This window comes from Haemaphysalis longicornis, unplaced genomic scaffold, assembly GCF_048455015.1.
Source record: "Haemaphysalis longicornis isolate Haplotype H1 unplaced genomic scaffold, Haemaphysalis longicornis Haplotype H1 scaffold_2, whole genome shotgun sequence".
NCBI lineage: Eukaryota > Metazoa > Arthropoda > Arachnida > Ixodida > Ixodidae > Haemaphysalis > Haemaphysalis longicornis.
The window spans coordinates 182,054,692-182,125,192 of NW_027526295.1; the positions used below are offsets into that span (position 1 = coordinate 182,054,692).

A 70,501-nucleotide genomic window follows, 5' to 3' on the forward strand; every position below is an offset into this window, starting at 1 on the left:
AATCCGTAGATATCTACAGAATCGGGAAGTGGGAGGTCACGAGGAAAAAGTTATTTGATAATACTAAAGGGAGTGCACTGCTTTTGTAATCCCGGCCAGGCTGGTTATGAACAAAGACGCTTATCTTATCCGCGAGCAGGTACAGGAAGATTTGTGCTCAGGCTGCGGAAGGGAACCGGAAAACATGAGACATATTGCAACGGAGTGCAAAGGTATCTGACTGGCCCTCACTGAAGGAGGCACCCAGCTTCCAGAAGCCCCTCCCCCGGCTTTAAGCTGTACGTGAAAATAGAAGTGGCTAGTAAAAGAAGGTTAGGATGTTGGTGGAAAAAAAAGCAGAGAAGCCAGGAAGGCATCCCAACAAAACTAATTAAGACTAGCATCAAAGCACCATTTGTTTTTTGAAGGCGATGTGAATGTACAGCGGCGTTACAACCAAGGGATATGTGCAACGAAGCCCCCCCCCCCCCCCCCCCCTCCCCCTTTCCCCCGTTACAAAGAGAAAGATGCTAAACATCATCTTCACCTTCTTCTTCACCGTCATTATCATCTGCATCTTATAGGAAACGGAAGGACACTTCCGGGACCATTCCTCACCCTTAGATGGCGGCCTGCAACAGTCATTGGGCGAGAGCGCCATTTTCGACCTTGAGCTATGTTTCAGGGTCCAAGCTAAGCAAAAAGGTCTCCGACTGGTCCGCACTAGTCAGGTGGTCTCTGCAAAATGGTGGTGGTGACGCCAGTGAGATTACTTGCACCCACTCAGGGGGATTGGCCAGAAAAAGGGCGCTCAACAAGGAAAACTATAGACGGGATTAAAAAAAAAACTATGTCCTTAAAAGTAAACACTTACGGAAACAAAATTGAGGAGAAATACATAAAACATAACATACAACAAATTTGGATACGGCTAAAGTAAGAAAAACTTACAGTAAATTTAAGAAGAAATGAAAATGGCTGGAAAAATAGAAGTAGAATTGTGAAATGTACAAAGCGAATGGAATGTAAAGAGGAGGCGCTGAAGGAGATAATAATAAGGAGAAAAGCAGGGAGTAAAAACGCGCGCAGTTTTGAGGATTACAGTGCAACAGTATGTGAGACAACCGGATTCTGAAATGAATAAGTGTACTGGGCCAACTGGGCTTCAAAGCTCCCGCGGTATTACCCAATACTTTCGGCCAAAATGCCGAGAAGACGACGACGATGACGTTAATTATCACACTGGATCTTTTTTTTTTTTTTTTTTTTTTCATTCGTAGCGCGCACCTGCGTTGGAGGTAAGTAAAAAAAAACGGAAGCTTCACGCGTCAATGCGCTCAAAATGAAAACGTAAAAATTGAATCCGAGAAAAGGCCACGCAGTCACACTAGAAACGATGTGGCCCCGAACGAAAGCAGCACAGACATTGAAAGAATAAAGTCAAATCGCTGAACCGACAAAATGGTGCTCTGGGCAACCCACAATATTATTCGGCGAACCGAATGCAACGCTGTCATGTGTGTTCGCAATATTTAGAGTGACGAGAGCGCAAGGCTGCTTGTGCCAACGGGAAAACTAAATTCGACCCTCCAAGTCAACATGTGCAGTCCGAATGGAGTAACCGAGACGAAAGCCTTTTTGGTGTGGGCGCACTATATTTTCCCCGGACAAAAACCGGAGCAACCGACAATTTCATACTAGTCGTTGGACGAATATTGACAGGCCGGGCAAAGTCAAGTTAACGGGTACGCTTAGCAGAGCAAAAAAATGGCTCCTCCTCCTCCTCTTTCCCACATCCTTCGGCAGTGCCACGAGCTCGAATGCTGTGCTGCCCTTCTCCACATCCTCTGCACACAGCGAGTGATGCATTCGCACTTTCGCGCCATAATTGCGTCACCATGCGACGTCACATGCACCGTATGCATTTCGAAGCACGCTTCAGGCATGCGCCGCCTGCCGGCGGCGTTTGTTTTTTCTCTAGAGCAGAGACGTGCGACATTTACTTGAATCTATGGTAAGTAATATTACGTTCTGCTTACCGCTTACTAATGAGCCCGAAAACAATGTTGGAAACCACGGATAGGGTTCCAGAGGTGTCAGGGACGTCCCGATGTTTGCGAGAACGCAGCCAGTTTGACCGCAATGCCAATGCGAATGTGGATTTTGCTAGGCCTTTTCGGGTCACCGTTGCCTGTTTGCGTTTTGACGCCATGGCCGATTAGGGCGCCACAGCTCTGCCATATATTGGCCGCTGCAGACCCGAAAACTCTAAAAATTTTTCACGGTCACGTAGTGGCTATTGAGCTCGCAAACATGCTCGTATGACATCGTTAGCGAGCGACAAATAGACGCCGCGGGCAAGTAGCCTGTATTTTAAGTCGCTGTTACGTGCTGTGCAGCGGGCGAGGTCCGACCAATTCGGCATTGTTCGTGCTGGCGCGGTGCTGCGATTGCCGTCGCCTCTTGAATTTACCCGTGCAGTCGGTGGCACACGATTTAGGATGGAAACACTGGCCGGCACCGGCGCGACTTTGCGGGCTTGTGCGCGGGCGGCGCATTCACGCCTTCTATTCGAATCGAATCCCCACCGCCGGATGTGGGATGAAACGTTTTCACGTCGGCGTCACGTTGCGCGCCTTTGGGAGGCGTCGAATAAAATTGCTTTAGTAGTTTATATCGCCCCGTGGTTGAACTATTCGCTTTCGCGAGATACACCTTTCGCATGTTATCGCGAGCGCTTACGGGCTTGCATTTTGCCAATACACATTTAGGACACCGGCTTCGTTGTTGCCTGCAAGGGTGTTTCGAGCGCGATGTACTGAGCAGGCAGAGACGAATGCAAACGCTAACCGACGTCATCGTCTTGCGTGTCGTCACGCGCCGCGAGCGCTTATTCGAAGCAGTATTCGGGTTGCAGTGCCTGCACGAAAGACCGGTAGTAAGTTTAATGCATGCTAACCGTGATCTGCGTGGCAATGGGGGAACAAAAATAGCGGGGCCGGCGTGAGCGTAAAACGTATTTCTGCCCACTTACAAAAAGAGTGATCGAAGAACCGTAGTTACTTTCTGCTTGGCTACACTAACAATCTTCTCGCGGAGCGATTAGAGCATAAAAGCAATCTTGCTTTTCCAAACCAAACTTGCATTTGTGGGCGTAATGAGTCTTTCGTTAATTGAGTTAAATCATGACCCTCATTTTAGAACATTTTGTGCTGCATGGTTTGCCCAAAAGAACAGCAGCAGCACTTTCATGACACTTCCAGCATGGCATCAGCACTTTCAGTGCATGACACGAATGAATTTTATCACCGAAGTTGCATGCCTGCTCGACTCGCCAACCATTATCAGTGGACATTGTCGTTATGCTTTTTCACAATTTAAATAGATAATTTAACCCAAAATACGACAAGGGAATCGTTGCATTGACGCCATTTAAGAAGGCTGCATTCACCAGTACTTATTCTGTATTCTTCAGTGTGTACTGTGCCTGCTGAAATGTGTTAATCTGTGGTAGAAAGTGCTAATCTTTGGACTTGATACAGGTGCTGGACTCCCCATGGCAGCCGTCCCATTAAGACTACTGCCAAGCAACTGACAACAAGACAAAAGGGCTGGCCTGTGCTGCTCTGTAGACGGAAGCCATGGGTCAGTGACCAAGTTGCTTGCTTGGAATATCTTGTTTGTGGAGTTAGCCTCGAGTGGAGCGCTTTATTGAGCGAAGCTTTGTTTCGCGTGGCTTTGTAGTAAAAAGTGTTGAACGGGCAGTGCTGTCAAATAATATTTCACCCTAGCACATGGTATACCCTCATCGTAGAGTTACCGTTACTGTGCCACAGCTGTTTTGTTGTGAAGCTATTTGTTAAGCAAAACGTTGTGAGAGTTTAGCCACTACTAATTTTTAAACTTTATCCGGATTTTGCAATGTGAACATGTCGTTCTGAAAAAGAAAGAGTGCTCAGCACATGTTTTTCTTTCATTGAGCACACCTCCTTTTGCCTCTTTCAGACTTCTTGAAGTGTGGTTTATGCAGCACCATCTTCCACGAGCTCGACAGCTTTATTAGCCACAAACAGCAGGGATGCAGCGGCAAATCGGAAGAGGCTGAACCTGCGGAGAAACCTGCAGAGAAAAAAGGTGCCTGCCCGAAAGTACTCCTGGACCCTGCCTGACCTGCGATGACATTAGGCAATTTTTTTTTCTGTGAAAGCCAGGTTGATGCGATAGCCAGGGGTGTTGCGTAGGTTATCAGAGGTGGTGTGTTAGTGCAGTGAGAAGCAGCCTATTGCTAATTGGGGGAGGCTAGCCTCCTGGTGCTTGTATTTGACAAATTGTATGAACATTTAAGGACAGGTTCTATGTTTGTTTTCCCATGTTTTTATAAATATCTCTCTTGATGGAAACTGAAAGGGGGTGGGGGATTTCAATTTGTTTTACGGTGTTTGTTGCAGAGCTATAGATAAAGCTTTGTGCGGAAGCTACTTTGGGGGGGGGGCTTTTGCTCTCTTTCGCAAAACAAACCTTGTTCTAGGCTTCGTAGTTCACAAAACAAAATTTTCATTCTTGTTACCCACCTGACACACGTGCAGAACGCCCATTCCTGCTGCAACCGTCTGAGCTGTAAGATGTATTGGAAAGGTTTTGTGGGTTATTGGTACTCATTTTGAATACTGACGTCGCACCAGTGGCTAGCAATGGGGAAAACATGCAGGAGAAATTATAGTGCATTGATGTGAGGCAAAGTTGCGGTAACGGGCTTTCAGAAGTAGAGAGGGGCTCAAAACTTATCACAAATCAGAATAAGAGACCCATCGTAGCAAGTGTCCCTATGCCATGGAAGGTTGCCTGTCAAATGCACGCGAGTCCCCACCAGCTAGGATTTGTAATGTGGCAAGATGCCCCAGTTTGTTATTGTCGAGCATTAAGAGCTTTGCGCCAACAACAAAGTCCGATTTCGGCCTTTCAAGAGTGCATTTAGAGAACAGCGCGTGAAAGGTTGTTCCATCGGCTGCAGTCAATGCAGAAAAGGAGAAGGCTGGGAAGCCGACTGTCAAAGACGAGCAGGCGACCACAGCGAAGAAAACCGCCAAAGATGAGGCGGCACCCGAAGATGAGAAGCCCTCGGCGGCTGCGGTGGCCACTCCCAAAAACAACGGTCTCCAGAAGGCGAGCCGCCGGGGATTGCCTGGCTACCTGCATCAGGTGAGCGCAGACTTGTGCTGTGGGTGTGCCCATTGACCAAAGAAAACAGACATCGTGGGGCATCCTATAAAGGCAGGAGAGGAAAGGTGTTAGAACGCATTGACGCACGGTTGGTTGCCAGTGGAAAATGAACCTGCTTCATTATTTTCACCTGGCGAGCAATGATAAAGTGTACCAACAGTGCTTTTTAGCCTGTTTGTGAGTGCATAGTGGTGTTGCGCTTCGACGAAATTGTGTGAGTCGCATGGGCTGTAGGGATTATTGCACAGATTATTTAAAGGGACAGACAACCGATTTTTGTCGCGTATATGTTCTCTAGCTCATATGAAAGCCAGCGTTTTATATAGCCCGGTAACAACAAGCAATTTTCAAACAAACTGGGGGAAATAATTTTAATTTGGCAGCAAACTTCCTGAAATCGGAAGGGTGGCGGTTCGTAGTGTCGAAACTTGACACTACAATATGGGTCCCTGTCACGTGACCTGAAAACCTAGCAGCTACTGTAACTGCTGAAACGTTTATTTACGTATTGAAAACCTTTTAACACAAGTATTTGTACAAGCTTAAATAGTATATGTATTTCTAAACATTACTTTGAAAATTCTAAAGACACGCCGCCCGCCGCCGCTGGGTTGCTCTCAGTGTGGCTAACTGAGCCACCATGCCCAGAATCAACGGCAGCGTTCAGTAAACAGACCCAGTGAAGGAGCTTTGACGATTCTGTCTGAGTCAGGGGCGTTTGTTCTGCCAAAATATTTTATTTCAGTTTCCAAATACGCCAACGGCAGCTTAAAAAAAAAAAAAAAAGTCGAGCCCGGGGAGAATCGAACTTCCCGCCTCCACAACGTGAATCCAGATTCTACCTATCGTCTACCCCAACAGATGGCGCATTCGTGCAAAATAGACCCTTGCATTAAAAAAACAAATAAAGGAACAGGAAAGCCTGCGATTCACACTTTTAGCTGGGAACAAGTTTTTAAATATCGTTTTTTATTTCGCATACAGACAAAAGTATGTTGCCGAGCTACTCTATATCATGGTTGCCAGCATTAGTTTTGGGAGGGACACATACGGCTCGTAGATAAAAAAATTCGATTTAAAAAGTTCTAGAGCGTTATCAGCAAAACCGTTTCTCGTCAAGGTGCTTTAAGTGATGCCCTTTCATTTGGGATAGAGAATATATACTCGACAAAAATCGGTTGTCTGTCCCTTTAAAAAAAAAGAAAGAACCGCAATCTCCTGTTAAGATGTCACCGTTTTGGATTAGGCATGAACTGGAGCTCACTGTCAGAGAATTGCATGCGTTAGTTTTGATTGTATGGTGACATCTTTTTGCTTGGGGAAATTTCGTTGCAGGAAATATTGCAAGAAAACACACAGGAAGTTATTACACGCGATGTGCGGCTGGTTTATCCCATTACTTGTACCTCAGTGCAGAAACAAACTTTTGCTCTCTGCTTGATTGTTGTGGTGTGAAAACTATTGTGCCTTTCAGGCGTTGTGACAAAAAAATCACTCACACGTTTCACACGTGTGAATAAGCAAATTTCTGCACTGCTGCTTAGTTATGGGATAGCGATACCCTGAGACCGTGTGGTACGCACCACTTGCAGCAGTCTTCAGAGTGCAGGCGTGGATTCTCGCTGTGGAGCTTGCAGCAAAACAAGGTCCCTGTTCAAGCATGTTACGTCTTGTGTTTGGAGCTGAAAGCTCAGACCTTGCTGTCGTGCTGTCGCGTGTAAAAGGCAATCCAACCTCCTTTTTTGTATTCGGAATGGACTGGGGAGCCTGGGAGTGCTTGGCGGCTGCTTCAAGAGTGTAACTTGGTGGTCTTCCAATGTGTGGCAGCAGGAAACTGCAGAGGGTGGCAGAGCAACTTAGAAAGAAAAAAAAAATCTAGCCATAGAAAACCTTGCACTCGTCACGGGGCATGACAGGTCATTAAAGGGGTGCGTTTCAGTTTGCCAGATTGGAATGACTTGGGTGACAAAATGCGTAGCTCTGTTGAACTTCTTTGCACAGCGGGGCTTGAGTGATGTGAAGTGGGTTTTGGGGGATGTGTGCAGCGCTTGCGGCAGCAGAAGAAGCTCCAGATGCAGCGTGCCTGCAAAGTGGCAGCAATGGAGCGTCAGCAGCAGCAGCAGCAGCTGGCCACCAAGGGGCAGCAGGCACGGTCGGGCACAGCCACGGCGGTCGCGTGCGGTCGCTGCGAGGGGTGCAACCGCACCGAGGACTGTGCCAAGTGCGCCAACTGCACGGTCAGTGTGGCTGCTCTCATTGAAAGTGTGGCGCATGTCCCAGGACCTTTGCTTTTAGCGGAAGGACAGCCATGGCTGCTCAGTTCTATTGGTGGTGGCACTGCGTTTCAGTAAGCACCGTCACTACATATTTGAGCCCTGGGAAAATGTAATGGCAGGGGAGAAGGGGGACCATGGTTCCACTGCTCTTTGGAGGAAGCTTGTCATTTGACTCCACTGTCCCCTCGCCTGTCACCGTCTTATCACAAGGAGCACGGTCCCCTTGCACTCATTAATCCTTCCCCGTATTAGTGAGGACTGGGATGACCACTGTCTCTCCGGAGCAGCTGTATGGTGATTGCATTTATCAGTCTGTTCTCTCAAATTTGGAAAGGGCGGGCCTATCCCTATTTAAAAAGGAGCGCGAGGAGGAAGAAATGCAGTGAAGGGACGTCACGTGAGATAAGCAAAGCCCATCCAGGACACAAGGCACAAAAAAGGGTCTGTGTTCTGGCGAGCAATCTGATGCGTTTCGTTTGTTCACCGTCCAGTTGATCAATTTAGTGGCAGAAGCGGACATGGGACTTGCATGAGCCCTGCAGCCACGCCGTCAAATGTTGCGTGCGAGTGAGCAAGAAGCAAGCAGAGTGAGCTGGTTTGGGTGTGGGTCTTTTATCCATGAGTAAAGTGCTTTTGAAACTGAGTAGCCTCAAGGCACCGAAACAACGTAATAGGGCCTGTCAATTCGATTGAGTGGCCAAAAACAGCATGCAGTCATACTGGGGTATGTTGAACTCAAAAAAAATGCCTATCAATTCAATGTAGGGGATAATTTGATATAGGCATGCTAAGGAATTTGACATCATAAAACCGCATACCGTATATAAAAACACTTTATTCAGTAAATTGTCTTAGTTTTGCGTGAAATAGTCCGGTATTTTCTGCTTATTAAACAACCTCACTGCCTGACACAGTACACACTACTCCACATTGTCCAAAGAGTTGGAGCAGCTGAGGCCACAACCTTTCACATTTGTGAAGAGGCGCCTGACTAGTGCAAGGGCGCCAATCACTTCAGAGGTTGTGGGCAAAGGATCTTCGTTGCTTTCCTTGTTGTGCCCGCTTACACTTGCACGATGTCGGCAATGTAGTCTTCCAAACTCGCTGACCATTTATCCGAGAACGGCGTCCGGAAATTCCAACAGCTCGCTCCACTCTTTGGCAACACTTGTGGTGGCTCCATTGTACTTCTTAATATTTTCAAAGTCATCACTGGCACGCACAAGCCAGGAGATATGAAGCAATTTCGGGCGGTTTCTTTAGTAACATCTGCCCAGAACCTACTTTGAAAAGGTGTTATGAGGAATCTCGTGCGTCACAGGGACGTCCGACTTATCACCAAGTTCGACTCTACTTACGATTGCCAGCTTTCTGCCAAAAGGCAAATTCGGCCACTTGGCACCAGCTAAAGCCCCTAAATAAGCCTCTATTTAGTGACACTGGCACTAGCCACCACAGCTACACTTCAATAGGAAGCCTACAAAACGCGAACAATGCAAACACAACAAACGAAAAACAAAGAGCATGGTGGGTGGGCCAGGATCATTTTTTGCAAGGGGGGGTGTCGACGGCTCCATGTTCTACGCAGTGTGGTGGTGCAGTCATGATAGGGAGAGTGAGGGAAAGGGGGGGAAGAGCTGCCCGCTGCCCATGAGCGACCAGGCTAAACAACTTATAGGCAGGGGATTTTCTCCTCCTCCCCAAGAAAAAGCTAAGTTGGGGGGGGCACTTCTGCGGCATTTGGCATTCTATATGCGGAGTCGTTAGTATTTTTGTTCGGTATAAGTGTAGTTTTTGCTATATATTGTGATGGTAAATGTATCGTGTTAATATAGTTTGATATAAAGAGTAATTTGATGTGAACAGGTTCAATATAGTTGGGTTTGACTGTAATTCTGTTAGGTTTGTGCGAATGCGTCAAATGCTCCTCCGTGCATAAGCAGGGTGGGAAAATGAACAGATATAATGAGGAGTCGTGGATTGTTGATATACTTGCGGTCAGATCTTTACTTGCATTGCATCGGAGCATGAGTCATTCTGTCGCTAAGAAAGCATGCAGGTACATGCATCTCGGCACCCACTAAGCACCGTAGCATGCACAGCCCCTTCCAGCTGGCTGCCGAGGTTCACGCTTGTCTGAACGTTGCCAGCTGATGAGCCAGTCTGAGTGCTAATCTGCCTTTCTTACTGATGGCAGCAGGGAGACCTGGGATGTGGGCAGTTAGCCTGGTCACCACTGGGACATTTGCTGCACTGCGCTCAGTTCGTCCATTTTGTGTTGGGGCGACCACTTTCGCCTTTCTTCCATTCTTGCAGGAGAAAAAAGCTGGCCCCCGGGGAAAGAGGAAGTGTCTCCTGAGGCGCTGCATCAAGAGCACCGCACAGGTTAGTTCTTTGCCCTTGGGCGCGGGCGTGGGAAGGTTCACTACAGAAGCCCTGCTTCATTCTACGGCCTGTCGCATGTTTTTTACGGCATCAGCCAGGGTGAGCAGAGAGAGCATGAAAGCATAGCAATATAAATGGCTTATGTGGGCATGAGGAAGTGGGGGGGGGGTCTCTGTTGAAGAGGTTTTAGTGTTTTTAGTTATGTTGTATTTATTTGTCCTAGTGATGTAATGATAGGGAATACTATGAGATGCATATTGGAACAAAATCTGTGCGGGGTGCTTCTTGTAACTTGGACCTGGGATTAAAATGAGAAGCATGGGATTGCCCCAAAACCGACTATCGTTCATCCGGGTGTGAGCTGTCTTGTAGAATTTTTCTCAACTTGACTAATTAACGAGTAAGTTATATCTAATAATTAGCCAATCGTTTGACATGTTTTGTATGAAGGGGCCATAAAAACACAATGCCATTTTGTTGAATTTAAATGTTTGGTTACTCACTAAATTACTGCCCTGTAACACATTTAAATGTTTAGTGTAAGAAAAAAGAAGAAATGTTGAAAAACTTCCAAATTTTGGGGTACATGCTGCAGTGATGTGGTAGGGGGAATAGTCAGAATTAACAGTGTGGTAACTGCACGTTAGCATTCAGGCGATAAAGGCACCGGTACAATCGCGCAGTCCTGTTGCTTGGCGATGGCTTAGGTTCAACATGTCGGCGAAGAATTTGACATGCACAAATATTTCAAATAGTAACAGTGCAGGTGGTTTTTTCACAATGGTTCAATTTGTTTATTTCACTGCGATCCAGTATTGACCCTTGATTCCACGGTCTTAATTAAGAGGACACGCGGGTATAAAAATTGCGATTTTTTTTTTTTCGAAATATGTTTTTTTGTTTTTACTTGCATCATCACGTTTGACTATCCTTCTTTCATGGGAAAAAAATAAAAACGAAATATGAACGAGAACTCAGCAAAAACGTGTCTGAATGACTCGCGGTGACCCAAGAAATCGTGCAGTCAAGCTGAATTTCGGCCATCCTGGAGAGATTTTACCGCGCGGCAGTGTGGCTGGCTGCTATTTGTCACTTGAGAAAGGTAGACCAAGCCTTTTTTTTCTCAGTCGAGACGCTTCAGCTTCATATCTCCGCGTAAAAAACTTTTTAAATATATTTTCCCCGCATGTTTTGAGAGCTCCTCCTGGCTATTTGAATCACAGGACTTGAAATCGGGACCGCCATTGGCTGCTGCCCCTTGTGAACCATGTGCATCGTTTTGTTCACAACGCTTTGCACATCACATCGACCTAGAGCTATCTTTTCTGTTTCCTTATCGTGAGTTCTTTACTATGAACAGTGAGCAGAAGCGTTACTTTCGTCGCCGCAAGTCCTGGACTTCTTGCCTGTACCACGGCCAACAGCGGCACGACCAGCACAGTGAGGTCTAACGGCCACGCTCCTTTAAGCGTTGCGAATGTGGCTCAACCAGGCAGGGCGAATTTTATCAGCGACACTATAAGCTTTATAAGCACGTCGGAGAAGAAGCTGGCAGCCTTCCAAAATGAGGAGCCAGCCAGTGACAGGAGCAATGCAAGCGCAGTTGTCTGCGAAGTCGACACTCTGACTGCACTTGTAATTGGCGCCGTGTGCGCGACGTGCGGTAAAGTGGGAACTCGTCGTAGCTGAGGTCGTGAACAAGTGGAGGGGCCTCACATCGGCACTGGAAGTCAAGCGTAAAACGGGGGTACCCTGTAGGAGTGATCTTTCCTTCAGAACAACAGGTCAGACGAAGTAGTGCGCCCGTACCGAGGACTCCACCTGCATGAACCGTGAGGGTGCAACTTATGCGACAGGAGAGTCCTAGCTTTAGGAACTCAATGTAGACATTTCAGACTATATATCCCCACTGAGTACGTTGTTGTTTAAGCAAGAATTTCCGTATCTGCTAAAGAAATAAACTTCCAGTTTCGTTTTTCTCAGTTTGGCATTTTTGTCCATTTTCTGAGTTTGTGCATGCTATTTTTCACACTTAGAGAGTTGTCGTATTCCAATGAAATTTTGCACAGATGTTTGTTATAACACGTAGAGTAGACAAATCTTGTTAAGTGGCAATTTTTGTCTCTAGGTATTTCTGACAGTCATAAAACAAATTTACAAAGCAAATAAAGACACACTACCTGTCAATTTTTCTTTTCCTGGTGAAGAAAATGGATATAAAGATTTTTCGGTAGATTTGTGAACTCTGCAGTTCATAAGAAACGATCTAGGCTGTTTTAAGACTTTCAGTAAAAAATTTTACAATAGAAAATAGTGTGCACAAAAAGCCATTTTTCTGCACGTCATGCTGCATAAAATTTCATTCGGGGCAGCTGTACGAAATTCGATTGCATATATGACGAGCATATATGACAACCTGTATGAATTTCAGCCCCATAACTTCATTATTACAAAAAAAAAAAAGTGTTTTGAGGAGCATGCCCTTTCAACACCAAGAAATTTCAGCTTTTCTAACACACCTCGTGTCCACACGTTATGCGTCTGAAATGCTTATTAAAGAAAGTTTCTCTAATGTCAGAATTTCACAACCTTTTCTCTTCTTCCTTTTCCAGAAAAAGAAAGTGTACATAGTGGAGAAGATATTGAGAAAAAGAGTGACTGCAGCAGGCAAGGTTGAATATCTTCTGAAGTGGAAAGGCTACCCAGAGTAAGTATTTTTTGTTTTTTAAAAGAGTGACGGTTACTTTGCTGGTCGTGCCCAAATGCACATGCTTCTATTTTAGCCAAAAGAACTATGCATTCAATTATAGTGAAAAACTACAGTCCAGTACATTTTGGGATGGCCGGGCGTTCATGGTTGCAGTATAACCAGAATTAAAATGAACGCTGTTTTTTTTTCTTTTTCTTTTTTTTTTTCACCTAATGTCGGTTATCTTTGTAGTACAGTGCGCAACACCCTTGTCTATAACACTGAGTTCAACTTCAACTGGTTACCGCTCAAAACTGCGGACTCAAACTTTTCCACAAAAAGCGTTGAGGTCAAAATATATGGATAAGACTTCAGAATGACGCAATAGTTTTCGTCAAATGTTTTTCGGCCGAGGCAAGATACGGCTATAACTACGAAACCTGTGTTATAGACAAGGGTGTTGCCCTCTGTACAAGAAAATATTAGTGGGTTTGACTGAATTGAGAAAAGGGGACAGTTCAAAGTTCCTAAATGCACTATAGTTCATCTCACAACCTAGCTGCAGCACTGTGGCGGCTACATTGTTATCAATAGTGCGCCCACTGAGGGCGCCTAATCCGCCGTGAAGGGGGTCCTGAAAGGACACTCCCTTCTCCCCTCTCGGCAAGTGGCACCCCACGGCCCCGGCGCCTTTTGTCGCTTCCTTCGCGGTGAGTTAGGCGCCCTGAGGGGGACAACAATGTAGCCTCCACAGTGCTGCAGCTAGCTTCTGAGATGAACTATAGTTGTGCCCTTTTTGTGTGTGTGCGGGTGCTCATGTGGGGGGGGGGGGGGGGGGGGGGGTTCCCGTGAAAAGGGTGCCCCCACCTGCATGCTGCACGCACACACATTTTTTCAGCTTAATACAAATACCACTATAGTCCCACAAAGTCTTGGCCACTAACCGTATGTTCACGGCAATCCGCTTGTACCCTCTGTTGCTGAAAATTTTTGCTTGAAATTCAAAATGGCCCGAAAACATGAACTTGTGTCTACAAGTACACAACCTTCGGGTACATTTCAGGTCTTAAACTTGGAATAAAGGTAATATGTTACAAGAACCCTTATGATTGTACCGAAAGTGCCATGATAATTTACTGCAACCGCTGTGCAAAATAACTATCTTGTCGAAATTGCTAGTTATGTGCTTGGGAAGGTCTTTGCACTCAACGAGGGCTATGCATTCTGTGTAACGTGACAGGAAGTTTTGTGCATTGGGCCGGCATTCTGTTGCAGTTCGGAGAACTGCTGGGAGCCTGAGGAGAACATCATCAGCAAGCGGCTCATTCAGCTGTTTGAAAAGGAGCAGGAGTTGGGGGCCGGTGGAGACGCCAAAAAGAAGGAGCTGGAAAGCAAGGAGGAACCCTCGAGCTCCGCTGCTGAAGAGGTGACCTTTGCGCAGAGTCACGGCTGTATCTCGTCGTGTTCTGACCGACATTGAAGAAGTTATGGCAGAGGGGAGGACTGGTCCCGGAACAGTATTTGGCGAGCACGCGCAGTGGAGGGGATACTGGTTCTGCGCATATACAGATGTGCAGTGTTCTGGACGTTGCACTGGGATTGGTTCACCGTTCTGCTGTAACTCCGTAGTTATTCTCATGCTGTCTCATTGACTGAGCCAACTGCTGAATTGGGAGCAACTATCTTGTAAAACTCACTCCCAGCTTGGCTGCCTGTTTTGTGTTGCAGACAAAAAAAAGAATGGTTGCGTTATATGATCAGTAGTTCACACTTTCATGAATGCAATTATTCAAACTGAATACAGTCAAACCAAGATGTAATGAACTTCAGTGTTATGAAACCCCCATGTAACTACATTTTTTTTTTTTTAACTTAAAGCTGTTGAAAATTGTGGGGTTCTTAGGGGTGACCTAGGCAGTACTCCGGCATAGGCCACCACGCTAGCTCCCAGCATGTCAACCACGCGGGCTCCCGCACCTACGGCAGCCCAGCGTGGTTCACCGGTACGAGAACACAGTAGACAGTAGTACCAAAGCACAGCCATTTATTTGGGACCTCCCAAAGCATGCGAGCACAAGGCTCAACGGCGTTCACGAATCACGCCGTCCTTGTCGTGATTACGAACTGGTGGCAGGCACTCACGGCGCACAACAAGCAACAGTTTCCACCTGAGATAAGATGTCTGCCGTCACCGCTGCGCTGTTCCGCCGATCCTACGCGGCCCGGACTACCGAACTCACTCTCTGTCTTCCATGCGCACGTTCGTGCAGCCAGCGCGCCTACGGTGGTGCCATCTCACGGAAGCACCGACAAACCAGTAGAGCACCGGACCGGTTTCAGCGCGTCACGTATCTCCTTGCGCGCACCGGCTCGGGATCGCAGGTCGCAGTTCTCCACAATTCTCACACTCCTCCCCCCTAAAGGCTGCACGCCCCTTGAGCTCGAGTGGCGCCACATTACACAACACTTTTTACAACTCCTCGAGTCAGCAAAACTGCCACCAAACGCCACTCCTACGCCAGTCCACACCAAGGTTCACCACAGATGCTGTCGTCACGATGCTCGCCTTACAAACCAGCAAATACATTCACCGCAAATACATTCAACCAGACAGAAGCGGTCGTCAGACAAAATGTCAGATGGCTCTAATCAGGGGCGTAGCCAGGAATTTTTTTCGGGGGGGGCCCGCGGTCGACCAAAAGATGAGAGGAGGAAATATGTAGACAAGGCTTCTTGCGCATTGTTTTTCAAACGAAGCTGGAAATAACTGACTTAAACATGCGATTTGCGTATGCTGAACGCTAACAGTAAATCCCACCTTAAAGAACTTAGATGATGATGATGGTGATGACCTAAATTTCCGTTCGCCGATCTATCCGTCGTGGCCGATGGGTAGGCCACGGGTGATTCGTTCGTCCATAGAGCAGGCGGTTATGCGGGCACGCGCTCGTGAGCGTGATCACGAGTGTGCTCGCGAGTGGCGCGCAGTCCTCGAAGTTCGTCAAGTGGAAGTGGAGGCCAACACTGGGTGTTTAATCAAGATACGTGTGTTTTAGATTTTCCTTTAGGAAAGGGACTAATAAGTTTTCTTATCAGCTATGAAGTACAATCGAGCACGATTTGAAGGTTATCGCGCAAGCATCGAGCGGCCAAGCGTGCTACCTGCCTATGGTTTCGTTTCGGAACCATGAAAATCAAGATTTCGCACTCTTTTCTCCCTTGTTGGCTGTTCTATGCTACAACAATGGCCCGCACGACTGACTTGCAACCATTAGGTTTCAAGCTTAACATTTGTTGTTATCAAGCACAGACTTGGTTCCCTTTTATCTACGGTGACGATAACGAAGCTGGCATGGAAGATTTGCTAAAGCTGGTGTTTTCTCTGCTTCATTTGAAAGAGTAGCTTTCCCGCGATAACCTTCGAATCGCACTGAACTGTACGTGCAGCACATTCGTATATTATGGCGGTGAAGCTAGCAAACGTGCGTCTTCGTCCTTAAGTAATTGCCTTTTTGTTATTTTTTGTGCTAGCAACGTGAATAGTAAACCTACGCTTAGCGAAAATCCTTATTGCACTGCTGTTGAATGTTGAGCTTGTTGCACATTTCTTAAATTTCATTCTATTTCTAGCTGTTAACTCGAACAGACATGGCTTCAGAAAAATTCTGGTTAAGCAAATACGCAATGCTGATTCTAACCAAGAGGGTCAAGGAAACAATGGAATAGTGACAAAAAGACAAACCTCTGCAATAAAGATAATTGTACAGTTTTGTTGATGTGGAGGGAATACAAGATGGGCACAGCAATGCTTTTCATACAGCAGAAATTATGGAACCGCAATAGTCAATACCGGTAGAAAAATAAACATATCGAGGATTGATAGTTGACTGAACAAAATATAGTGACATGCTCTGTCATGTTATTACACCAGTGAATGACAAGGAATGACACGCTAAAGTCCAGACCACATGTATGCCTATATGAGGCTTTTTTTGCTGCTCCGCCATTTCCCTGCCATGCTGTTCCCCCAGCGAAACAGCGGGACTGCCTCGATAAAAAAGGCAATATGGCTCGCGTGCATCGCAGCGCACGCTTACCGCGACATATCGTACTTTGTTTATCCCTGATATGGCTGGTCAGGTCGCTTTTAAGATTAAATCTAACGTCGCAGGCATTAATTACAACTACTGGCGTTCAATCGTAACCGGTTGCCCAGTCATGTGCTGCTCCAATGCGCGTCGGCTATGCCGTGCACGCCGCAGCGTTTGACACGTCGACCATTTCTTTCTAAAGGCTCGTAGCGAGCCCACAGTCAAAACACAGCAATAACTAAGCGTGTAAACATCGCAAATCTGACTAAAAGTTCACTTCACAAACCGCTATCGCAAGCGCGCACACCGCGCCACCCTCCGGGGTCTGGCGATGGTAGAGACGTGCACCACGAAGCGTTTGATGACCTCCGCCTTTCGAGCCACACAACTTGCCGTAATCTGGCCCGTTATCTCTGGCATTGCCATCGCGATAACGTCCGTGTTGAATACCACAGATTGAACAGAAACTCGGCCGAGCGAAGCGGCGAAAATGAACTCAAACCACTCGCTACACAGCTCAGGCGGCCGCCATCTTGCGTTGCGCCCGCGACATCCAATCAGGAGGGTCGTTGTAGTGCGCCCCGACCGGAGGACCAATAGCGCTTCAGCATCTATTTCTAGCTTCGTTTGTGCGTCGCTTCTTTTCGGCCGTTTGTGCGTCTGTGAATGAACGAAGATAAAAAGCGAAACCGGAAAGACGATCGTTCGGCCGATCTAACCACATCAAAATGACTGCGCCCGGTGGCACCGTTGCGGAGATAGAGCGCTCCGAAAATTGCCGTTTTTTCGCCCTTTTGCACTCATAGTGTGTCACCGTGCCTGACAAAAGTATTTTTTTATGCCACTTTGCAACGCTTTCCAGCGGGAAAACTTTGCAGACGCATAGAATAGGAAACATAGAAGCCGAATATGTGGGTGTCAAAAAAACGATGTTTTGGACATTTTTCCGAAGTTGAAAGCCGCGTCCCCCCCTTAAGGGGGGACACTGCTCTTAAAAAAACTTTTTTAATTTTTAAGTGAACTCTGTGAAACTTGTCAGTCTTGCTGCTTTTCCTCCACTGATTTCAAATATGGCATTATTTTTTTTGTTGGTCAGTTAGGTCCCGAGATAATTAGAGGTAATTAACCATTTTTGGAGGAACAATAGACAAAACTGTGTTGGTAAGAAAACTGTAATGTTTACATTTTCTAATACTATGAACACTGGTGAGTGCAATAAGACAATTAGTTTTTTGATGCGTCGCTTGAAACTAATTTTACAGCTCGTTAAACCTTGGTGGCAACACTGGCAAGGAGCCATTTTGAGTGCCAACTTCAAACACTAAAGTTTAATGAGCGGTAAAATCAGTTCCAAGCGATGAATAAAAAAACTGATTGTCTTATTGCACTCACCAGGGTTCATAGTGTTGGAAAATGTAAAGATTACAGTTTTCTGACCAACACAGTTTTGTCTATTGTTCCTCCAAAAATGGTTAATTACCACTAATTATCTCAGGACCTAATTGACCAACTAAAAAAATAATGCCATATTTGAAATCAGTGGGGGGAAAGCAGCAAGACTGACAAGTTTCACAGAGTTTACTTAAAAATTAAAAGAAATAGTTTTAAGAGGGGTGTCCCCCCTTAAGGAGGTCGACCTATATTACGACATATACGGTACTATAAACTACCTGCTTTGCTTCATGGCTGTCGCATCATGCGGGTGGTATCCGTAGTGACGCGAGTGCACCAGCCATATGCGCGCCACATTTTCCCTTGCAAGAACCGCTTCACGCGGTTAACCCTTACTTTTAGCCAGGAATGTCAATGCATGAAAATTTCAATGTAGCAAAGGAAATTACGAATTTTACTAACTTTGTTGCATCGAGGTTTGACTGTATGTATATAGGACAGCTCTTAGGCGACAGCACAATACTGGCTTGGTCAACATACGGGCGGATGCTTGATTCAGTTTGTGGCATGTGCGTTTATCCCATTAAAAAGAAGGATGATAAGGGATAATAAATTATTAAAGCTGAGCGTTAATAATTTATTTGTCAATAAACAAAGCACTGCTTTTCAGCAAACAAGAGCTCAAAAAGCTGTGAAAGGTTTGGTTTTTCCATTCAAAAACAAAAAGTTATATTAAGCCTTTAGTGTCCTTTATAGCACAGTTCAATGAAGTCCGGTAATCAGTTGGCTTGGATACGGTGACTGTTTGTCAACTGAGTGCCTGATTCATGCAGAGCACAGTTGTTTGAAAGAGTGTATGTATGTAGTGGCTAGCAAGGAATACCGTATTTACTCGCGTAATGAACCCTCCCCCACTTTTCTTGTTGAGAATATACTTTTTGTGTCACTTTGAATAAAAAAAGCAGCGAGAATATGCGTTTAACTCAGCATGGTTGCTGATGCTGTAGGCGATCGCAGAAACTTTATATTGTGCTACAGTAAGCGCAGAAATGCTAAAAATGCATTCCAAGAAAAAGAAATCCCAAGTGTAGCCGGAGTTGTGAGTGCGAATGCCGTGGCTTACAATTTAAAAATTGCGCGCTTGCGGTGCGCCACCTGTTGAATGCAAAACAAACCTTCTGGCGCCATAAAAATGTTGCGGCGTGAGAACAAACCACAAAACGTACTCCGCATTCCTTCCCTGCTCTTTGCTGTTTGGGCTGGTTCCGCCGGCATGCGAACAAAGTACTAAACGTACTTCTCATTCCTCTGCTCTTGCTGTTACGCGACTTCGCCATTACGTTCCGTGGTTTTGTTGTTCAGCTGTGTTCCAACCTTTTTTTGTGCTCCAACTGCACGGCATTTTAAACTAAGGGGGTGGAGCATGCATTGCATATGGAAATGGCACAGCTGTGTGGCACTTCAGTGTTGACCCAGTGCGTATAGGCTACGGGTGAAAAAGAGAGGTTTTCGGGCGATGCACAAGGGTCGCCATGTGTTTCATGGTCCCAAAGGAAGTTTGCCGGTGTCAGAAAAGAAATTTTGGAGTGCCTTGACGGCATGGAAGACGGTGCCGGCAACAAAAGTGCAGCCGCAAGTGACTTCAGTGAGGGGGGAAGCTTCATGGTGAAGGGGGTCGATGGCGAGTTGCGAATAAAATATAAATTTTATTACATAATTACCTACGTGTTTTTACAAAAATGGTAAGGCTGTGGCAGCGCTTATCTTAGCAACTTTACTGTATGAAATGTCAACTTTTAAAGATCTGTTGCAATTTTTTTCCCGCATAATGAACCCTCCCCCCAAATTAATGCCGAATTTTCTGGAAAAAAGTGGGTTCATTGCGCGAGTAAATACGGTAGCTCTAAACAGAAGTTCTGAATGTTCTTTGACTTTTTTTATTATTATTATTAGGCTAACTGATACAATTAAAGTGCGTAAAAGAATTGGATGCGAACGAGGAGCCACTGAACCAAAACTTCATTATTGTCACAATAGCCATTACAAGGCCATCGGCCATGCCGCGTGCCAATGAGCAAAGGACGCAAAACTGCCGTAGTTTTATTGAATAATGACAGGGGCACAAGGCACTGCATGACGGCCAGAACAAACTAAGTGTTTGTACGAATCAGGCAGGAAATTCATCCAATCGTCTCTCATGTGTGCAAGATATCATTACGTGAACCATCTCTAATTCTTTTCTCCTTTACTCTGGTGGTCTAAAATGTTGAATGCAGTTCAAAATTAACAGCCTCAAAGCTAGTTTTCACTGAAACACGTTTATTTCTCCTTTTCACTTTTTTACCACCATGCCCAGACCATGGACGAGAGTGAGGAGGCGGGTGGCGAGACGGAAGGAGCCGGCCCCAAGCCCATTTTATCAGCACTGGGCCTGCACCGGCAAGGAGACGAAGTGGCGATGCCCTCAGTCGGGCCAGGTCGCCGCGGCCGCACGAGCAAGTCCGCCGCCAAGGACTTCATCAAAACTATGTGCGCCAAGCGACCACGCAGTCCCGAACCGCTCTCATCTCCTACGAGAGCGCCCGGCACCTCGGCTGCCATCGCCTCGCCAGCGAAACGGCCGGCAACGGCATCTTCCACTTTGAGCACTCGGGAAGCGGGCGCTGCCGCCTCCATCACAGTATCGGCAGGAGGCGACGGGCCCAAGCCTGGCGAGCCAGAGTCCATCGCCATCATCTACCTGCCGAAGCCGGACGACCCAGGCAAGTACATCACCGTGAAGGGCGACCACCGGCAAGTGAGCGGCCTGGACCGGGTCGACCTCAACCCGGTGGTCGTCCTGGGTCCCAAGCGCACCGAGCTCAAGGTGGGCCCCGCAGGCCCGAAAGGAGGCAGCACGGAAGGGGGCGAGTCCAAGGAGCCGCCGGCGGGGGGGTCGCAGGAAGAGCCGCGGGTGATCAACGTGGAAGTGGTGCAGCTGGGCTCGCTCGAGGACGAGGAAGGGGAGGAGGACGAGGACGCGTACACCACCCAGTACCGGAAGCCGGCCGTGGTGGCGAGGGCGCGCATGAAGGCCGTGGGGCTGTTCTCCTCGCCGTCGCGGCAGATGGCCTACCACAGGGGCCCCGGGAGGCCGCGCAAGACCTCGCTGCCCGTGCCAACGCCCTCACGCAGAGGCCGCAAGCGCCGCCGGCCTGCTCGGGACGACTTCTACTACGATGACGAGGACACCGAGTTCATCCCTGCCCTCTCACGCTCCACCAAGTGCAAGACAGTTGTGGAGGTGAGTGGGCTCGTTGTGCGCTGTAGTGTCGCCAAAGGCCAGGCACATTCAGTCTTGGGCTGCATGGTTGATTTCAAGCGTAATGACTGCGGTGAGATGAACACACTAAGTGCAGGAATCCGTCGGGTAGTGAAGACATTTTGCAACCCAACAGTATGTGGTTAAGTAGGCTGTGTTGGAGAAGCTTTTGAATGTGGCACTAACACGTTGGTGCTCATTTGTGCTCTCTGTTAACTCGCAAACCTCCTCTCGCCCTGAGGAAAAAATTCTCATAATAGTACTTATGGCTCTGCTGGCAGCCCTGCCGTCCGAGAGCTTACCGTATTTACTCACATAATGATCGCACTCGCGTAATGATTGCACCTTTTAAGTATGTCGTCAAAATTATTTTTTTTTTTTTTTTTTTTTTTTTTTTTTTTAATTTCCCGCGCAATGATCGCACCCTGAACTTGCCGCAGCGATTTGGCGTATGTGTGCCAAGTCTAGCTGATGATGGCTTCCTTCCTTTTCAAAGTGGACATGGCTACTTTATTGCTGCAGACTTTCTGATATTACAATATCGGCAAGTCTGCGTTCATTATTGATAAGGAAGAAAATCTCACTAAATGCACATGCACTCACAAAAGAAATTAAAAAAAAAACGCTCAGGTGACTGCGTCGGCCATGTTTGTTTTGATGTCCCGCACTGTGACAGCGGCAGCCACCTACAGGTTCGTAAGTTATCACCCCGCAGCAAACTCTTCCCGCTCCTTCTCATAATTCATGGTAGCACCGCGTCTTGCATCTCTGTGCAAAGTGGCTGGCTGCGGTGTGCGGAGTCCTTTGTGCTTGTTTGTGGCGGTGTCGTCTCGCCATGGGGTGGTATGCAAGTTTTATGGCCTCCTCTAACCTTCGGGCTGTTGGCTATGCGCTACAACACAGCAACCGTGCTGCAGGTAGGCACTTTGGCATCGACGAGGCCCGCATACAGTCCTGTCATGTCTTTTCTTTTCTCTGCGCTTGTTCTGTCACTTTTTCTGTCCCAACCGTGTACACAGTTTGAAGTTCTAAAATGAGGAGTTGGGATTTAAGGAGAAAAAAATAAATAAGGTCTGTGCAGCTTGTGGGATGTGTGCATTTATTACAAAGGTAATCCTTATTTACCCTTCAGTTTTGGTTATGTTCATGAGACCTATCGTAAAAATTCTGACCCGCAACTTTCTGCGTTTCTTGTGCTAAAAATTTTTTCGTGAGACTTACCGTGCGTAAGATCACACCCCTAAATTTGCATCAATTTTAAAAAAAATACGGTCGTTACGCGAGTAAGTATGGTATGTCTACACTGGCCGATGCACCTGGGCGGAGCTGCAGCAAGTCAGGTTGTACCTGTGATTTGTGCCAGCACCATTTTGTAGCCTTGTTAGAAAGGCGAATAAATTTGCTTCGAAGCTTTAGGGAACATGTAATGCAGTGGCCACTATTTGTTTGCACTGTGTCATAAACCCAGCTAATGAGACCAAGAAATGTTTTGACTATGCAGTGAGAAGATTCCCGGTAGAATGTTTCTAGCACCAGACTTATTGTGCCTGATTAAAGACTGCCAGTCCTGGCACTTCAATGCATTAGTAAGGGCCGGCAAATGTCATAAAAGCTCTTTCTAGGAAGCTCAACTAATACCTTGCTGTGTGCGCTAAAGCTTAAATGCTTTTAAATGTTCTAGTACAGTCAAACCCTGCAATAACGAAATCCCACAAGTACGAAATTCCCGCGGCATAGAAATATTTTCAGATCCTTGGTGAACGTCTATAGAAGCCCATGTATTTTATATCTCGCAGCAATAAAATGTTTTTGGAAAGCGATCCCACGTTAACGAAATTCGCTGCAAGTCTGGTCAGCGTTTTATCTACCCATTTGAGGGTAACAACAGTGTCCGAAAGGCTAACAGTGACCATGACTAAAGCATGCTCTTTCAAGGAGTCCTGTGAACTTCCTGTACAAACCAAGATTTGGTGCGTTGCCCCAGCTGGCCTTGCGCCAAAAAACTCCAACCATCATCATCAAGATTTGGTGCGAATATGTTGCTGACTTTGATGCACAAGCAGTAAGCAAAAATGTTGGGGTGGATCAGGGGGTCGGAAGCTGGCTCCTGGACAACGTTACTGAAAAGCTTTTTATTGTCTCTTTGTGACACGCATTAGGATGTTGCCGTCAGAAAAATTTGTAACTGCCTGTATATGCTTTTGATAACCAAAATTTCACTTAAAAGCCATAAACAACCGGATCTCATAAGTAGTTAATAATATAGGTCGTGTCCTAATCGTAAACACGCCACCGTAAACGTCACCACCGTTTCCTAACCGTTGTTACAATAGGAAACTGATCACCGACGAACCAAGACCACAGATAACAGTGGAGACACGCGACTACACGCCAACAGGCTGGCCTAGCACTTAACCGACACCGTACTCACAGAAGGAAAAGCACCGTAGTTTCCGGTGCGTGCGAAATTCGCTATATTAGTGCATTTCTCCAGCTGATTTTTCAGTAAAGGGGCAAAAAACAATGACTCATCATCTAGCGAATTCGTTCCATCCAGGTTAACCGTCGCAACGCCTTCGTTACATAGAGGTCGCAAACATGTGGGTTTCAATGGGGCTGGTGATGGGCAATTGAAAAACTTCGTTAAATCCAGGATTTTGTTACATAGAGGTTCGCTACATCCAGGTTTAACTGTAGTGCGTAATACGTTTGTACTGCATGTGCTGATGCGTGCCGTCTCCCCCCACCCAGGTGGTGGGCGAGGACGTGGACCCCTCGTCGTCACTGGTGCCCGAAGTGCCCAAGAAGAAAGTGGGCCGGCCACGCAAGTACCCCCCGCACCCGATGCACCACCTGTCGCCGCAGCAGCGCAAGATGCTGGCCGCCCGCCGGGGCCGCAAGAAGCTGACGCAGCCGCGCTCCCGCCGCAACCGCGTCTTTGTTGTCATGGCGGACGGCACCATGGTGGAGGTGTGCGGCACGGACCGGCAGCGGGCGGTGGAGCGGGCCACCGAGAAGGTGCGCGCCATGCGGGAGGGGGGCGGGACCGACGCTCTGGCTGCGGACGAGACGGACCAGGCCGAGGACGAGGACAGCCTGTCGGGTCCGGCTAGCTCCGGCACGGGGGCGGCCAGCCACAGAGAAGCGGGTTTGGTGAGTGGGCCTTTTCATTTAGGGCGCAGCCCTTTGGCGGCCGTCTATGGGCTGAGCCGTGTTGTCGGCGCAACCATGTGAACGATGGCAAGACCGACGAGTGAAAGGAGAAAGCGAATGATGACAGAAAGCAAAGGAGGAGAGTATCACTACATTGGGAGGAGAGGGCGGTTCGCCGTGGCGGCGCGAGCCAGCACTCTCTGAAAGTGGGCGGTGGAGGAGAAGAGGGGGCAGTATACTGTGCCCGCACGACGCTTGGCGTTCACTTTAGCATTCGCTTAAGGCGCAGTTCACGGTCCCTTCCTGAGACGCACTTCGCACCCCCGACGTAGAGGCTCGTCATCGCTGCCGTCGAGAGAACCCTCGAGTGAGTGCTGCCTCAGCGCACAGCTGCTGCGCCCAAATACCGCATTAGGGAGTATCCTAATTGCCAGCCAATTTTTTAGTGCTAGCTTCAGAACATTAACCAACTTTAGTAACCATGTGGTGTCTTGTAGGATTGCAACTGATGAAGCAAGTGCATTTTTTAGAAAGAAATTCGTAGATGACAAGACTTTTCTTCCTTTCTTCTTCAGCCGGTCCCGTTTCCACATTTCTTTCTAATCATGTCAGACCAATAAGCCCGAGATTGTTTATTGAATTTAAATGCCTATGGATTCAAACTTTTTTTTTTTTTTTTGCACATGTAGACTATGTATTCCTTGATTTTTCCTCTAGTTGCACGCCATGACCACATTTAGACAACAGAATAATTTTTTAGCATTGTTAGAATTAAAAATAAGGTTTTCTGCCTTAAGGGCATTTGTGCCATGTAGCACTTGCATAAATTTGTGCACTCTAGCTTAGTATCAGTCGTGAGACTCTCACCAGTTCTTTGCAGTCCGCGAAGGCTAGCATATTTAAAACCCGTTAGCTGCTGATTATAAGTTGGCTATGATGCAGGGACATGCTGCTCAATAACCCCCCAGGGCCTCGGGCCTGTTTCTAAATAGTCGTTCATTCATTCAGTGACGAGCAAAGTTGGTGTCTCAGGGAAGTATGCACTTGGGACCTTCAGAGTGCCACCAGGGGCAAGATATCTGCCACTTGTGTGCAGGACTTACTTTACACTAGTCTTATCTGCATGATACTAAAACGGGGGGGGGGGGGGCGCTGGCTATCTGGTGGAACAAGCCTGCTGAGCGAAAGACGCAGGGGGCTGGAGTAAATGCAGAGATACCTGAGGAACTGCAGTTTCATGTTTTTTATTGCTCAGTTACAGCTACCAACAGTGGGATCGATGACGTTTTGTAGTATGTGTCCACACAGGGCAAAGACTGCTGGCACTAGTTTCACACGTATGGAACTCTCTCCTCGTGAAAGGAAAGTGCAGATACAAAGTAAAAAAAAAACAACAAAAAAAGAAACATGCGACAATTGCTATGGGGTTGCCAAGAACAGACTGCATTCTACAAGCAATGTGCACACGGCATCACCTGGATGGCTGAGCTGTTTTTGCTGAAACTAAAAGCCAGTAACTTGTGGTGGGCAGATCTGGAAAAGGCAGTGAGCGTTGCAGTTTGCCAGGGCTGAGGGGCTTACCATTGACTGGCATGTGCCAGGCGCATGCACAAAGGGAGCAAAATAGAGCTGGTCGCAGTTCCGTAAAGTGACTTTGTGGAGTATGGGGCTCGCTCATGATGCTCGTGTAGAATTCTCCCTTCTTCCTCGAGCAGTGAGGGTAAGAAAGATGGAAAATGGTTCTGTTGCATGCACAACACAACCGTGCAGCCAGTTTCTTCTTCAGGGGTGTGAGAGACACAGTAAGTGGGCTATTGCAGGGATCATTTCCCAATTAGTCGTGGCTTCAGGCACAGTGGTGACAAAAACCCTGCTTGGCACATCGAAAAAAAACGAGAAAGAAACAGCGGGCTAAACTCGACGGCAGCCTTACAAGAAGCCCAGTCTGAGAGGTCATACTGAACAATCTCTCAATAACAATTGGAAGAAGTGGTGTTTGTGAGTGATTGCCCACCTTTCCCATCCTGAGGAAGAGGGGTCGACTCACTGCCATTACGCTTCTCCTTGAGGGTTACTTTGTTAATTAAGCCAAGTCACAGGGTCGAGTGCTCTGTCGTTCTCCTGCAGGAAGTGCCCAAGGCCGCAAACGCCCAGGGTTCCACCGCGAGCTCCCTGCTCACTCCCGGAGGGGTGGCCATGGCCGCGGGGGGCAGCAGCCCCGGAATGGTTCCCCCAGCCGTCGGGGGTGCGGCGGTGGGTGCCGGGGGTGCGGCGGTGGGGGCTGGCGGCCGAAGGAGGACCAGCGGCCAGATGAGCCTGGAGGAGTGCACCAACGATGCCGTGGACGACGCGCACACACTCAAGCTGCCCAACACGGTGCAGCTGGTGGAAAGCGAGCTGCCACTGGCAGAGGCGGAGAACGCGGACTCCCTCATCGGCATGTTCCTCTTCCGGCAGGCACGTACCCTCCTCTCCACCTCTCGCGTGCCCCCTGTTGTTGCGTTGCCTCTGTGGGCAAAGGCACACAACTGCCAATAGCATCCCGGTCGGTTTTACGCTATCTGTTTGGAGATTCCTTTAGGCAAGGTTAGTCTTGTTGGAGGATTTCACTTTTTTACGTTACTCCCAAATCGGGCTCTGTGGACTGTAGGACCCCCGCAGAGTGTTGTTCTTTTGAGTCCTCATATGTGTCAAAGACGACAAATGCTCGCCTGAGTGTCCACCATCTGTGCCCAAACGGATTTGTCAAACTCGCATAATAATGAGGATGTGATGAGATAGAGCTTGGAGTGGGAGACTATCCCACACGGGTACTGTGAATGCACCCCTTAATTTGTCACAGGTGTTCTCCCCCAACGACACGAGCCTGCAGTGCCTGTTCTGCCAGTCGAAGTACGTGTTCCGTTTCCCCGTGGACCTGGAGAAGCACTACCATGTGATCCACGAGATTGCCGTGCACAGTGCCAAGGCAGAGTTCAGTGAGGCGGTGGTCTTTGTGTGCGTGCCTCCGGACGTCACTGAGGACACCACCCTCAACTCCACCTGCCGGTTCTGTGACCTCACGCTGCGCACCCTCTCAGAGGTGGGTCCTGTTGCTTGAATGTTTCCTCCCGTGGGCGGGAATCTCGTAGGTCTTGCTTGGTGCTCAATGTGCCTTGCAGGTTTGGAGAAAGCTTGTACTGTGCAAGTACCTCTTGTTCACCCTGTGCAAAAACTTCCCTGAACTGCTTTCCTGTGGTGGGCAGTTGCACAGCTTGGGCAGCATAAAACAAAAGGGTCATATTGTCCCAGCCATTTTTTTTTTTGAGGGCTTGTTGGAGGCTAGAAGTGTAGGCGGGTGGTATGGCACCAGTTTGTTCGGTGAGCGCACCAAATAGCTGAACGGATTGCTACCAGTGCTCAGCATGGTGTGCCTACCATTGACGTGCCTGCTGTAGATTGTCTTTCAGGGAACACCTCAGCCTTATGATGATAGTACAGACAAACCTGGTTATCGAACTCGCAAAAAACCTATCAGTTCGATACAGGCCATAATCTGATATAAGCCTGCTAAGGGATTGAACGTTATAAAAGCACATACCATTTCTAAAAACACTTAATGGGTGAAATTGCCTTACTTTGGCACGAAAAAGGCCTGTATCTTATTCTGCTTGAACAACCTCGCAGACTGAGACGGTGTGCACTCCCCCACATTGTTTTAATAGTCGGAGCAGCTGAGGCCGCAACCTTTTACATTCGGGAAGAACTACCGGACTAGGGCAAAGGATTGTCGTTGCTTGCCTCGCTGTGTTCACTTTTACTTGCGCTAGGTACAATGTTGGCAATGTAGTCTTCCAGACTTTTTCATAGTTGCAGCATCATCATCCACACTCAAAAACTTGCCGACCGTCGATCCGGCAATGGTGTCCGGAAATTCCGACAACTTGCTCCACTCTTCGGCAGCACTAGCAGTGGCTTTGTTGCACTCCTCAGGATTTTAAAAGTTATCGCCGGCAAATTTGAAGCAATTTGAGCGCTTTTTTTGGTAACATCTGGCCAGAAGTTGCTTCGAGAAGGTTAATTTAAGCCCCCTGCCGATCATGCTGAGGGTGTTGTTCTGGGCAATCTCGTGCACTGCAGGAACTACCCGACTTGTCACTTTCGGCTGACTTTTTAATTGCCAGCTCCACGGCGAAAGGCAAATTCGGCTGCTTTGCATACAGCCGTAAAATAAGCCTTTATTTAGTGACATTAGCGTTAGCCACCACAGCTAGACTTCAGAAGAAAGCTAAAAGCACAAACCGCAAATACAATGAACGGGAAAAAAAGTATGGTGGGTGGGCCAGGATTATTTTTTGCATGGGGGTGTGTAGACGGCTCGCCGTGCACGGCGCTGTGGCGCACTCACGATAGGGAAAGCGGGGTGAAGAAGGGGAAAGAGCGCTGCCCGTGAGTGGCCGGGCTAAACCACTCTTAGGGATGTGTTGGCGGAATTTCTCTGCCGCCCCAAGGGAAAGCCAACTTAGGGGGCACTTCTGCGGCATTTGGCAGTCAATGTACTAGGAGTCGCTGGTGTTTCTGTTCGATATAGGCGCGATTTCTGCTATATGTGCTCACTGCAAATATATTGTGACCAGAAATAGTTTGGCAATCAGGATAATTCGACGTAAATAGGTTCGATATACAGTCGAATCCCGCGACAACGAACTCTGCTTCATTGAAATTTATCCTTCAATGAAATATTTCCAATTCCCCTTCAGCCAGCCATATAAGTCAATGCAACAAAGCCCTCGCCACAATGAACCACACGCCTGTCTTGCTTTCACTTCAACAAAATATTTGCTCAGTGGGGCTGGGATGTACGGCGCGAATCGGTACCTACTGCTTGGCGGTTCCTTCGACCATGTCGAAATGAGGCAGTCAAGCAGACACCGGCTTCACAACACGGGGGACCCAGGTTTGATTCGGGCCGCAGGAAGCCTTTTTCTTTCCCTTGACCCACGCCCATTCATCATCATCGTCAGATAAAGTTGGCTTTCCTGCAGGCCGTGTTGGCGTACAGCGGCATCAGTGAGGGCACTAAAGCTTTGCTTTAATTGTTGTAATCATGGACTGAATTCTTGGTGCGTGCTCCTCCACCCTGTTTAGTTCACGCCTTTGCCCGCGTATCATCTGTCAGGTTCGCAACCACTACCCGGAGGTGCACCAGAAGACGGTGCGTCTGGTGGCCGAGTCGGCGGTGACGGAGCTGTCGAGCCAGTTCTACTGCAGCGTGTGCTCGTGGGCCTCGGCCAGCTTCGAGCTGCACCACAGCCACATGAAGGCGGCGCACCGCATGCAGACGTACACGTGCCGCTACTGCGGCTACTGCACCCCGCGGCCCGGGCGGCTGCGCTTCCACGTCAAGCAGCGCCACCTGCAGGACCAGCCGGGCCCCCATTTGCAGTGCTCCGTCTGCTCCGTCTACGTGCACGGCCGCGAGCGCCTGCACAAGCACATCCTGCTCTCGCACGCCGTCCAGACCGGTGGGTGGGCTTGGTCTGTGCAGGCTTGCAACGTAGCTTTGCTTCGCTCATGACAACGAAACCAACAACAAGGGTTGTTCATCTTGCATGAACTCCTAAAAGGCCTCTGGCAAATAAATTTTTGATTGAGCCATGCCAACTAAAAGTGGGTAGCATTTCTGCAATACAAAATAGGACCTTCGGAGTAATGGCACCAAATTTTGACGCCTAAAAAATGATATAATTGGCTTCAGTAGTTTGTACAGATGCCTCACAGAAATTTTTGCAGCAATCCGAGGCTGGAATCACATCTAAAATCGATTTTGATTGTCCCGGCCATGAGCTTCCACAAATCGGCAGCAGTAGCGAAATCGCTTTCGGCGTGAGGAAACATTGGCCGGCGTGTCTGACCGGTTCAGGGTGACGTCATATAGTCGTTTTCGATACCGGAAACGATATCCTGCGCTGCTGCTGTCAGTGGTATTCGTTTGGGCAAAAGACGTGGGTATACCTGTGTGAGCAATGCTTGTAAACTTTGCGCACTTTGCGTGTTCGACGTCTTTGCTCTTCAGTTGGTGGCCGGCGCATGGTGCTTCCTTGTACTGGTGCCGAAAACTGCGCGATGTCGACGCGCACCGCGGCGGTGCGTGTCGCCGAGCTCGCCCAAGTTGTGCTATGGCAAGCTCGCGGAATGCGACGTACTGCTCGTGGAAGTCTCTCCGAGCAAATCGACAACGACGCCAAGATGCATTATTTTCCACGCGACGACATGCAGCGCTAAACGTGGACTAAGTTCGTGCGCGGCGGCGGCCGCAAGAACTGTCGCCCAAGCCAGCGGGCTCGGCGTTGCTCGGGTCAGCTTGGGTGTTGGAAACTTTAGTCTTAGTATCGTGGCGAATATTTGATCGCCGCTATCTGTACAACTGTGAATGGCCATCCCTTACACAACTTTTCACCACACTATCAGCCCCTTTTTCGCATATGGAGCATTATTTTGGCGATAATTGCCGTTTCAGCGATCGGTGACCAAGACATATGCCGTGGCCTGTTTTGATTCTAGCGCATAGGTGGCGCCATCTTTCGACCGCTCGCCGCACCACGGTGCCGGCAGTGCTGGGTCGGAGCGCCGAACCTTCGCTGCTAGTCAGCGTAGGCTTACCATCGCGACAAATATCTGAATGCCGCTTTTAAATTCAGCGCTGATAACAACTCCTAGCACAATTTTTCACCACACTAACATCTACTTTCTCGCATGTGGAAATTCTTTTACGCGATCAGATTGATTAGAAGAGTGGTGACAAGCTGTTGCTATCACGGTCTGTGCCGGTTCGAGCCGCAGTGATATTAAAAAAACGGACGATGGTGAAGACATCGCTGGCCTAATCGCCTGGCCGAATAAAGTTGCTCTGTCTGTCGGATGGCAGCGACTCATCCGAGTCTAACGATTCAGACGACATGTCGACTGCGCGAGCGAGTGCGGACCATGGGCATTCGTAGCAGACGATGCGGCGAACGTCCCTGACGTCACAGGTGAGACCGTGACGTAAGACCGGCCCGCTTGCAGGCTGGCCTTCGAACGGCCATTTTCCCGTGCTATAATTAATTCTCTGTTTGCGGCTGACGGCTTTCAGTTCGATTTTCGTAATTACTGGGCTAATAGGTATTCTTTACAGCATAAAAACTGAAAGCGATAAATTTAGTGTCATTACTCTTTTAAAGCACCAAATTTTCCTTTAGTACATATTAATGTGTTATTGTTCAAAAACTTTGACACAAAAAAATTCCAAAGTCTGGGGTTCTGGTGGCAAGCTTTGGTAGCTCACGTTTGTCAGATCCCCCTGTCTGTATATTAATTAAGGTGAAACTCTATGCCATTAGGTGTTCAGGGGGGACACGTAGTGGTATGGGAATATGAGCTCGTCTGTGGAGGTTGCAGGCTGAGCAGTTCAGTGTGGGTACATTGTGTCTGTTAAAAGTAGTACAGCTAGTCAATTTTATTTACTTGGCTTTGTTTAGCAGGAGCTGGAATGTTCTATTTCAGTGGCTTTGGGCATTTTCTGTGACTCTCGCAGTTTTTTTTAACCTGTGGGAATTGCTTGATTTGGTTGCGCATTCATTTGAAAAAGTCCACTGTAATTAGCTTGCACTTTGTTCTTCTGCATCGCTCAAGCTTGCTACCTGAAGGGCACCCAGCAAGCTTGAACATTCTGGATGTGTTAGATGTATCAAATATTTTCTTTTATCTTCATCTTCATCTTTTTCCTTTTTTTTTCCTTTGCAAGCAACAGAAATAACTAATCTTTAATATTCTTTCATACTTAGCAGTCTTGTACTCGAGTCCTTAGTTCTTGAGATCTTGCTTTATTTAGACAATTTTGTGTCGGCTGGTAAAGGCATAAGAAAATTAGACTTCCTATGGGTACTCCTTGCAGTTCAATTTGTGTCATGCTATCATGTTTCGGTTCAGTCTTTTCTCTCATTCCTTCTAGATGGTGCACCATATTTAGTAGCTAATGCTTGCATGTGTTTCTCTCTCTCTCTCTCTCTCTCTCTCTCTCTCTCTCTCTCTCTCTCTCTCTCTCTCTCTCTCTCTCTCTCTCTCTCTCTCTCTCTCTCTCTCTCTCTCTCTCTCTCTCCCTCTCTCTCTCTCTCTCTCTCTCTCTCTCTCTCTCTCTCTCTCTCTCTCTCTCTCTTTTTTAGCAGGCTAGTTTAGAATGACATCTATGCGAGAGTGTGATGTGATATAAAACTCTCTTCAAGGCACCCCAGTGTCCACATACTTAAAAATGACCCCCGCTCCCTTTCCAGCATTACTATTTCTTAAAGTGCTTGTTTTACTTTTCCTTTGAGCTCTGCGTGGCAGTGGTATATTGCACAGGCTCATATGTGACGTGTGAAAGAAACTGTGCCGGGGGAGCAGAATCTAGAATTGCTCCCTGCCGCGTGGGAGGAATGAAAGACCACAAAAAACGGCAGAGGCCATCCCACTCCTTCTTGCCAATGTCATTCCTCCTCCCCCCACTAACGTCAACAGGGGTGATAGATTGGGGTGGAGTGCACTTCAGTTCTTTTTTCTAATGATTCCCTGCCGTAAAATGGCCCAACTGTGTGTGCAGGCCCCCAGACGTGGTCGTGTGCCAAGTGCCTGCAGCCATGTGGCAACTCCAAGGACCTGATGGGCCACATCACCCGGTGTCCGCTGCTGCGGGGCGACAAGGGCAAAGGGGGCCGGGGGATTGTGAGCACGGGGCTGAGTTCAGCCTCGGGAGGGCCCAAGGCCAACCTTTTCTACAAGTGCAACCACTGCTCGCTCACCTTCACCTCCGAGGACGAGATCAAGGCAAGGAGGCTCCCCTGTGTATCGGATCCCTTTTGAGTGCTCCTTTGGGAGATGCTGGCTTTGGAGGGGGGGGGAGCAGTATATATGTGTGTTAGGACCGATCGAAGAATGGTGGGAAAATTGATGCATGTCTATGGCACAAGCGTTTGGTGTCGTTCAATGGTGCATACTTGCAGCACCTCTTCTGTCTTGTGCCCCCACTCTTTAAGGGAATTTTCAAATTCATTCAAGCAGATATAGTTTCATCAGAGGTTTTTGATCATGGAGTTTTCAGCTCGGTGCGAAGGTTCAACTATATGATTCTGTTCTGTTCTTATTTATAGCTTCGTATGTAGCTAAAGCTTATTATCAAAGTTTTGTACTGCTAGCCACTCCCCACACCCCCTTTTCTTCTTCAAACGTCACGATGTGAACTAGCAGCTTGTAGCTGCTACGCTGCTGCTATGCTGCTGCAGAAATATGTGCGGTTTTAGAGCATATTTTGTTCTTGGGAGGGGCTAGCACCAGGGAGCAACGTAAAACAGGAGCGCCGACTTGGCCATCTCTGGCGGGCTCTTAATGTCCCCAACTCGCGGAGCACACTGTAGATGGCACTACAAATGGGCTCAATTCATGGGGCCATCTATGAATTGAATACAGTTAGACCTGTATGTGACGAACCTCTATGTAGCCAATTCCTAAATTTAACAGAGTTTTTTAATTACCCATTGCCAGCCCCATTGAAACCCATGGGCTTGCGACCTCTATGTAACGAAGGCACTGCGACGGCTAACCTTGATGTAACGAATTCGCTATGCTGATGAGCGATTGCTTTTTGCACTTTTTCTGAAAAATCGTCTGGAAAAAGTGCACTAATTCAGCGAATTTCGTCCGAATCGCAAACAACTGTGCATTTCCATGTGTGAGTGTGGTGTTGGTTAGTAGATAGGCCTGCCTGTCGGCGTGTAGTCGCACGTCTCCACTGCTATCCGTGGTGTCAGTTCGTCGGTGGTGAGTTCTGCGGCCAGAAAACGAAAAGTTTTGTCTTTCCAAGACAAGCTCGCGATTTCAAATACCGCCTCCCCCGGCGAGAAAGAAGAACGTGATGGAGGCGAAAAGCAAAAACGCCCGTGTGTACGAGACTTCGGCGCACGTTAAGGAGCCCCAGGTGGTCGAAATTGATCCGGAGCCCTCCACCGCGGCGCGCCTCATCGCCTGCGTTGCGTGGGCGCGTTTAACCGTACAATCAAATCAAATCAGAGAAAGAAAAACATAGCCGCCCGTTAGAGTAAACCGCCTAGCACCCTCTCAGCAATTTTGTGCACAGAAAAGAGCATCAAGTTAACGCTCCCTAACATAAGTTTGGTACTTGAAACGCGTTAAGGCACCAAAAAGTACCAAAAGGCGAAAGTGATACTTAGGTTACGTTCTTGATTACGAGGCTGAGTGACGTTGCTTCTTTGGAGTGCCGTGTAGAGACTAAGTTAGTTGTAAAGAATCAGGTACAAAAATCATGAATTTTTTCACTCTGGAATAAATCCTTGAAGGGTGAGTTCACCGTCACTGATGTCCAACATTCTGGTTTCGTTTCTGTTTCATTCACGCGAGCCTTAACTCAACCTGCGTGTAACGAAAAATTGCGAATTTTCGTCAACTTCGTTACATCCCGGTTTAACTGTAGCGCCATCTACACTATCCACAGTCGGCTTTCCTCTTTATCTTGCTCGGTGGTTAGCACTGTCGCTGAACTGTTGTAGTGTTGCTGTCAAAGCCCCTGTATGAAGCGTACTTTCAGGATGTGCACTTGTGCAGTGCACCTTGGCAATGCCTTTAGAAGCACTGCTGTGCGGTTGCAGGTGATACTTTATAAAGGGGGCGTCCATACACCCCTTCATCTGCCATTTCTTTTCCCTCATTGCAGTTCATTGCACCTAGTTCAAAAATTGACTATGACAGTATGGCCTACGCTCTTAATGTTGCCCTAATAATTATTTATTTTTTTTAAATTACAAATAGGTCCACTGCTGGCTTTCATCCTGTAGTGAACATAGGTTAAGGATGATGTTAAGGGTGGTTTGGCCTTTTGGTCCACTTTTTCGAGCTGCCGTGAAACCTTGTTACAAGAAATGCTGTTACCGGACACACTTGGTTATAAGAGACATTTGAAAATGAGTTGGTTGGCTTTCCTACGTTTGCCATCTTAGCAACATCGCATATGAAAGACATGGTTGCAAGAGACCCACTGTTACTAAAAGCAAGTTTTTTGGGTTCCCAGAGGATATGGTTCACTTTTTACGAGAGACCCGCCGCGGTGGCTCAGTGGCTAAGGCGTTGTGCTGCTGAACACGATGCAAGTTCGATTCCCGGCCACGGCGGCCGCTTTTCTAATGGAGGCCCGTGTGTACGCCCATGTGCACACGATTTCGGCGCACGTTAAAGATCCCCAGGTGGTCAAAATTAATCCGGAGCCCTCCACTACGGTGCGCCTCATCGCCTGCGTCGGCGCGTTAAATCCTACAATCAATCAATCAATTTTTAGAAGAGACATGATGGAAGAGGGGGCCTTATATGAATGACCTTGTGAAAAACTGCCCTAAAGATGAAGCTTGGGTCTGCATCCAAGAGACCTCATATGCTCCGGGAAGCTTACTACAAGTCTTGTGATCCTCGCGAAAGTAAATGCTGCCCTTGGGAATGATCCACTGGAGAAGGACGAAGATATTGCAGGGCAGAAAGTGTCAGCAGTTGTAGCTGACAATGTTTCTAAGAGCACCTCAACAATATTGTGAGAAACAGGGAGGCTTGCAAAGTGCATTGCTTTACCTTCAGAAGTAGGGAAAGAAACTAATACAACCTAGAGTCAATAAAACTACCATGGATGACTTTCTCAGGACATTCTGAGCAATTTTGTGCAGACATGTTTAAACACACTTTGATACTGATGCATAATGAACTTGTCCAGTATGACTCCTCAGTGTTCCTAGATTTTTTGGTTACAAGATACGTGTTTCCCGGGTCCTATGAGTGTCTCTTGCAATGAGGCTTTACTGCGATAGCTAGATAACAGCGTGAGGCATCATGCAAGAGCCTATGGTCAACACCTAGCTTGTACAGTCCAACCTCGATGTAACGAACTTCGATGTAACGAAACCCCCGATGTAACGAACCACGGAATTTTTTTTAACTTCAAGTGTATGTACACAATGTATTTTCGCCCTCTGTGTAACGAAGTCCTGTTTGCCTAAACTTCAATGTAACGAAGTTTCATGGACAACTAGACACAAAGTTCTGGATGTAGAAGCAGATTTCGGGAGACGCAAGTGTTGAAACGTGGTCTTAGTAAAATGCTAACGGCAGCACGGCCAGTGCCGCGAATGCGGCGAGCCACGGAGTTCGTGAGTGAGCTCCTTGCCTACAGGCTGTGCATAGTGCCACCGCTGCCGCATGCTGCTACTTTGCCCTTCGTTCGACTTCGTTCATGCTTGTTAGGTTCCATCATTCCAGCAAGAGTGCGGCAAAGCATTTGTGTCTTTATGAGTGCGCGTTTTTTTCACGCTCGCGTTCACGATTGCACGCCGCCGCCGGCTTCTGCCTCGGGCAGAAAGCAACTTGGGCCGCGCGCGGCAGTGGGGAGGCGCGCGTCTCATGGGGGGAGCTTCGAAGCGCTAGGGGATGCCGGCTGGCCTCGCCACAGACGATTAGGCTTACCACCGTGGAGGGCATTTGATAGGCGCTTTCCTAAGCGGCATGTATGATGTTTTACAGTGCACTTTTCACCCACATTATCAGCTTTTTTTTTTTCCCCCACATGAGCAACTTCATTTGCCCCTCATGTTGCGTTTCAGCAAGCGGTTAGAAGCGGTCGCTGGAGCTACTTGCATCGCGCGGATGGTCTCCGCGGCTGTGTCAGCGCGCCTGTGGCTTGCAAGGCACATTTTTGCATGCAGAAAACGCTCCATGCGGTTCACGCTGATGCCTGCTTTACAATTAAGCTCCACCGGAAACAGAAACAGTGCGCCAGTTGTGTAGGCGTGCCAAGTTTTCGTTTGCAGGAACTGCTTCACATGGTTAACACTTCATTTTAACTGTAAAATTTGAATGTAACGAAGTATATTACAACTTTTACCGACTCTGTTACATCGAGGTTTGACTGTGTTGCCAATGTGGCAGTGCTGCTGCGTGGCAATATCTCCGACCTGGGTGTGCTGTCCATCAAGTGCAGTTTTTTTCTTCTTCTTTCTTGTTCTTGATTGGTTTGGTGACTCGATTATCCCGGTTGAATCTGTGCCACCCCTCTCACTTGCCAAAGCAGAAACGGCATCCAGTAGTGGTGATGTCTGAAGTCAGGTGGATTGGAGGCTTGGCCTGCACATTTCTCTTCTTGTGTCTTCCCCTGCGTAATGGAGGTGTGTCCCCCTGTGGCTGTTGCAGAAGCATATGGCAGACGGCGTGCACGAACCTGCGGAGCAGCAGTCCGGCCCAGCCTCATCGGTGGTGGTGGAAGAGGGTGTTGGTGGCGGGACGGAGGGCGTGGCAGGCAGCCTGGAGCCGTCGGGCGGTGGCGTTGTGGAGGCTGGCAGTAGCGAGGAGGACCTCCTGGGGGCCTCCCTGTCCAGCACGTGCTTCCTGTGCCGCATGCGCTTTGCCAGCGCCGAGGCCTGCCAGATGCACCAGCACCACGTTCACATGCGCTGGGTCAAGCGCGGACTGCCGGACTTCGCCAACGAGGACGTCCAGAGTGAGTGCCCCTCCCCCTCCCCTTCCCTGGCTGCCCTCTTCTTTGGCTGCCGGAGCTCTTTTTCACGAGCCTTGCGCCTCTGTTCACGTGTTCTCACTAGGTAGGTGTAGTGACAGGGCGTCCCTTGCCGTCTTCTGTCCTTCTCTCGAGCGACAGGGTTGTCTGTTGCCCTGTTGCTGACATTTTCCTGTCTGCTCTGCTTGTTGTGGAGCTTTGTTGCTGCTGCAGTGTCTGTCTGCAGGCAGTTTCACCATCATCAACTAGCAAGCATTGACACCTTGTGCAGCCTACACTTGATCTGAGATAACGGGACACTCACGTCCTTTCTTTTGCGACAGTGCTTTGTGTGTGTGGCTTTTGCAGAGTGCACAAGGTTCCCTCTTATTGAAAGAAAAGTAAAGGCAGATAGAGGAAGCTAGGAGTTTGTGTTGCCAGGCACACTATAATTGCATCTTTATCACCCGGTAAGATCTCTGGCGCTAGGCTTGACGCGATTAGGCTGCAGATCAGAGCCATCTTTTGGGACTGTGTTATTGCTGTTGAAACACTTGCCGTTTCGTATCATCTACCATGGCTCTTGAATTTGTTTGTAATGGCTGGAATTTAGATTCTTGGCCTAATGCATTTTTGCCCAGGGGCCCGCTGTGGTGGCTCAGTGGCTAAGGCGTTCTGCCGCTGATCCCAAGGATGCGGGTTCGATTCCTGGGTGGAGGGGAAAAGCAAGAACACCCGTGTGTTCAATACTTCGGCGCACGTTAACGATCCCCAGGTGGTCGAAATTCATCCAGAGTCCTCCACTACGGTGCTCCTTATGGCCTGTGAAGCACCGGCGTGTTAAGCCCCATTATTAATCAACCAATCAATCAACTTTGGCACAGGGAATTTTCCAAATTTTTGTCACACCCAGTCATAGGTCGGCAGGCTCACTTACGGGTGCACTCACCCACCCCCACTTACTTACTATTCATAAGTGAGTGGTGAGTGAGCCTCGCCATCGTTTTGGACTGGAGAGTGAGTGCAAGCCCCACGTGCAGTGAGCCCCGCCCACCACTCGCAAGTGCCAGTGCCACTCGCCGCAAGCTATTTGCGAAGCTTACCACAATGAGCGCCACTATTGCGCTTGTACTCGCTGTTGACTATTCATTGGAGGAGCCGTTCGTCGTGATGGTTGCTAATGGCGAGATTGCTTTTAGCTTTGGAAATATGTTGTCGCTGAGCTGCTGCTATGGGCACCCTAGAATTAATGCCCTGGTGGCATGTTGATATAGGGATATGATTTGGGTAGCCTTCTGACGCCGTAATGCACTAATGCTGTTAATTTTCATTACTCATGGAGGGTCTGCTGCACACGCTCGCGTGCGAGGGCAGACGACGAGTGGTGAGTGCGAGTGGCGACTGCGAGCAGTGAACGCACGCGCAAGTGAGTGCGAATGGTGATGTGAGTGTGAGTGGGTGCAAGTGTTGACGGTGGGCGGTGAGCGTGAGGAAAAATATATGTTTCTGTGCGAGTCTGAGTGACTGGGGCCCAGTTTTGCCAAGGTATGCCCCCAATTGGTGGTATCATCTAGATTCTGCTGTGTTGTGTTTGTTGCTGCCCGTTGTGTTGTCCCTGGGTGTTGTCTCTCACCAGTGGTGTTTTCCCGCAGACAACCTGTACAGTATGCCCACAGTGGACAACACCGACACGGAGCTGTCCCAGCAGCGAGCAGTGGAGAGCATCACCCAGCTAGGATCAGAAGAGGAGGCCGCGTCTGGGGCAGCCACCGATGAGGTCCCCGGTTCCGAGGGTTCAATCGGCACTTTGCCCGGTACTCCTAAGAAGGGCGCAGAAGACGGAGGACTGGACGATGGCAAGGGGGCTTCACCAGGCGGCCTCGCTTCGACAGACATACCCTCGGATGCGAAGCTCCTTGAGCTGGGCTTCCCCACAAAGGTGCCGAACATTACCTATTCTTACCACCTTTTCCTCCTGCTCCTTTCCTTACGCCTTGCGCTTAACTGAGAAAAAGTGCAGTCGGCCACTGTTCATCGAAGTGAAGTGTATGTGTGAGCATGGAAAGGCTTGATGCGCCCACCAAGGCCTCCTGGAGAAAACAGTCAAGATAAGCTGATACAGGAAGGTCGAGTTACAATGAGCCTGATGGTTGAGCAGAACTTGTTCGTGATAACTGAAGTTGGTAGTTGATAAACTTTATGCATGCCTTGATGTAGAGAGTGGGCTCAATGCCTGCCATGGTGATCCTGTAGCTGTCTGGCTTGTATATTCAGCTCTGTTCAAAACTCTATTGTACAGCAGTTTTGGGTTGGTAATGCTTTTACGTAGGGAACAGTTAAGTAGGTGTATTTATACTCAGCGTAAACATTCTTTCATACATCGTACATGGGGGCAGGCTTGTCCGGTTGGAGCTGGAGCTGCCAAGGAATGAGATAGGTGCTGTGATTGGATGGGGCTACCGAATATATTGAACTGTGTTTCTTTCTCGCTGTTCTACACTAGCACTGTCAGATTATGGACCAGTGAGGCACATCAAAACATTACTTTTGCACTGCTTTTGAGGAAGCGCAGCACTTAGCTTTTGTTCAGTTCTCTCTGTTGCAATCCTGACTTGCCCTTTCCCATGCGAGTTGCGCTTGTCTCACGTGACCCCATGAATGAGAGTGGGGGTTTGTTTTTCGACGGTGCAGGTGGGCCACTACTGCCACGTGTGCGACGCAGTGATCAAGAGCTATGCGCTGTACTACCTGCACATGCACAACCTGCACCGGCTGGAGAAGCGCTTCCAGTGCATCGTGACGGCGTGCGGGCAGACCTTTTCGTGCCCGCATGCCTTCCAGCGCCACGCGCTGGGCCACAACCAGAAGTCGGACAGCTTCTGCTCCATGTGCGACATGGTGTTTGACGACAACGAGCGGCTGCAGGACCACTTCCTGAGCGCCGAGCACGCCAACAAGTACATGCGCGTGCAGGAGAAGTACAACCGGTCGGAGCCGCGCAACTACCGCTGCCGCGTGTGCCACTCGTGGTTCGGCCTGTTCGCCACCTTCGTCAAGCACATGGAGACGGAGAGCCACCAGTACCAGTGCCAGCACTGCGGCCTGCTCTTTGTCCAGCCCGGGCCCCGCCGCAACCACATCCAGAGCGTCCACCCGGAGTTGGCCAACATCTGCGAGGTGAGGCCTCTCCTTCTTCCTCTCCTCTCTCTCTCTCTTGGCGTCCCTTATGGTGGGGTCCAGGACGCTCCTTTCCATTCTGCTACTCGTGTTGGCGAAGAGTGGGACAACTTTTTACCTACACCACTGCAGTTGTTGCATGGTGGAAAAAAAAAACGTGTTGTCCCTCATGAGTGCAGGACCATGATTCCACTCTTCCTGGTGGATTGTGGCACTTCACTGGTTGGGTGAAGAGCGGAGTGATGGTGTTGTCTCTCTGGTCACTTTGTGGGTAGGCGTTTATGGCATTGCATGCATGCCCTGGAAAAGTGATAAATGTGCTTCTGAACCATGCTTCGCTTCCATGCGAGAAGGTACACCTGAATTTCTGCAGAGTCATCGTGGCACTCGTGTCTCAAGTATACCGATGATGTTTTCTCCATTGGGAATCGTCATGCTTGGCTGAGCGCGGCCTTCGAAAGGTTGTCACCAGACCACAACACCAACTCCGTTGAGTGCCTCCTCACAGGCGCATTTTGCGCAAAAAAAAAAAAAAAAAAAAAAAAAAAAAACACCTGCAATAAATTTCAGAAACAGCATCTTGAAGCACTGTAGCAGATTCAATCAAACGCAAGCCGCAGTAGCGACAGAACGTGATTTTTGCGTCTCCACAGCACGACCACAACTAGGCCTACTCGCTAAGCACGGCAACATGTGAAATGCACTGCAAACACAAAGGCGAAGTGGCAGCGGAAGCTAAACAAAAAAAGTTTTTGCCGACAGCGACGCTGTTGCAGAAGTGGAAGCTGCTAGGCAAGATAGCCTCGATCCAGCGTCAGAGGTTACTAGTTGACATACTGACATGCAAGGCCAGCACTGGTTTTGAGGCTGTAGGGGGAAAAAGGAAGCGAACAAGACAGCGGCGACACAGCTCAGTATGCGTGGTAGCCGGCCCGGCTGACGCTTAGATACCGTAAAAACCCGCGTATAATACGGACCCGCGTATAATACGAAGTGTAATTCGGGGACAGCAAAATCAGAAAAAAAAGTTTTCATCCGCATATAATACGAGGGAAAGAGCACAGAAAACATTTATTTGCACTGCAGTTACCCTTCAGTCATTGTCAGTTTTCGCTGGCACTGTCTCCCGACGTCCGTTCAGTCATCGTCAGGTTCGCTGCCGCTGTCTCCTGAAGTCGCCTTGTTGGAACTGTGTTCCCACAGAAAGTGGTCCTCAGTGCCATCAAGTGCGTTCGAGATGCCGCATTTCTTAAAAGGGCGACTGACGAGCTCTCTGGGATGCTGGCCCACGCATCCGCGATCCAGCCACAAAGCACCGCTGGAGAAGCCCGCGTTAGCCATCCGGTAGCTGTCACTTATGGGTCTCCTGACCTCATCCACTCTTGGTAGCAGGACCTGATGCAGTCTTTGAAAGGCTTGTTCATGCAAACGTCTAGTTTTTGCAGCTGGGCTGTCATTCCTCCTGCAATGACAATGAGTTCGATGCGGGGTTCGCGCAACAACTTCTTCACGGAATCGGCCAGGTGGCAGCGAAAGGCGTCCAACACGAGCACTGACGGGAACCCCCAACAGTGCTCCAGGCCGCCGACACCGCACAGACTTTATCCAGTCAAGCACCAGTTGCTTTCTCCACCCGCGAATTCTGCCTTCGGTGACGCCGAACTGCCGTCCTGCGGCGCAATTCCTGATGGTCTCGGCACATAAAATAACTTTTCTTTTAATTGCTGGTGAATACTGCCTTCGTGCACCCGACATCGTGATAGACTTGCGGTGAACGTGCCGATCCTTCACGTGGTCAAAACAATCAAAATGGCGCCAGCTGAGAGAAGCAGCAGCCAGCTAACGCCACCGCAAGATGGCCCACCCACCGCTGAAACCGAAACCGAAAGTGCAAATTTTCGGCTGAAAACTTTGGGATCCACATATAATACGAGGCGCAAATTTTACATAGTAAAATTTGGAAAAATACCTCGTATTATACGCGGGTTTTTACGGTAGTCTGAAAAATCAAACAGCCCATCCTCGTGTGTCCGAAATTTTGGGCTTTGAATGTATTTTGAATGTATGAGGTTTGGGTAGCATTTCGGCTGGCGTACCCGCAAATTTTCCCGCCATTTTTTCGCGGGGCTACCTTGGTTTCCAGACCAGGACTTCCCACTGTTGATTAGCTCGCATCATACATTCGCGGGTACTACAAACGTATTGGGGCCCGTAAAGGCCACGGATCTGTCAGCCCGCTCTGGTTACAAACACTTGCGCGCTCGCGCCGCGAACTCGAGCTAGAGCCCGGGTTCGTTTTTTTTTTTCACTTCGTTCCCACGGGAGGTACTACAAACGTATTGGGGCCCGTAAAGGCCGGGGATCTGTCAGTCCGCTCTGGTTGCAAACCCCTGCGCGCTCGCGCCGTGGCTCGGGGCCGGGTGAACCCGCAAATTTCCCCGCCATTTTTTCGCGGGGCTACCATGGTTGCCACACCAGGACTCGCCAGGTTGCCACACCATACGTTCGTAGTACCTCCCGTGGGAACGAAGCGAAAAAAAAAAAAAAAAACGAACCCGGGCTCGAGCCTGAGTTCGCGGCGCGAGCGCGCAAGTCGTTGTAACCAGAGCGGGCTGACAGATCCGTGGCCTTTACGGGCCCCAATACGTTTGTAGTACCCGCGAATGTATGATGCGAGCTAATCAACAGGGGGAAGTCCTGGTCTGGAAACCAAGGTAGCCCCGCGAAAAAATGGCGGGAAAATTTGCGGGTACGCCAGCCGAAATGCTACCGAGGTTTGTCCTGGTACTGGGAAAAAGTCCAAATAATCAAGCATTTCCGGAAAATTAGGCGTCCGAAATATCGGTCATTGTCTGTGTTCGTGTTATTTTGTTCTAGTTTGTTGATGCTGCTCTGCACGTTGAGAAGGTACTTCACCTAGCTGTCTTGCTTTAAATGTGCTGACTGCAAAGGAGTGCCAGTCAAAGCTTAATTGAAGCGGCCGAGTTGCCTTGAATTTCCAGCAGTAACCAGGCCCTTTTCTGTAGAGAAGGTGGAAGGAGCAGTCGCATGGGCTGATTGTGATTAAGTGACGAGTGCCTGCCGCTCCAGAGCCCAGCAAAGTGGTTCACACCTGCACGCGCCGGCGGCGTCCCGTTGGTTGCAGATCTGCGGCTCCAAGATGGCCAACTCCCAGGCGCTGTGGAGCCACCTGTCGCTGCACAGCATTGTGCACGAGTGCCACAAGTGCCACCGCCGCTTCCTGCAGAGGGAGCAGCTCATGGCCCACATGGAGGTGCACGCGTGAGTCTGCTTTCTGCTTGCCCCCTCTCCCACGGTTGGAGCTCACCCAGCGGAGGCAAAGCAGTGTCTGCATCGCCAGTACCTCAAAGTTCATTTCAGCTGGGCACGCTGGTAGCCAATCAGCTCTCTATAGGGCAGCAGCGAGTGCGGCGTGCCAACGGGATAGATGATGGTTTATCGCAGTAGGTGCCTGCCTTATTAGACTGAGTGTTAGTAAGCATCGAGTACACTGTGGTTGCTGCTCAGTACTCGCTGCCCCTTGGGTTGTTGTACCATTGCCATAAATTTTTGCTGTTCCTGCATTTGTGGTGGTTAAAATCCAGCTGAGGACAGATTTGTTAGGTTCCTCGCAGAAGGGTTGGGCAAAGATGCTTCAAAAGGTATTCCAGAATACAAATTTCGTAATACATGTGTTCACAGCCTGGGACACAACAGATATTAAGGTACCTTTAATTTTCACGTAACTGAATATCTCGGAGAGAAAAAAAAAGTATTCCATGGTACAAATTAATCGCTGATACAGGTGTACCATCAAAAAAAAACAGTCAATTTTATTTGACACTCATGAAAGTGACATGAAAAGCAGCTTCTCAAACAGCTTAACAGACTGTGCATGTCATTCTGTGTGACTGCGTTCTCGATGTTCACTTTTCCAACAGTTTAATTGAGAGCACAAATTTGCTACTTCTGTAAGTACGAGAACCTTGCGCATACCTGCCAACTCTCCCGATTTACCCGGGAGACTCGCGATTTCTTACCTATTCTCCCGATTGTACGGGCACGGCCATAAATCTCCCGATAAACGGCCCCAACCACGATCTCGAAAACAAAAAAAGAAAACTGTTATGCAGCACAGCCGCATTGCGATTGCCATCACGAGCTGGGTAGTTAGCCGAAGTCTGATGGGAATCCAAGCTGTTTGTGTGCACGGAGTGTACAAGCCTAACTTTGTTCACGTGTGGTCGGGACAATGCGTTGAGGACTGAACGTAGTAACATTCTGCTTTTCACAGCTCTCTTGACATCATGGCGTCGTCGAAACAAAAGAAGTATTTACAATGTTTCTTGAAGTGTTCTACTTCAGAATTCTCGTGTTTTGTGCCATCCACGAAAGGCGAACAGTTCGGATTTTGCGCGACTTGCGCACGCAACATGAGCGTGGTCCACGGCGGTAAAGGAGACTTAAAACTGCATTTGGCGACTACTAAGCACTTAAGCTTCCTTCGTGCTGCTGAGAAGCAGAGGACTGTGAGCAACTTATTTGGCAACAGCAATGAAGACAGTGTTGTGCGTGCGGAGTGCCTTTTCACTGGATTTCTTATCGAGCACAATTTGCCGCCCCGCGTGAGTGATCACGTTGGGCCACTTCTGCGAAAGATGTTTCCCAAGTGTGAAGAGGCGAAGCGCTACGGGTGCGGTAGAACAAAGACAACTGCCATTGTCGGTGAAATGGCTACAGAGGCGCAAGGTGCAATGGTGGAAAGCCTGAAGCGTCGTGTTTTCGCGCTTGCAGTTGACGGCAGCAACGACACCTCATCGCAGCTTTACCCTGTCGTGGCAACCTACTATGTAGAGAAATGCGGGCAGGTTGAAAGTAAGCTGTTGTGTTAAACGTTGTGTTAAACCTAGATAAAAACGAAAGCTGAATATTGTATGTGGACTAGACATTGCATGCGCTGCATTATTACAAAAAAATGCCTCCCCCCCCCTCGCTGTGAGCCTCCCGATTTTCGTAGTCCCCAGGTTGGCAGGTATGGTGATGTAAAGTCACTTTTGAATAATTTTTAGAATACCTGGCTCCTCTCTCGGGGCTGGACACTGACCGTTTACTCTGCCAGTGTGACAGCGATCTACACTTCATGGCCAGTTGAAAAAAAAATGGCGAGCAAAATCGTCCTGCTTAGTAGCTCTCCTGTATTGTCATCATGCAAGCTGACAACAAGAGAAAAAAAAAAGAAAACAAGAAAATGTTTTTCAGCCACTGAGGCTCCAGAGTGCCATCCATCTATGGCCTTGGTCAAAGTGACTGACCTGAGACCAATCTATGGCCTGAGACCGACTCACATGCTGCGCAGTGCAGTATCCAGTGAACAACGCTAGCACAATCAGTAACAAAATGCTTTGTACATCTAAACCACCGACTCCTGTCAACCGTACAGTTGAAGGGAACACAATTCAGCTCGTTTGCATGGAAGCTTGTGTGCTGAAGCCATCGATGTAACCATTCTTTATCCAACTTTACAACCTCAGGAGACATGCTGCTTCCCCTTGTGTGACCGGCGGAACACAGCGGACACATGTACCTTGTGGTGACAATGATGTACGGTGCCGCCTCATTGGTGACTGCTTACCCTGTTACTGGCGGGTGCAAAAAGGAAGCCAGGGGCTGTTAAATTTAGGGGGCACAGCAAAGCTGGAGGCGTCGCTACAGCTTAAGAAGAAAAAGAAAAGGGAGTGTTGTTTACCATTTTGTGCAAAACAAATGTGACACCGCATTATATTTGATACAGCTTGAAAGTATTCCACTACTGAGATACAAATGTATACTTCAAATGTATCTTGATAGTGATACACAGACACCCAATGGTATCCAAGGTAATGGTATCCAATGGTATCCAAGGTAATATCGCAATATCCTAGTATCGTGCTACTGCCCGGCCCTGCCTTGTAGTTACACTGAGAAGGCTGTATGTACGTTGGATGGCTCCCAATTGCTTCCTTCGTTTTCTAGGACATTTCAGCAAGGCTCTGCTGTGGTTATAATTTGGGCAGCCATTCTGGCTGCCCAGTCTTTACAGCACAGAGTTGAGCTTTAATGCAGCCCAAATCTGTGAAACCCACAGCGTACTTTTTTCTATCCCACTTGTGGCCGCTACGTATCAGTCATGGAGTAAGAACAAGACGGGAGGGGAAACGACGGTTCCTAGGGCGGCCAGATAATGTCACAAGCACGTGGCCTTGGTTAGGCTAGCGGCATCTGTTGTGGGATCGAAAAACTGCGCGGCCGCTGCGATTGGCATTTCACTGCGCAGCCCCAGAATGAATTGTGGCCGCTGTCATTTCGTCCGTCAGGGGCGGCTACCCTCTCTTTCGCTGTCACAGCTAGGAGGCTTTGTAGTCCGTTTTCGCTTTCGTTGTTGCATTATCAGGTAACTTGCCCGTGCTTGCCGCAATGGGCCATTTGGCCTCCTTTATATTTTCTTGCGCCGTGGTCTCAGTGCATTTGCCACTGGGTTATCCTTGTTGTCGCTGAGCAGTGGCCCCCGTCCTCCCACTGTCACCCAGGCCTCCCACACCGTGTCCGTGGCAGGGCTGCAACCGCAAGCTGGCCACCAAGGTGGGCCTCTACAACCACCTGCGCATGCATCGTGGGGACACCGACTTCCGGTGCCTGACCTGTGGAAGAGGTGTGTGTGCACCACTGCTTCGCCTGCCTCTTTGGGAGTCGATGGAAGAGCGGGCATGTTGAAAGGGTGGAGGTGGCGTGGGATCCCATTGAACTCACCCCTTTTTATGCTGTTCTCTTATGTTTTGCATTATAGGGTGTAAAGTTCTCATGAGCCACCACCCTCCTTCTTCCTCCTCCTCCTCTTCTTAGTGACCAGACTTGATTGTTCACAGCAGTGTGCAAATGGGAAGAGCCGGGTCTAAACATAACTGAAGCTACTACAAGTGGCTTTCTAAATCACGTTTAGGATGAAGGCAGTGTTTTCGTGTCCCCAGTTAGCTGTGGTTTTATCTAAATGGTTTTATATCAAGAAGCTGTCCTGTGTGAGCAACTCGGGGCTCCCGAGTCTGGTCGTTTATTCAGTTTACGACTACCACTGTTCTGTAAAACAAATTTGCTGCATGTTGTGGTAGTAAGATGCCATTTTTGTCATATTTGGATGTAAAGTACTGCTGTAGTACTTTGAAGAGTTGAGGAAAATGGATTACAGGTATGCTTTAGGAAGGAAAATTAGTTATGTTGAGCCTGGCAACACTGTGGACTTGAACTGTATGAAATGCCGTGGGGTTTTGCACTGTTCCTCGTTGCGTGGGCCTCAGTGGGGTGTCTCTGCCGTGCAGGCTTCTTCAAGAAGAAGGCTTTGGACTCTCACATGCGACTTCACGAAGAACCCTCTGCGCTGGCCAGGATGCAGCGCTCAGAGTTGACACCCGGTGAGATGTGGGCAAATGTGGGCGTGTTGCCGGGGAGAGTTCACGCTAAGGCTGTCGAGATGGCTGCTTAAAGTGCGCTGCATGGCTAGGCTGCAGAGCTGTGCAGCGCAAAGTTTTATGCGTAAGCATTGGGTGCTTAGACCGCGTAAAATCCGTGTGGAAAGCCAAGCGGGCGTGAACAAGTGATCTGCTCTAAGTTTGGCCGAGCTCTGGCATGTGGCTCTAGCTAGAGAAGCGGTTGCCACAACAGTTGCCAATGCACCGGGGGAAAAGAGCAAACAAAAGCGAGGGAAGGAAGTTGCACTGGGGTCTGTGCAGGTGTTGCTCGTCGATGATGACTGCTCTGCCACCATTGCCCTGAGCTTCAAATATCCACCCCACGGGGTCCCAGGACAGAGTTTGGTTTTGCGCCTGCCTAGCCATTCCCTTCTGGCCGTTGTGCTCTTCCTCTCCATGTGTGTAGTGCCTGCTTTGTAGTGGCCAGCGTTATTTGCGTTCCTGGCACCGCCTGGTGCGCAAGAACCGCGCCTGTGCGGTCAGCCGTGACAGCCGTGCATTTTTCCCGGTTGCAGCCGGCCACGTGCTGCCTGAGGTGAGCCCGCAGGAGAGCCAAGAGGAGTCCACGGGAGAACTCATCCAGCTCATATGTGCGGGCTGCTTGAACGGGTTTGAGTCGGAGGATCTGTTCGCTGCACACATCTGCACGGGCCACCAGGGGTGAGTGCTTGGTGCTTGGCGTGCAGATTCGTGGTGGGGAGTTCTTAGGAAAGCGCCCAATTCAAATGGGAAAACATCAAAATTTGAACTTGGAAGTGTCAATAAACTACTACCGATTTGAATAGGCGTGCGTAGAAAAGTGTTAAAGATGTGAAAAAGGAGCGAAAAGATGTTCCCTGGCTGTTTGCCCCATTGTGCGATAAAGTTGCAGCCAGACTTGCGTTCACAAATTGATTAATCGGGCTTCCGTTGTGGCCACGACCAGATTGGTCCATCTCTAAACTGGAATGTTCACTTTAGCGTACTTCAGTGAGCTGGATTGTTTTAGCTTAGGATGCTTTGTGTAAGAAAATTCACATGACAACTTGTTATAGAGCCATTTTTCGGTACAGGAATGGGAGCAGAAGCAGTGGGTTTATGTTGCTTGTTTTAGAGCGAAAATTTCTTATTACCTGTGATAATCAACACAGTGATACTACTCAGTGGGATTTTAGGTTTGTCTTAGCGACCAAACATATTGTCACGTACGTGAAATATAGCTCGTCTAATCTGGTAACTCCAGCCTCCTTGAGTAAGCTGAAGAAGAAAAACGGGACATTTGAGAAAGAGAAGGAAGGAGCTGGGACATCTCCTCGTTTTGGCAATCGGTGCACCAGCTTTCCCTTTGTCTTCAGAGCCAACGTTTTCTTTAGCAAATAAACTAATCCCGGACGTAACAATATGTTAGAATACGAGGTATAGCCACTTTCCGGGACCATAATCCTCTAGTAGAAGCCCTTGCTTATTCTGGTTCATATCATCTACCAGGTTTCAGGGGTGCGTTTGTAGCATCTGAAATTTAAACCATTGCATGCTATGCAAGGAGCCACGGAATTCTGATTCGCATCATATCATGTGCATACCTGCTGTGATTACATCACTGAGGTTCTGCTGTAATTGTACAGCTGAATTTGGGCGAATAGTAATTTCTTGTTTTTCACCTTGTCGTCACTACAAACTGCACGGCCTTGCACATGTGTATGTGTCCAAGCAATATCGCTTGGACGCGAGTTTTACTCGGTAAAGTTGTATCGGAATGGTTTTGCTCGAAAAGTATGGAGTGTGAGATTTTCTTGGGTGCATTTGTTTTTTTCTTTTCGTGTGTAGGCAAGGCCAGGACCAGGCCTTTGTGACTGCAGACGAATCGGTGATCAACATGGTCACTGGAGATGGCACACTGTCATCTACCGACCTGACAGGTGGCCAGCTGGTGGCCACCACGGAGGATGGCATCACCACCACGGTGGCCATCAACCCGCAGGAGGACCTGGCCACACAGTTGGCTAGGGCAGTGGCCGAAGCCACAGGCCCGGGCCAGGTGACCGTGTCAATCAACACGGCAGACGGCATCGCGACCATCAGCCAGGACCCCCGGGACTTGGCCGACTTCCAGAACATGGAGGCTGTGGCAATGGACGCCGGGGATTTGGAGCTCGCCGAGCAGCAGCACCAGCTGTCCGCGCTGCAGCAGGAAGGAATGGCTGAGCAGGAAGGGGGCGAGGGGCTGGTCATTCACCAGCTGGGGGCAGAACCCCTGCAGGAGCAGCAGTCCCTGCCGGACCAGCCGGAGCATGCAGCGGCAGAAGAGCAGCTGCAGCCGGACCAGCAGCCTGCGGAGGAGCATCCGCAGCCGGAGCAGATGGAAGGCGTGATCCCGCAGGAGGTGGCTGAGCAGCACGAGGGCATGGAGGCCACCGAGATGAGCGAGAGGACGGCGCAGCTGCTGATGGCTGCCAACGAGGAGGGCCTGGACCACCTTGCCGTGGAGTCGGAGAACGGCGAGGTGATCCACTTCGCCATCGTCCGTCACGGCGACGGGGAGTCCGCGGAAGGAGTCGCGGTGACCTCCGAAGAGATGGCCATGCTGGCCGCCTCGGGGGAGTGCACGGCGGCATCGCTGGGCGGCCGGATCATCACCATGGACACATCGTCGTACATGGTCTCCGGCGACATGACCACCACGTCGGCGCAGCTGGGCAGCGAAACCAAGGTCGTAGGCGCACTGAACACCGAGGCGCCCCTGCTGTCGGTGGGTTCTGGGGAGTTGTGCCCGCCCCGTGAAGCCTACGAGGAGGCTGGACCCGAAGAAGGTGGCGGCGGCGGTGAGCCAGCGGCAGCGCCGGTGGAAGAAGGGGAGGAAGGCAGCCAGGAGGGCCTCGCCTATGGCGAAGCAAGTGGGGCTGACGATGAGCAGGTGCCCATTGTGATGATGATGCCGGGCAGCCAGGAAGGCCTGAGCGTGGAAGGCGAGGAGGGGTTTGCCAATGCGGCCGTGGTCAAGGTCCCCACCTCGGATGGTGGCGAGAGGGTGTTGCTGATTCCGATCAGTTCAGAAGGCGGCAACACGGTGTTTGCCCTGCCCGGGGGGCTGGCGCTCGAGGGACAAGAGGGTGCCGAGCAAGGCTGTGTCGCTGTGACCCTGGATGCAGCATCAGCAGCCAGTGTGGGCCAGGACCCCAGCATGCTGACCCTGCCCATGGTGACGGACGCTATGACGGGCCAGGTGTCCGTGCAGTTTGCCACACAGTCTGGCGAGTGATTACTGGCTGCGGGACAGCAGTGGCCTTCGGCAGCACAGAGCGGAACAAGGGTGTGCTGGGGGTTTTCATGTTTCCTTGTATTTTGCGTCTTGTGCACAACGGAAGCCTACTCACCAGACGTGCCAGCAATGCACGTTGTGTGTGCGAGATTGCAAAGAGCTAAGCTTTGCTGTCATTACCTTTTAGAACAGGGCCATCCTGTTCGACGCACATCCTGGATAGGTCGTCGTCCTTCGCGCAATGTCCCCATGCTTCTCACGCAGAATCGACCCCTTTATTTTTTTGTGACGGGGAGCGGTGTTTTTTAAGCTTGTAGCATGTTCGGTGTGTACCATGGTAAATTAGTGTATTGTTTGGTGCTCCCCCTCCCCCTTTTTTTTTGCAAGTTTTGCAGGCCTTTCAAACAGGAAGAGGTTGGTTGGCCTCTATGATTTCGCTAAGCAAAAGTTAACTCTCTGCCTGGCACGCTATTTCATCTAGTTCCCTTTTTTCTACCCCTATGGTCAGCTTTGCCCACAGGGAAGAGTTCAACAAGGGCCCACAAGTTAAGTCAGCTGATAGACATGCCATGAGAATTGCTGTTGGTACCTGGTGTGGAACAAATGCCAAGTAATAAAGATTATATTTAAGCACAATCATCCCATCATGCCTGGAAGAAAGAATCGACAAGTTCGAAGAACTGCACCGCGCGATTGTAAATATGTCAGCATTGTTTCTTTGGAGTTTTCTGGTAGGCGGCTGCTCTGCATTGCAGCATAGTTTTACAAATGAACTCCGTTTTTTTGTCGTGTATATTTGTCCTGCAGTCAATAAAACATGTTCACCATTAATTTTGCTGTCTGCCAACTCCCCTTTGGGTCTATTATCAGTGTTTGGAGACATGGAAAGTGCTGCTCTGTCTTTTACCCGTGCATGTAAAACTGCTGTATGGTAAAGGGCAGAATTGTTTCCTGCACTGTGTTGCAATCTGTGGTAGTTAGAGATGCTGGTATATGTACAGGTGCCCCAAAAATAATACGGAGCACGGGAGCGGTGGCCGGAGCGCGCAAAACTGCATGCCAGCGCGATCTATGCGTAGATGCGCCGCAGATAGCGAGAGTGCATGTGCACATCCGGCTGGCCCCTCTCGATGTTCTGACGCTCGTCTTATCGCCGGCTCAAGCGAAGCCGCGCTGCTGCCACCCCTGCTCGACAGGGGCGCTTTCGGAGCTTCACGAAGCGCGCAGCGCCAGCGCAAAAAGCTTCGTCTTCAGCGGGGTCCACTTTCTGCTTCGTCATGAATGCCACCGGTTTCACTATGGGTGCCTGCCGTGCTCCGCGATCCGCTTGATTTTGAATCATTTGGCTAGAATAATGCCTGGCTCCAGCTAGCACATAAAAAGGAGCAAAAAACAAAAATTTCATGCACGTACTGGCTGCATTGCTGCGAAGGTTCTAAGCGCCGCTCAAGAGAATTGAGAAAGTGAGTGGAGCAAAGGCCAGTTGCTTCAAAACAAATGGGCTTCATTATATCAAATTCAATGAACTGAAAAAAATGGGAATATAGTGAACTTAGCGAGGGCTTTCCGACAATATCTCGCATTGATTAAAAAATGAATCAAAGGTATTTACAATGAAACAAATAGTTGAAACAGAATTTCTTGACAAGAAAAAGGGTTGCTTCAGAATTTGCTTCAATGGTAACCATCCTTGATTCATTTCGCTGAGCATTGTTGCAAAATATGCCCAATCGCTGGCTTCTCAAGCCCGGACACACTTCATTTTTAAGTAAATTTGTGTAGGTTCGTGTCTCCCGCGTAATAAAGTATATTTGTGTTGAAGTAACGGGAGTCCAAAGGTATCACTTCCCATTTTATTTGATCGCCCAATTGTATCGTTAAAGCAATGCAGCCAGTACACGCATGAAATTTTTGTTTCTTGCTTATTGTTTGCGCTAGCTGGAGCCAGGCATTATTCTAGCCACATGATTCAAAATCAAGCGGATCGCGAAGCACGGCAGGCACCCATAGTGAAACTGGGGCCGAATTCTCTAAAACGACGGGGCGTCGCTTTGAAGCGACGGGTTAGCGCCATTGAAATGCATGTGTTGTGGGGTCGGGGCCGTCGCTTTGCGGTGCTCCTCATCAGGGTCGGTCCTGAGAAAAGCAGTGTGGCAAGGGCGCGAAGCGACACCCACTGCCCCCCGTCGTTTCGCTTGTCACTTCGCGCCCTTGCCACGCTGCTTTTCTCAGGACTGACCCTGATGAGGAGCACCGCAAAGCGACGGCCCCGACCCCACAACACATGCATTTCAATGGCGCTAACCCGTCGCTTCAAAGCGACGCCCCGTCGTTTTAGAGAATTCGGCCCCTGGTGGCATTCATGACGAAGCAGAAAGTGGACCCCGCTGAAGACGAAGCTTTCTTCGCTGGCTCTGCGCGCTTCGTGAAGCTCCGAAAGCGCCCCTGTCGAGCAGGGGTGGCAGCAGCGCGGCTTCGCTTGAGCCGGCGATAAGACGAGCGTCAGAACATCGAGAGGGGCCAGCCGGATGTGCCCACGCACTCTCGCTATCTGCGGCGCATCTACGCATAGATCGCGCTGGCATGCAGTTTTGCGCGCTCCGGCCACCGCTCCCGTGCTCCGTATTATTTTTGGGGCACCTGTACTCAGTGATGCAGTGCTTCGCCCAAGGCTCTGCACAAGTTGTTGTAGAGGGTTGAGAGAACTTTATGGGCTGAGAAAATGGGTCAAGGAGAGTCGAGGTCCTGATTGTGGTGGCGGGCACTGGTCTGAAGCCTGCCTCCTCCTGGACGTCCGTTTGGGACATCGTGCACGAGGCCATAATGTTAGATGTAGGATTGGTCAGTCTGGGTGAGAAAACCAACAAGTGAGGGACTTGTCAAACTGGACAGCTGCCATACATCTGGACACATTCCCGCTAGGCAGTGAAGGCACTCCGCAAGGAGCCTTACTGTCACCATTACTCTTCAACCTGGCAGTCGTAGACACCCTCAAAATATCACGATCCTGCACCTTTACCACAGCCTCTATGCGGGCATCACCCTTGGGATTAAATGGGGAGTGATGGCCACATTGAAGAAACCCTGCAAAGTGACGCTAGCGTAGATGTAGTGGTGGAGGATGCGAGGAAAGCAAGCTTGGTCTGTTCCTTGGCCAAGTCAGCTATTCGTAACCAGAAAAAAGTTCCATCCAATATGAAACTTCACATTAAAGGGAGGGAGATATCAGAGGTCATGGCCCTCAAAATCTAAGGCCTTCAGATACAGTCCACCAGGCTTAATTGCAACTTTGTCCAGAGGGTAGAACAGCATGTAAGCGAAATTCGACTCAAGATAGTCGCCAAAAAGCACTCAAGCCTGACTGAACTGACAAAGTAGTTTACTCTATCCCTTATCTGAAACTAACAGCAGCTGAAACCGACAACCAATGCCCTCTAGACACGCCTACAAGACTGCGCTATGTTTTCCCCCCTGGCATGTTTGTGGGCAGACTAGAAGGGTTAGGCTTTCGATGTCGGTGAACTACCCAAAGCCCACCTACCAGAGAGAAAGCCAATAAACTGACCGCAGTCTTTCAAGGGGTGTTCTTCTCAAACCTCCCCTCCCATCTTCTACTATGGCCCCACATTACTTGAGCAACTGAAGCCACTTGACAGTGGCACTACTCACGGACAATGTTTGGTTTAGGCCGGACAGTAAGAGCCGGGTACCTCACTGCCCCACGCACCGCCATCCGGATCCAGCTCCTTTTCCCACGCCACCGGCGTGTCTCCTGAGATATCTACCCCCTTGCACACGCCTTTGGCGGTAGTGTGCTACCTGCCAGGGCCCAGCCAAACCCTGTCATTGAAGTGCCAATCAAAGCAACGTGGCATCACATACGGGTCGATTCTACTGCAGGAGATTCCCATCCTGGAACTAGCGGAAGAGGCGGCAATAGCGCTGGCCCTTACATTCAACCGTACCCCCACAACACTCGATACAAATTCTAAAAACCTCATTACAAAATTTTGCCGGCGTACGCATGTTCCCAACAGCACTAAGTTTTCTGCAGGAACCCCTCGCAATCCTAAATAAAACTGATCTGGACCCCTCACATTCTGAACTCGAGGGAAACGAGGTGACGCACGAGCCAAGATGGAGAATCTACTCCCTTCTATCTGAGCTGGGCCCATATCCCTACCTTGGAGCCCAGTTTGCACGGGACCATGCAATTGGATATCGCATCACCACCTATGACCTCCTCTCCCGGTGGATATATCCTCAGAGGGATAAGTTTCTCACCTTAGAACAATCCCAAATCTGGTGCCAGCTCAGGATGGGATTCTTCCCCAATCAGGCCATCACGCCGCATATCCACCCCAGCCTTTACCCAAACCTCAGCATGTGTCTATGTGGCACCTATGCCAACTCGCCCTCTCTTTGAAATCCTTTCTTTGAAATCCCTTCTGAGAAAAGGTGGGAGGCTTCTCTGCAGCCCCGACCCGGACTTACAGGACCATCTGGTCAAGAGGGCAGAAGAGGTCACCGGAAGGCAAGTGGCCCACGGCCAACATAAGTCATGCAAGCCCATCATAGCAATTACTTTTTCATAGCAATACACTGACTTTTTTTAGACTTGCTTTATGAGGTGTGCTGTATTTTTTTAGAGAGGACAGTAGTGCTGCCAATCTGCGGTGCCTGTACACCCATCATTAAGACCGGGGCTTCTACTGGTCAAAATCGGCTTTTTCAATTTCTGAATAACACCCCCAGTCTCACTGCCGAATAAATCGACCATGAAATGCGATATTCGTGCGAAGTTTGAGCACGAACTACAAAAGAAGTGACCCAAATGTTGCAGAGCTCAGCATGTATTGCATGTAAGGCTAGTTCAGTTTAGGTGTACGAATAACACACTGTAACCTTTCTTCTATTCACATTATTTTGAACCAAATACTTTTGTTGTGCAGTTACAAATGTGCAGCTGTCAAAAACGGGAATGTCGCATTAGTGATGTTTGGTGTTGTTGGAAGACAACTTCATTCAGAACAGGAATAGTATATTTAAATCAGAATGGATGCCACAGCCGAGATGCATGGCATTGTAATCTGTTTTATTGCTTGCGAAAAGAATTGGAATGTTGCTACCTATGTGAGTAATCTCAAAAGAAGTGATAGCCGCTACTGCAGCAATATCGACCTAAAGTCGCACTAACGTGTTGCGCGCTGAAGCTACATTCAAGTTATCAGGTGTGCTGAAAAAGGTATTATCGGTCTAACTTAGTCCCTCTTGAGTTATTTACGTGCACTAAAATACTGGTCACACACCCACACTAGTCCCTCTTGAGTTATTTACATGCACTAAAATACTGGTCACACACCCACACTGAACCCCGTGTTCGAAAGTGAATTCATTGTCGATATTATGATGTAATCTCGTGCTTTTTTCCTTTGTTTTTTTTTTGCAGTTTTAGTGTCCGCATGGTCCTTCAACGTGCTTGCAGAATCTAGTTTGCAATTATTTTAATCCGGTGAAATATTTACACTTAGCACAACTGTAAATTTATCATGCTTCAGCTCTACTATTAAAATGCTGTTCACATGCTAAAATGAGATCTCCCAGCTACCTTAATTAAACAGTGTGATTGTTTGCAAGGGCTCAACATAAAATAAATTTACAGTGTGTTGACCTTGAAAAAAATTCCAGACAAACACTCCTGTGCTTCCCTGACTGTGTTGATATGGCACGAGCATCCAGCAAGGACCACGGCATCCCGGACTAGAGGATGCCCCCCACGGGGCCAATGCTCTCACCGTCGTGCACCAATGAGCTCGCAATTAAAGATGTTTATTCTCTCTCTCCCTTCTAGGGCCGCTCAGTGAAACAACATTGCTTCCATCAAATGGCCGTGATTACTTGCCCTGTCATTGAAAAAACCCTGAACCCTTCGCCAAGATGGGCCAGGCGAAGGAGAAACGGGCATCCTGCTGAACAGGTTCCTCTGCTCCGTCCGCTACTTGCTTCAGCGGCTCTCTGCCAGTTGTACAATTTTTAGCTACGTTTGTTTCTTGCAGTTGTCCTATGTAACTATTAGGCGAAGGACTTTTCTGATCAAATTGAGACATAGAAAACATGCAGTGAAGCTGGCTTTTAGTGAGCGAAGGACAGGAAAGTTGATGTATGGTGTAACTGATCGGCCGAGGCGTGACCAAAAGGCTAATCAAATCGTTTACGATCAACCAAGCCAAAGCTGAAATTGAAAGCACCCGTGTGATCACTCTTTTTAAATTTTTGAACGTGCTGGCAACCGTCAGGGCCTGTCCACAAGAGAGAGAGAGAGGGCGAGAGAGAAAAGCCTGGCTAAGTGCAGGGGTGAGACAGCTGCACATATTGCACAGTTTTGATACGATTCCGTTTTCCTGCTCCAGGCTGCTCCAAAAGCATGAAAATCAAAAAAATTTGCGCCAAACTGCTCCGAAGCAGCCTGAGAGTCCAGAATTTCAACGCTCCTGTCAATGAGAGTCCAGAATTTCAACGCTCCTGGGGCAAAAGGACGAATGACAATGGTTTTTCAAGCAGCCCAAGTTGTACTGTTTTTTTGCGACGATGGGTTGATCATCTTGGTATCGTCTGGTCAGCTGAAACCTTGTCTTGTGCCTTCCGGTCACTGCTATGATTGGGCCTCTTCGATTTCCCACTTCTGGCTCCCCGCGGGCTGCCTGCGGGTAGTCCGAGGATTCCCCGAAGCCATAGGGATACACGGGAAAATCGAATGTTGGACTGCTTCTCGGGGAGTTCGCGGTGAGCCCGAGACTGTAAATCGAAGAGGCCCATTGTTGCTCACTCTAACGCAAAAAATGACATAATAGGAGAGGCCCACCCAACGGGGCGTTGCTATGGCAACAAAAGCATGGCTGCAGGATTTAGCGGCTACTGCGTATTTCAAGCGCTAGGTGTGCTTCGATCTTTTCTCTGACTTAGCTTACGTGGTTATTTAAATTCTTGTGGAGCCATTACTGAACAGTGAAGCTAACGCAGAGATAATGTTGAGAACGTGTGCCAGATTACGGGAAATTGCACGGCTCGGAAGGAGTCCATTGAGAACAACGTGGTTCCAAAGACTTCACCGTGGCTCGTACTTGAATGTTGAATGTGGTGCGTGCGACTACTACAATAGGGGTTCATGAAGTGAACCCTTGGACTCATTGCGATGGTACAAAACGTTCAGTTATTGCCGTGTTAGGCAGCGAGCTTGCGAGCCTCGGGAATTGAACGATCGGCACTTCAGAATTAGCTTGCGGCGCACGCTGCATCGTCGCGACGTGTTTTGGCATGCGCGCCTGAATGTAGGACTGGTAGCGCGAATGGTAATAATTGATGTATATGAAGTGAAATTGAACGCCAAAAGTGAGGTGGCAAACATAACCACGTTACTCAAATTACAATCGTGGTGAACGTGTGCTTTGGGAATTGAAACGGTGCAACAACTGCCACCTCGCTTTCTGCAACTTTTGCTGTGGCTCTACACTCGTTTGTACAATGCAGTGAGAAGGTCAACGATATTTTCAGCATTCAAATGGTAACAAAGCTTACCATTGCAGTGTTTTTCAATTTGAAAACTTTTACGGCATTTTAAGGTCTCTATGCATACAGCTTCTATAGAATTTAATAAGTTTGCAGGAACGTAGTGCAGTTCGCACATTTTGATTCTCTGGTAAAAACAATTCCTCTAAAGGTTATTTCAGTGTTATGTATATTCCAAACTGATTCAAAAGGGTACTTCCCACAAAGTTGCTATCAAATTTGGTTTTTTTAACTCATAAGGCAACATAATAAATGTCGGGAGCTGCTCCGGATCGAGGTTCTTCTGTTCCAAAATCTAAATTTTGCTGCTCCAAAATCTGTTTTGGCTGTCTCACCCCTGTAAGTGCATTGGGTGGTCGGCAGCCGCAGCCTGCCGGCGACCATGGCAGCTCTTTCTGCGAGACTCTTGACTCTGCAAGTCCCAACTGCCCAGCGTCTTCTCCTAGACCTCGACTGAGGGCATCAAGGTAAAGGGTCTTCACGGCATGCCCATATAAGATGGGCGACGGTGTTTTTCACACCACATGCAGGAATATGAAGTCAGGTGAGAATGGTGCAGTATGGAGAGACATGGCAGCGTTTGTCTGCAGTAGGCACCACAGCTGACCCACAGCAAGCCCAAGGACATCTAGCACTGTGCACCTGGGAACAAAAACACCCTAGGGTAGACTACAAGTTAAAGCAGCAGCTGCAATGCCTTCACCTTTCTAGTCTCCACTTTGCTTGCAGCTGCTTGACCCCATCCCCACTGTGCCTGTGCTTTTGCACCATTGAGGCATCACCGTGAACACTACTGCATCTGCGGCACACCAGTAGGAAATGCATACACAGTATGTGCTCCAAATTAAAGCAGTTTTGCGTTGAAAGTTACTTTAGGAGACCTATATGTTTGCATCCCGCCTACCAGGAAGCAATGTGGCCTGCATCGACACCCACACAGGCAATCGATTAAGGGACACAGCACAGGCAGGAGAGAATTGTACAACTCTTTTAATGGACTGTGCAGCAGTTTCAAAAGCATGTAATAAATAAGGCCCAATTCTACACAGGAGGGGACACTTTGTCGACCTATTTTTTTTCCAGCGTTAGTTGCACAGCTTTTGCTTTAAAAAGACAACAGGCACAAAAAGTTTTCCCTTGTCGGCACAGTTGCACTTGTTTAAGGTCCATGGCGCACACTCAAGACTGCCAAAACTCAGCCAGTCGAGTTCTTCCATCTTTATAGTAGAGGAAAAAAAAAAAAAAAAAGTGTGGCCAAGAGCAGCAGGGGAAATTGGAGTTGCCACAAAGACCCTGCACTTGCTGCTTGGCCGTTCCCCCGCCGAAGGCCAGGTCCTCTGTCGTAGCTGGAGAGAAGTTCACTGCAAAGACAGGCACAAAACATTAGTTAAAAAAAATGTGGCACCAGGACATGACACTGGGCCAGTGGATCTGAACTACTACTGTGCCTGAAAAACGAGAAACCCATGCCCCTACCATTTTCTCTTCATCCAGGCCGTGCTTGAAGAACATCATAACGGCCGTCTCTCCGCCGCCGGGCTTCTCACGGTACTCCAGGAGACCGACAATGCCGTCGGCATTGCAGGACTCGCCTGCAACGAGCAAAGCACATCTGCAAGTCAGTACTTGTAACATTGAAGCAACGCAGCAACTGCCACCACAGAAAAGTACCGATTGCAAGGTAGATCTTATCTTTCCCGCACAGTTTTGGCCAAACTGCTCTGCACAAAAAGCACGCCTTCAACCAATTTTTACATGTACGTCTACAAAAATAAACATTGCGAATCTCCTGCCCCAGGGCAGGACGAGCGGAAGCAGTTTGACATTGGCCTATCGTTGCATGGGCCTGGAAATCTGGCGCACAAAACTACCGGGGTGTTCCTGCATTTGGCGTTTCCTTTCAGTTCCACAGGCACAAATTTTTGAATCAGCAGTGCGCGATACAATTAGTTTCCTGCCTCACCAGGCCTTGCCGCGTGGTTAAACCAGATCCAACAATTTAGCATAGTTAGAACGAGTCATTCATTGTCAGGAACTAGCCTCCGGCTAGTCATCCAGGGTGTCAATGTAGGCGGCAAAACTTCAGGTAGAGCTGGTAACAAGTATAGTTCTGCACTGCAGTTGGTACACGGCACTGAAGTTTGTGAGCCACAAAGGGAAATTTTTGAGGGCGGTGAAGTAAAGGGAGTCACTACTGCAGTGCAGAATGTCAAATATTGGAGTCCAGATTCTAAAGAACTTGTCACCGCAACAGCACCCCAATGCCAGTTGCTTTCATAAACACAACTGTGAGGAGTTTATGCCAATGCCATCCACTGTCCTTTCCTGCCTACTCATACACTGCCTCCCAAAGAGCAAGCTACAGATTCCCATTTCACTTTTTACGTTAGCAACACAAAATTCCCCGCCAGTCTCTGGTGGACCAGCCTGGACCGAGAGGACCACTTATTGCAAGAATCAGGCCACAACGACAAGAGTGCCATCGGGCCCTTGCTGCTCGGACACCTACACACCCACCACTCCTGCAGTGCTGAACGAAGCCGCCACAAACAACTCCTGCTATCACTGCCAGTGTAGCCGACACTGACGGGCATCAGGAATAAACAGCAAAGTTACCTGTAGCACTATCATGTCAGTTAGGAGGCAAAGAAGCTGCTACCCAACTGTGCCAAATGACGTGCAGCACTTTCTATAGCACCTTTTGAATCCAGAAAGAACCATGCAGGTAGTTCACCCTGGTAGTACAAGGTGCTATGTTTTAAGAGTCCTGCCGAACTCCAGACAGAACAGGACAGCCCACCACGCCTATAACACAACCGCATACAACTGGGGGTGGAAGCAGGCATGAACCTTTCGGAGCAGCTCAGGGAGCAGGAATAATGCCATTTTGGAGCAGTAAAGGGGAGTTTTAGAGTGGCTTTGGAAGCGCCAAAATCGAATTTCAGAGCAGTGAAAGCCTGTTCATTACAAGGTCAAGCATTATTTGCGATTTTTAAACTTCTGTCAAACACACACACACACACACACACAAAAATCAATGGCTTTTACTGAACATCTAATCACTCAACAAGTTAGGAAAATATACTCAAATCATCCCAGCTGACAGCTAGAGCAATAGGTAACAACAAAAAATCTATATACAAATGATGCTTTAAATAGCTTCGGACAAGCTATGAATAGATGTTCCTGTTATTACAAGCCAAAACAGCCATCAGAAACACCCAAAAGAAGATCAGAGAAAAAATGGTGTGTCTTGCATTTAAGATTAAAGGTTTACCTTCGTTCTATGCCTAGAGAGACTAGTCAAAAGAGAAAAAAAATCAGTAAACAACCAAGAAAGCAATAAAGAGGAAACGAGATAATTTGAAATAAACCTGGCTAGACTACAGAAATTAAAAATGGTCACGTTCAAAAAAACAAGACTAAGTATCCTACCACATTACCCACACTATTACTAAGAGCAGTGAAAGCTCGTTAATTAAAACATTAATAATTCGAATTTATGAATAATTCGAACTATGTGCCATCGTGCCAACTTAGGGCCTGGCCCACTGCCAGAGAAACGCGCCCACTGCCGGTACATAGAGGCTGTGTCGCCACCAGACACGAGAGAAAAACACAGAAGTCAAACAATATGAAACCCCCACGGCGGATGTTCTGAAAGAAGGTTCTTTACGGACTATGTCGACACAAAAGCTTACCAGAAGTTCAAGCGGGAAAAGAGAGAGAGAGAGAGACAACAAAAAAGAAAGATAACACAAGAAAGGCAACAGTACAAGCGCTACTTGTGCTTCTTGTTTTTAGTGCTGGAACAATGTCACTAATTTCCCACCAACTCACTCAGCAGGAAGTTCTTACCAAAGGGACAATGGAGAGAGAGAGAGACTGAGAGAGCATTCCAGTTCGACTAGTGAGCCGAGTACTTGCGGATAGCTGCTGGCTCAACTGAATCTCCCCTCTAGGTTGTGCCAGGGCCACGCCTGTTATCTCATGCTGTTGGCAAGCACTGGCGATAAGATAAGGTGGACAAAACATGAACCTATTCTACTTCTTGCTTTTGACAATAAGCGGGGAGACTGCAAAGACTGCTGGTGAGGCTGCACTTAGGGGCAAAGTTTGAGCATTGCCCACACCCCACGTTCACACCCAAGCCCCGTGAAACCACGCTGCCATTCGAACACGAGGAGATTGCGAAGGAAAATTTGACATCCACCTCAATGCAGCCATACAGCTACAAAGGAAAGGAATCCTGGACCAGGATGAATTTTTCTTCAACCGCTAAGTTTCTGAGAAAGCTGTGTAGCTTTCCTTTGACATCCACCTCAATGCAGCCATATGGCTACAAATTTTCCTTCACAGAAACTTACTCCACCTGGGGGTTTCCCCTAAATCTGGTCAAAGAGGAAATTGTGAATAGCAGTAGTCCTTTAGTGGGTCTGCCAGAGGGATTCCTGTCATGCATGACAGCTGAACCAATAGTCTACTGCGACTGGCACTGAACATGATCCTGCAGCTTTCACCGCTTAAGAGCAGAATGACGCAGAAAATGCAGATTTGTGCAGCGTGACAAGTGGCACAGCACTTCCACCCCTGACAACTGCACTCAGCCTGCTTTCACATTCAGCTGCAAGTTTGGTTGGCCAAAATAGACGCAGAAAACAGCAAGGAAGAATACACTGGTATGCGACATCTGATACCTGCGACTGCACTTCCATGACAGCTGTACAAGTTCTGGGTGCCTTCAGCTTGTGAATCAGCCTCTGCACTGGCGATACACACCCAAATGACAAGTTTCTTGGTCAATCCAAGTCAATTTCTGGCTCAAGACAACACTGCTCTTATGGAAGGATTAGGCCTCAGCAAGGCTCGCATGAATTAGCACATATGTGCCTTCAGTGTTCCAGTCACCAGATTAACTGTTCTGGTTAATGTTTCCACCTGCTTGGGGGCTTCTGTGCAGAAGTGGTTACACTTAAATATATTCAAGTTCATGCTCAAGTCTAACACTTTTCTTCCCCTAGCTACATCTTTATCACCCTGGCCATCACAAGCGGCAACACTGTGCCATTATTTCATTTTTCGTGAACACATGGAGGAGGAGATGACACGTGTCCATCCTGAGTGTGGTTGTGGCCTCCAAAGAGTCAAGTGCAGCTGGGATTCCAATAACAAGAAGCAAGATGGTAAGACACCAACCACCATTCACAAAGAGCGCGTAATGGGCAGGACGGAGCAGGTCACATTGACATTGACAAGCAGCAGGGATTCCTCTGTAGGCCCATCATGTCAGCTGGGAGGCACGAAAAAGCCACAAACCAACTGTGCCAAATGATGTGCCGCACTTTATGTAGCATCGGTTAAATCCAGAAAAAACTACAACGCGTTCATTCTGGGAGTACAAGATGCTATGTCTCGAGTTTTGCAAAACTGCACCCACAAAAATGAAACCCCCAAAAGTAAGCCTCAACCCTCACCCCACTCTTGAAACAGCACACGTGGTTGGCACTTCAAACAGCAACTTGCACCGTGTTCCTGATTTACATCTTTCAGATTATTGGAGATTACCCATTACCCACCACAAGTTTTGACTGCATTCGGTAGTGACCATCATGCACACTGAGAAGAATGAAGTTTCAAGCTTAGGAAGATGAACAGCCCCTGACAGCCTTGACAATGGGGCACACCCGAAGCTTCCCCACAATACACACACCCTGCGTGCACCAAGTAAAGACTACATCAACCCAGAAGCTTGCTGCCATTTCATCTCGTCATGGAAAACAAAGGTGATTCACCGTAGCAAATTGTGGCTGTTGAATCAATAGATGACTAAATGGCACGGGCCAAGCCAGCCAGGCATTGCATTCTGAGCAGGGTCAGTGCAAGGTAAATGTCAAGCTGCCACAATGACAAAGTGCACGCAAAGGACGATTCTGCAATTTGCTAGGATGGATTTGGATTGGGGTAGCAGGTCATATGACATCTCAAAGGAAGCTGGAAGCTGCCCGTCAGCTACCAAAAGCAAAGCTGTTACGACAGCAAAGCTGCTGCTCTGTGGCAAGGTGGAGAGCAAGTGCCAAGGACACATGCAGAAAGTTTAAAAGAATGCTTGAACAAGACACTTATATAGGAAAAGCTTTTCTAAACTAGTAATTCTACCAATATATAAGTGATATTTGCATGTTCTTTTAATTAAAAATACATGAATGCTTGACTGTTGATTGTAAATAAGAAAATATGTTGTAAAACTATGCGCTCGTGGTGCCAAGTCTTGGCAGTATTTCAAGATCGAAAGTAGCAAGAGATTCCAGTAGATGGCACGAGCATGCAAATAGGAACTGGCACAAGTGGGAATACATCTGCTTGCGATCACAATTTCTAGAGGCTTGCGATCACAATTTCTAGAGTTTCGCGATTATGGAATACCCAGCCGCTGCGCTGTTAACGTCAGCGTTCAAGATGTGGAGTCAGTGAAGGTGGGCTAAGTTTCATGTTTGAAACCACCTCTGCACTTGTGTAGCCGATACATGGCCAGTACTTCCCGAGACAGGAAACCATCTCCTTCACCTTTTCATACTCTTAACATTCAGATAATGCAGGTTGGTTCTTGCGCCTACAGAATTTGGCTACCTTCAAAACTGGAGACAGCGAGAGCGTGCCTACCTAGGTAGAATTGACAGTCCTCGATCTTGGGCAGGACCTTCTTGACGGCGGTGGTGAGCTTGGCCTTGGCGTCCTCGATCTGCTCGGCCGACATGCCCTCCTCCTTCCACTTCTCCTGCAGAGCCTTGGTGTACGTCTTGAGGTACGTCTTGTACTCGGACTTGCCGAAGCCAGTCTCCACCAGGCGCATGTTCAGCACCAGGTCCAGGCCGCTCTCCACAGCCTCGTCCGTGCCCTCATCGACCTCTTCAGCCGACGGGTTGGCGCCATCGAGCTGAATCTCGCCGTGCTTGCGGGTCACGTGCTGCATATGACCGCAAAAGAAAAACAAGCAGCGTTACTATTGCACGACGAAGCCCCTTCCAAACCCTCCAGCCTGCACGGCCGGAGTACATTTAATACAAAACTGATTCCATCCCCCAATTACGTTAAGGCCTTGTTCTAATATCAATCCCCCCTTCTTGGCAGCTACCCTGTTGCCCTGATGGTACTCCAGTTGTCTTCATCGCACTACATGCCTAGCCATCTTTTAATTTGAGTGTGCTTGCAAAGTGTACCCTAACCCATACCAATTGCCTTCTCATGGCTGGGATTAGCAATGACAACCTGTCCAAGGTAGTTGTATTCGTCCACTAAAGAATTACCTAGGTTGAAGGCGGTGCTTCCTGCACATAAAAAACATCACTTTCGATCTATTCAGGATTCTACAGACTCACTGAACAAGGCAAAGTCAACCTCAAGAGTGGCCCAGCCTCGTTACTCTTAGTCCGGACTCCACCCAGTCGGACTTACTGAGTACCCCTTCTGAAAGGCTGTGAACGATTTCGGCGAGATAGCAGTTGTCTTACTCCCTCCTTGACAGAAAACTTCTGAAAGATTATCGTAATGCCTCGCTGATGGTTTTTCCGCGCGCCATATTTTAGGCGCGCACCGCCGATTGTGTACAACGTCACACGACTGATAAGATGCCATTGCCCTCGTTCGAATGACGTCATAATGGGCGGGCCTACTGCGTTATGGGATAAAAACACAAGGCGATGCAGCACTTTTGTTTGATTACTGTGCTTCGCGAAAACGTGCAGCTGGCGGCTTGAAAGCTCAGCTCTAATAGCTGCCATCTTTTTTTTTTTTTCCTCATTCTACATTCTACAACTGCGCAATCACTACTATTAGCAGAACTTTACGTGCCGTCTCTTCCTGAGGGCCCGAGTTTCACACCATTTCATTACTTCAAAATACCTTTCGGCTATAAACTAAATATTCTTACGGTTAACAATGAGTTTCATTCAAAAGCCTTCGCATAAGCAAGACAGTGGCAATTACGCAACGCCAACTTCGCACTTGTCAAAACGACACATAGCATATAATATCGCTAATTTCAGGGCGACCATCGATCACAAAATGTAAGAATAGATTAATTACCTGGCATTCTACTTCGAATAGGCAGTCATCCACCAACTTGTACTTGCTGGAGTCGGTGAACATCTCGTCACCTGCGTTCAGGTTATGTCAGCATCTCGTAGCAAAAATACACGTACGACATCACTACCAAGATTATCAAGAAAGTCTTACCAGAGATCTTGTCCTTGAAGAGCAACATTTCAGTTGGATGAAGGCAGATTGCGCTAGATGGTAAGCGACAGTACACCTCCGCCTTCGGCAGCAAAAGGGGAAAAGGATCCTTGAGAGGTCGCTGCCCGCTTAAATAGCACGACCGGGGGCAAACATTTGAAATATTTTGTTTTATTACGTATCATTTTATAAATAATTATGCGTTCTAACAAATAACTAGACTTACACAATTCTCCGGCACGTTCAGAATCAGCGCCTGGCATATTGCTAAGAATCGTAGGACTCATTCAAGCATCGACAGCTGCACCGCTAGGACAACAGGAACGCTCCCTTGGAAAAACGCCGCCCGCTCATTGGCGGTATTATCGTTGGCAAGAAAGAAGTTGTACATTCAAAGAGCGACGGGAGCAAAATGGCAGGGTGAGTTATTCGCCAAATTGTTCGACCAGCTTAATTTCCGTCCTCTTTTTTGCAAGTATTGGCGTGTGCCTCTAATCTTGCGCTACTGGGACGTTCGTTTTTGTGTCCTTATTGTGCAGCGACCAGCACAACCGATTGTAGCTCGCGCATTTACCGTTTTCAGTGCTGGGGCGAGGACACGAACGGCTCCTCAAACGGAAATGTGGGCTGTTTTGACATTTTGAAATCTATTATTCAGTCTGTTTGGTGCTTGTGTAGTGGTAGGTTATTTTGTGGCGGTGCTGGTAAAACGCGTCATTACGGCTGTCTTTCCAACGTCCATCGCCGTCGACCTCTTCAAATGGCCGGCTTTATGCAGTGGAGTTCTGCGGTCTGCCAAACAAACGTTGTGCCAATTCCAGTTGAGGTCCGTTCATTGTTGCGGTGAAGCGACGCGGTTTCTGTCGCGGCGACAAAGATTGGTCCAGACCATACGACAAAAACGATCGCCGCGCGTCAAAGCGACAAAATGCCCGTCGCTTTCCCTCGCTTTCGTCGCAAGTGTGAACGGGCCTTTGGAGTATCGATCAAATTAATTTGTACTATCTTTTGCCGCTGCAACGGTTTTATGTTTGTAAGGAATTATAGTCTCGTTGAATAGCCACTTAGGAAAAGGTAAACGTCAAGTTTCCACAAGGTGCTGCTGCTTCAGTCTCTCACCTCGCGTTTCGTTAACTTTTCTGGGCGACGGAACGCTCACAGTCGTTGGCAAAGGCTTGTGGGTCATAGAGCTGGTCCCTTGGTTGTGTTTACGCACTTCACTTTAATAGCTAACGGGCCAAGTACGAACTACTCGTAACAAGCGAAACAGGCACGCTGCTTGTTGACAAACAGCGCGGACCGTCAGAATTTTCAAAGTCATTGAAGAAAGAAACCTTGCGCTGCAAAATTACACAAACGAGGTGTGCCTCATTCGTCTGGTCTTTTATTCCGTTTTTTTTTTATTACTAAACGATGGGCCAACTAGCCCGAACGTTTGCATTACTGTCCGAGATTTTGCAATCATAAACGGCGTTTGCGTTTTTGACAGGCATACTACACATTAAGGGAAAAACACCGCCGTAAAGCGAAACTACATTTAAAACGTCAGGCTGTTTGGCCATATCAAAATCACTACGTCAAGGCAACGTCTCAAAACACAGCCGGGGTATAATAAAGGCGGTCTTGTTAACAGCTGCTCTTCATTCACCGCTTCGTTTTGATCACTGGTTTCGTGTCGGCAAATATTTTTCAAGCTGTTTTGTACGCCCGCATACACTGGGCGTGTAATTTGGCGAATTTGCGCTGGAGTTCTTTTCTGTACAGCATGAAATGTTCTCATTTTTTTGCTGCCACCAGTTTGATTTGCCAAAATGTGGTCTGAGTGGCCACTCTCCGAGATGATGAAAAATGTGCCTCTCTGTGCAGGGCGCCGTTCCCCGTGTGTGCTGTTAGGGAGGCCCTCATCAAGTCCACGGGAGAGGCCCACGAGGAGTTGGTCACCCTGGAAGAACGTACGGCTCGGCATGTTAATGATGTTCTGGAGAGCATAAGAGCGTATGCGCGCAATGCGTGAGTATTGCTTCCTTGCACTCGCTTCCTACCATCGTAAGAAGTCACTTAGCCTGCTTTAGATGCTTACGTACAAAAACAAGTTTGCCCGTAGATTACAGCATTGAGGAAACAAACTCTTTGCGCAGAAAATACCGTATTTACTCGCGTAATGATCGCACCCCTGAAGTTTGTCGTCAAAATTCGTTTCTTTTTTTTTTTTTTTAATTTCTCGCACAATGAACGCACCCTGAACTTGTTGCAGCAGTATGTCGTGCGTGTAAATCTAGCTGATGATGATCGTGCTTATCTCTGCTTTCTTCCCTTTCAAAGCGGGCATGGCTACATTATTGCTGCAGATTGCCGATATTAGCGGTATCGGCAAGAATGCAGTCAGTATTGATGAGGAAGAAACTCTCACTAAATGCACATAATGTACTCGCAACACAAAGAAAAAATGCGCTCAGCTTGCTACGTTGCCCCCATGCATGGAGGAAGAAAAAGTTAAGAGACGGCATGACGTCACGCAGCTAGCCTTCGCAAGCCCAGCTTCTCTGAATCCGCTCCCTCCGTCGTTTCTCTATCTCAGCCGCCGGAGTCGGTGCAGCACGTGACCTCCATGGTTGGCTGGGCCGGCGGCGGCGGCGAACTCCGACTTCGGCACTTCTCTCGTGTTTGGTTGGCGGTAGCTTTTCCCCGTCCTTCCTGCATTTGTCTGCTCGGCGATCTCATGCCCGCGTGCGGGCATGAGTGCCGCGTACGTGCGAAAGACAAAAGCCG

The 70,501-nt window shown here is 48.6% G+C and overlaps 3 protein-coding genes across 4 annotated transcripts in view; 2 read left to right on the forward strand and 1 right to left on the reverse strand.

The window, feature by feature from the left end:
- Positions 1-1,884: 1,884 nt before the first annotated feature.
- LOC144169600 (uncharacterized) lies at positions 1,885-52,765 on the forward strand. 2 transcript variants are annotated; one of them, XM_077698846.1, is made up of 22 exons: positions 1,885-1,993; positions 3,522-3,624; positions 3,985-4,113; positions 4,991-5,178; positions 7,245-7,436; positions 9,792-9,860; positions 12,473-12,567; positions 13,825-13,975; positions 20,389-21,315; positions 24,085-24,486; positions 26,614-26,943; positions 27,329-27,568; positions 29,645-29,990; positions 33,086-33,309; positions 37,720-38,026; positions 39,673-39,959; positions 40,712-41,197; positions 44,343-44,479; positions 47,764-47,885; positions 48,547-48,639; positions 49,212-49,356; positions 50,503-52,765. In XM_077698846.1, the coding sequence occupies exons 2-22, from the start codon at positions 3,621-3,623 to the stop codon at positions 51,932-51,934; spliced, it is 6,306 nt and encodes a 2,101-aa protein (XP_077554972.1). In that variant the 5' UTR covers positions 1,885-1,993; positions 3,522-3,620; the 3' UTR covers positions 51,935-52,765. The 2 variants fall into 2 exon arrangements, with proteins under 2 accessions (XP_077554972.1, XP_077554973.1); XM_077698847.1 differs by lacking the exon at positions 1,885-1,993 and adding an exon at positions 2,196-2,336.
- A 7,707-nt stretch (positions 52,766-60,472) lies between these two features.
- Tctp (translationally controlled tumor protein) lies at positions 60,473-67,860 on the reverse strand. The gene is made up of 5 exons (XM_077698849.1): positions 67,733-67,860; positions 67,583-67,653; positions 66,161-66,464; positions 60,977-61,092; positions 60,473-60,861 (listed from the first exon to the last, which is right to left on the reverse strand). Exons 1-5 carry the CDS (start codon positions 67,758-67,760, stop codon positions 60,859-60,861), a joined length of 522 nt encoding a protein of 173 aa, XP_077554975.1. The 5' UTR covers positions 67,761-67,860; the 3' UTR covers positions 60,473-60,858.
- Positions 67,861-67,930: 70 nt separating this feature from the next.
- Positions 67,931-70,501, forward strand: part of LOC144169602 (uncharacterized) — a 39,240-nt gene continuing 36,669 nt past the window's right edge. Inside the window, exons 1-2 of the mRNA XM_077698848.1 lie at positions 67,931-68,152; positions 69,599-69,742. Coding sequence (XP_077554974.1) covers positions 68,145-68,152; positions 69,599-69,742 — 152 coding nt within the window. The 5' untranslated portion in view covers positions 67,931-68,144. The remainder of the gene's footprint in view (positions 68,153-69,598; positions 69,743-70,501) is intronic.

What these genes read in the sequence shown, in the direction of transcription:
- LOC144169600 (XM_077698846.1), top strand. An exon ending in CTCGCACGCCGTCCAGACCG is followed by an intron (nt 29,991 to 33,085) that starts GTGGGTGGGCTT and finishes CTGTGTGTGCAG; the next exon opens with GCCCCCAGACGTGGTCGTGT. An exon ending in CGCCAACGAGGACGTCCAGA is followed by an intron (nt 38,027 to 39,672) that starts GTGAGTGCCCCT and finishes GTTTTCCCGCAG; the next exon opens with ACAACCTGTACAGTATGCCC.
- Tctp (XM_077698849.1), bottom strand. Translation starts at nt 67,760, where the DNA reads ATGTTGCTCTTCAAGGACAAGATCTCTG. An exon ending in CTTCAAGGACAAGATCTCTG is followed by an intron (nt 67,654 to 67,732) that starts GTAAGACTTTCT and finishes ACCTGAACGCAG; the next exon opens with GTGACGAGATGTTCACCGAC. An exon ending in TATTCGAAGTAGAATGCCAG is followed by an intron (nt 66,465 to 67,582) that starts GTAATTAATCTA and finishes GGTCATATGCAG; the next exon opens with CACGTGACCCGCAAGCACGG.